This window comes from Synchiropus splendidus, chromosome 19 (assembly GCF_027744825.2).
Source record: "Synchiropus splendidus isolate RoL2022-P1 chromosome 19, RoL_Sspl_1.0, whole genome shotgun sequence".
Classification (NCBI taxonomy): Eukaryota; Metazoa; Chordata; class Actinopteri; order Syngnathiformes; family Callionymidae; genus Synchiropus; species Synchiropus splendidus.
In genome coordinates this window covers 11,100,960-11,163,568 of record NC_071352.1, presented here as the reverse complement: position 1 = coordinate 11,163,568, position 62,609 = coordinate 11,100,960, and the positions used below count along the sequence as shown (strand labels likewise).

The 62,609-nt window shown below is 42.6% G+C and overlaps 6 protein-coding genes across 15 annotated transcripts; 2 read left to right on the top strand and 4 right to left on the bottom strand.

The window, feature by feature from the left end:
- The first annotated feature begins 2,403 nt into the window (after positions 1–2,403).
- Positions 2,404–32,190, top strand: rhbdf1a (rhomboid 5 homolog 1a (Drosophila)). Of its 2 annotated transcripts, XM_053851218.1 has the most exons (19): positions 2,404–2,783; positions 22,093–22,237; positions 22,313–22,452; positions 23,339–23,446; positions 24,155–24,368; positions 25,039–25,245; positions 25,311–25,433; positions 25,505–25,668; positions 26,144–26,395; positions 26,458–26,569; positions 26,649–26,723; positions 27,086–27,247; positions 27,315–27,415; positions 27,489–27,552; positions 27,646–27,740; positions 27,809–27,884; positions 28,996–29,096; positions 29,920–30,073; positions 31,050–32,190. In XM_053851218.1, the coding sequence occupies exons 2-19, from the start codon at positions 22,121–22,123 to the stop codon at positions 31,467–31,469; spliced, it is 2,685 nt and encodes an 894-aa protein (XP_053707193.1). In that variant the 5' UTR covers positions 2,404–2,783; positions 22,093–22,120; the 3' UTR covers positions 31,470–32,190. The 2 variants fall into 2 exon arrangements, with proteins under 2 accessions (XP_053707193.1, XP_053707194.1); XM_053851219.1 differs by lacking the exon at positions 23,339–23,446.
- On the bottom strand, positions 32,091–33,809 carry aanat2 (arylalkylamine N-acetyltransferase 2). The gene is made up of 3 exons (XM_053851220.1): positions 33,623–33,809; positions 32,730–32,884; positions 32,091–32,660 (listed from the first exon to the last, which is right to left on the bottom strand). Exons 1-3 carry the CDS (start codon positions 33,786–33,788, stop codon positions 32,355–32,357), a joined length of 627 nt encoding a protein of 208 aa, XP_053707195.1. The 5' UTR covers positions 33,789–33,809; the 3' UTR covers positions 32,091–32,354.
- A 2,073-nt stretch (positions 33,810–35,882) lies between these two features.
- On the bottom strand, positions 35,883–42,345 carry mgrn1b (mahogunin, ring finger 1b). 5 transcript variants are annotated; one of them, XM_053851492.1, is made up of 17 exons: positions 42,049–42,345; positions 41,486–41,604; positions 41,330–41,418; positions 41,123–41,269; positions 40,481–40,598; positions 40,327–40,393; positions 40,205–40,248; positions 40,076–40,123; positions 39,389–39,457; positions 39,156–39,315; positions 38,980–39,089; positions 38,699–38,913; positions 37,665–37,776; positions 37,554–37,599; positions 37,374–37,478; positions 37,147–37,195; positions 35,883–37,076 (listed from the first exon to the last, which is right to left on the bottom strand). In XM_053851492.1, the coding sequence occupies exons 1-16, from the start codon at positions 42,134–42,136 to the stop codon at positions 37,155–37,157; spliced, it is 1,578 nt and encodes a 525-aa protein (XP_053707467.1). In that variant the 5' UTR covers positions 42,137–42,345; the 3' UTR covers positions 35,883–37,076; positions 37,147–37,154. The 5 variants fall into 5 exon arrangements, with proteins under 5 accessions (XP_053707467.1, XP_053707466.1, XP_053707463.1 ...); XM_053851491.1 differs by having other exon boundaries at positions 38,699–39,089; XM_053851488.1 differs by lacking the exon at positions 37,147–37,195 and having other exon boundaries at positions 38,699–38,916.
- Positions 42,346–42,816: 471 nt separating this feature from the next.
- Positions 42,817–44,648, bottom strand: polr3k (polymerase (RNA) III (DNA directed) polypeptide K). Its single transcript, XM_053852157.1, has 3 exons — positions 44,448–44,648; positions 44,293–44,380; positions 42,817–43,724 (listed from the first exon to the last, which is right to left on the bottom strand). The coding sequence occupies exons 1-3, from the start codon at positions 44,556–44,558 to the stop codon at positions 43,597–43,599; spliced, it is 327 nt and encodes a 108-aa protein (XP_053708132.1). The 5' UTR covers positions 44,559–44,648; the 3' UTR covers positions 42,817–43,596.
- A 203-nt stretch (positions 44,649–44,851) lies between these two features.
- snrnp25 (small nuclear ribonucleoprotein 25) lies at positions 44,852–46,520 on the top strand. Its single transcript, XM_053852043.1, has 5 exons — positions 44,852–45,171; positions 45,484–45,574; positions 45,643–45,748; positions 45,809–45,883; positions 45,941–46,520. Exons 1-5 carry the CDS (start codon positions 44,986–44,988, stop codon positions 45,996–45,998), a joined length of 516 nt encoding a protein of 171 aa, XP_053708018.1. The 5' UTR covers positions 44,852–44,985; the 3' UTR covers positions 45,999–46,520.
- mrtfbb (myocardin related transcription factor Bb) lies at positions 46,210–60,798 on the bottom strand. 5 transcript variants are annotated; one of them, XM_053852038.1, is made up of 14 exons: positions 60,615–60,798; positions 57,685–57,750; positions 55,508–55,563; positions 55,360–55,435; positions 55,002–55,163; positions 54,448–54,593; positions 54,244–54,375; positions 51,878–52,116; positions 51,590–51,725; positions 50,907–51,527; positions 48,023–48,103; positions 47,814–47,939; positions 47,677–47,737; positions 46,210–47,571 (listed from the first exon to the last, which is right to left on the bottom strand). In XM_053852038.1, the coding sequence occupies exons 1-14, from the start codon at positions 60,712–60,714 to the stop codon at positions 47,180–47,182; spliced, it is 2,394 nt and encodes a 797-aa protein (XP_053708013.1). In that variant the 5' UTR covers positions 60,715–60,798; the 3' UTR covers positions 46,210–47,179. The 5 variants fall into 5 exon arrangements, with proteins under 5 accessions (XP_053708013.1, XP_053708014.1, XP_053708015.1 ...); XM_053852039.1 differs by having other exon boundaries at positions 48,023–48,100; XM_053852040.1 differs by having other exon boundaries at positions 60,630–60,798.
- Between the last annotated feature and the right edge of the window lie 1,811 nt (positions 60,799–62,609).

Sequence of the window (62,609 nt, the reverse complement as noted above, 5' to 3'; positions counted from 1 at the left end):
AAATAGGTTATATATACAGTTATATACGAGCTATCGCTGGAATATTGATGCTAATGTGCCAAAAGTTAACTCTCTTCTTGACAGCTTCATAGAAGCTCTCTCCCAAGATGCAATCTCATTTGAGTTTATTATCCAAGCTCTACGGCTCAAGAGTTTATTGGACCTTCCTGTTGCAGATGTGGCAGTGCATTAATGTGAGTGTGGCGAAAACATTATGGGAAAAAAAAATGACCCCTGCCATCCATTGTACTGACTGAGCCTGCTCTATAAATATCCACCCACGACCTTCTTCTGATAACAGTTTTCCTGTCCCATCTCACACCTGTGGCTCTCACAGAAACCACCCTTCAACCAGAGGGGTGAGTCAGCCAGTGATGCTTGCTCCTTTTGGGATTCCAGCTCATCCTATTTGTGCTTTGATGTGCACTTTTGCAGTCCGTGGCCGCAGAATACAGATTTGGCTAGTGAAATTTGAAGCATGCATGTTGATGCCGAGAGCCTTGAAACGTGCCTCTCTCCCACATCACGGCTTCTGTGTTGTTAACCAAGACTTGAAGTGTTCTGCTTCTGGGAAGAGGAAGCGGTTTATTGAGCGTGTGACAACGTCCTTTTGGTGAAACATTGCCTTTGCACTCACCCCTTTCATCTGGACCTGATTGATGGTTCTCCAGGGAGGCTTAAGAGCTCCTGAAGGTCCATGTCGCTGCGTAATTGCGGCTTCTGCGTCCACTGTCTTTAGGGAAATGTCACCGTTAATTAGAGGAGCATCACAGAGGATCAGCCAGGGTCAGAACTCTGGACATAGCTGAGAAACAGGGCAGCTAACCTGGGGAAAATAGCCTGGAATATTCTATAAAACGGTTTTTCGAGTGTCTAGTTATTCACGATTTCAAATATGAGTTCACCTTAATATCCTCATACGTACGCACTGGTCATTTATATGGAGCCATGTTCCTAAGGTTTTTATTTTTCTAACGTTTTTGTTTTGGTTTGAGAGGTGTTTGTGATGCAGGTCGGAAATTTACCTTTGACAGACTCATGGCTACATTAAAAAATGTATAGTTCGCAACTCACTTTGTTTGGACTCAAAAACATCTTCGATAATTTTCTACTGAAATAAGGGGAAAGTTCATGGAATGGCTAGTGAATATTAACAATAAAAGATAGTTTATTCTACAACTGGTCATTTTCTCTGTGAGAAAGTTCAGGCCAGTGGTGAATATTTCCAAAGAAATCTATTCAAAGAGTCCTTGAAGGGGATCTTTCCGAGAATCTGATTCCCACGTGTCCTTAAACCTCATCTATAAGTCTATTTGCACTAGTTCTCACAAACCTTTTGACTCCTGGAGAATATCTCAGAGCGGTAATTTTTCCAAAAGTTGTTCTCACACAAGATGTGCCGACATGTTACACTTTTTTTTTTTTACATAAAGGAGATTGTTGTTTCGTAAAACCTTGTGGCGTTGAAGATGGTTTTGTAATGGTGTTTTAGTCATTCCATATGTTTGTCATTTGTTGGTTCATTTCCGTTGGTGTTCCAGCGTGATGAAATCAAAACATCATTCCGCAGGATTCATGTCCCGCCATTTAAATATTGACAAGGTAGATTGTTATTCACAACACAGTGTCAGGTGGATCTTCATTCTACTGTAGAGCTTTTGTGTGTTTTCCATAACAATACATTCCAATAGTTAAGACGGAATTTAAAGTTCAGTCACTGTGAATATACCAGGAGTCTTGTAAGCCATGGCTCTTTTAAATACAGATTTAAAAGAGCAAAATTTCTATTTTACATATATATATATATATATATATATGTATGTATATGTATGTATATGTATATATATATATGTATGTATGTATATGTATGTATATGTATATATATATGTATATATATATATATATATATATATATATATATGTATGTATGTATGTATATATATGTACGTATATATATGTATGTATATATATATATATATATATATATATATATATATACATATATATATGTATATATATACATATATATAATTTAGAAGAGGAGGGAAATGCCACTTAAAAGAGTTAAAAACGAGATATTATTTATTAGATGTTCATTTACATATTTAAAATACTTCAACAGGAACATGCATATTTTACCCCAAAACAAACAAGAAAACTTCAACAAGTGACTTATCTTAGGGAACCATAAATATTATATGCCAAAACTATGATAGACTTGCAGTAATAACAATTAATAACACATTAATAACCCATTTTTTTACTGTAACAATAGTTATAATATTGGTTTTGTCATCACTACTATTAACGTAATTGAGGGAACACGCAGAGCTCCGGATATCGCTTAGTCACTACTGGCGTTCCAGAGCAGCAGCGTCCCCCAGCGTCTACACACCGATCGGCGGTTGATCTTGACGGACTCCTCCACGGACCGTCTCTCCAGGGCGGGGCTCACTCTCCAGCGCCACTGAATTGGGCTACAACCGGCCGCGGAGGGGAACTTACGCCGGGTCGATCCATGGAGGAGAGTGGGAATGTCCTGGCCGTAGGTGGGGAGCTAAGAACCGGACCTTTCGGAGCCGTCGTCAACAGCGACCGGCGTGACTGAGAGTAAGCCGAGTTTGACACCACAGCGCCGGGCTCGTGCCTTCACAACATCGGCGGAGAGACGCGCGTATATCCCTGCGCCGCCGGACTGAATTATGTGACAAGTCTGAGGAGGACTGGGCTGTTTGAATTCTATCGTCGCTGCTGGGGGACCATCGGAGCTGGTTGGTTTAAGGGTAAGTTGTGACGCTCATTCACCGCTCCTTCGGCGTGTTGTGGAACTGCTGAGGAGTCGTGATCGTGCGTGAGAGCCTTGGATTGAATGGTTGAAAGATGGTCCGCATGGGGCTGTTAAGACGAGCCCTGGACATAGTAAACACGGGGATAGTAGGACTCTACTTTAGTTTTTTGAATCCCAATTACTTTTTCTATTCATAAAACCCTTTTGAGTGACCTAAATAAATCATCTGATGATGTTTGTAAGACTCACAGTTGAGCAGTTGTGCAATAAAAATGACCTCATGTCATGCAGTGACTTCACCGTTCCTCCTCATCCTACCGCTCTCAACGCCAGCATCTTCACAAGCTGGGAGAGTATTTTAATTCAGTAGAAAAGAGTCTGTGGCTGTGAATGGCTTTCCATAGGTAAGCCGTTTAATGTATGAGGAAAACTGGAGGTGAGGAGAACATCATGTTCTTCTCATCGCTTCACAGAACCCGTCCCTGGATGAGTGCTAAACTAACATCTAACATCCACACGAGCCCATAAATTACAATACCCCCCTTTAGATGTCTAACATTTGAGCCTCAGAGAGCTGCGGAACACAATATTCCGAGCTTGTTGACACATGAAAAGGTCTGGTGCTGCAGTGTCTTGCAACACCTGGACGGAGTGAAGTGAGGCTCCAGACAAACTGCGCTAGAAACTGCTGAGTTATTTTGGCAGACAGGACATAAGAGCACATGGCCCAGATTGTGTGCCCGGTATTCCTGAAACCTAATCACATGGCATGAAGTTGAAGGGGGGGGGGTGGTCGCTCATCATAACCGGGGGTGATGTAATCGCACCAATGTGTGAGAGTCGCATCTGCTCCAATTATAACTCACATAGAGTATTCTCAATGTGCATGTTTGGATGTTTATGTGAGTCCATGTGATACTTGGACGGAGCTGTGGTGGGCTCTGCTGAGGCAGGTGGACCATTCAAGGCGAGCCAGTGTTGACTGGCTGGTATGCGAGTGTTTCGGGGGTCTGCTCAAGGGGCTACACTGTAGTCATGCCTGCATGACTCATGGCCTGCTGTCTGCCCGTCTGTCTGTCAGAGCCAACTTTGACTGCTTCAGGCATCGTGCAGCGCTGCAGTTCTATAGTGGTGAATCTTGAATGCCTTTATTGTCACTATTATATCTGCACAATGTGCTTGCGAATAACAACGTGTTCGGAAGTGCTCTACAATAGAGGCCAAGCCAATTGCTTTGCACGACGTGTTTCCCAGTCTGTCACTGTTCATGATAAGTTGCCTGCCGCCTCATGTGGTCAGTGCACACAAATGCTTTCCATATGTAGAATAACCACTTCACTGTGACGTCTCCACCAGCTGGTCACTCGTGTTTAAGCCTGTCAGTCGCTTCACCCTTCGGCAAAGCAGAGTCGCAAGTACGACTCATAAGTTCATAATTGTACACATAAAGTAATAGTGTCCCGCTGAAGATCGATCTTTCAGCATGTGTATCGTGTAAAAATGGACGTATGACTAAGTCATTCACACATGAAGCAGGGTGCGAGCGCAGGCTGTAGACTTGAGCAATTACATCGTCGCTATGTATTTCTGGCGTCGTATCATTTATCCGTTTATATTTATATCCGTGAAAGTGACTTCACATTTGTTTATCTTCTCCGCCTCAGTTACACCATTAAGACTGCAACCTTCCTCACATCCTTGTTATGTTATGTCAAGAATAGATGATAAATCTTGAAAGTAATTTAATGTCAAGTCAGCGATTGTTGCCTTTTGGTGATAATATGCCTGTTATTATCTAGTATTGACATGTTCAATATTAATTTTCACTGCGTATTAGCCAGGACTGTTGCTTCCAATTCTTCCATTCTTGACTGTCAGGTTGAGCGCAATTCAAGTGTAATTCATGTTCATGCCACGTCACCTCTTTGTGTACATCCTTCCTGTGGATGTGTGAACGTGGGGCAGGGCGTCAGTTCCTTATGAGGTCAAGCATGTCACCCGACTTGTTCTGCCGCTTCAGAGGCAACAGGCTAGTAATGAATATATTGGTCACAAACGGTTCTCACGGCCCAACACAGACACAGGAAGTATGTCAGGTATGGTTTTACAAGGGATCGACGGTGAGAAAGCCCCCAGGCCTTGTTTGATCTCCTCAGCTTTCAAGCGGCCGACTTGGTGAATAAGTCATCCAAACAGGAACTAGGATTTCTTGCACTCCTCCCTGTCAAATATTGCGGTCCGCTGTGTGGGGGCAGAAGAGTCTGCACTGCACGTGTCATGAGGAATGTGTTGCTGTTCCTTGCCTCTCGTGTTGTGGTGTTTTGATTTTAATTATACAGGATGTGGTTTCTCCTGCCGGTACTGTAGTGCCGGGGAACAGACAATATTCCCACCTTCATGGGTCTGCGGTCATGTGATGCTGATCGTGTCACGATGCGGCAGCGGCCATGACAGTTGCTGTGATGTAATGCTGACTAGTAAGTGGACTATTCACAGACAGTAAGTCACAGATTCTGTGGAATTATTCAGACCCTTTAATGGACTGGCTACGCCACTGCAGGGCATGACTAAATTCAATTCCCACCCAAATCCTGCGATTGTGTGGGTGACAGCATCTAATAGAACAACAGCAGGTCAATATTTCGGGTGGCTCTGACTTGGTGTCGGGGGCTGGTTAACCTCAGGGCAAAGCTCATTCCCAGGGCTGTGGGAATGTTGTGAGATTCTTCCCGGAAGGCCGCTGCTAATAGAGAGGCACCAACTGCTAGTTGAACTTTGATCGTTGTCTTTGAATGTGAGAAGCTCTTGGAGGGCGTGTGCTGAGTAAATATATTATTTCAGGGGCCACCTTGAGACAGAAATGCCAGAGACATATTTTTTTTAGAATGAAGGAAAGTCCCCTTGAAGTATTTTTTGGAGACACTTTAATAGCAAGACTTTTCTTGCCAGTATTGTAGCGTATACCTGCTACTCTTTCATTGGTTGTTAAAAGTCCAACTTTTCTTCAGACCTGCACACAAAGCCATTGCTCCAGAGCTGCATCGATTTGTGGGCTTTTTCCTTATTTCATTGAGAATCGAGAAAAGTAGGGACAGGCAAAAATAAGTCCAGTTTGATGGACGTACATAAATGGGTCATATGGGTCAGGCAAAATGATTTGACGGTATTTGCACAGTGTGCTCCATAGGTGACTATGTTAAAGCACGTAATTGAGTATGAAGGAGATATTTTTTTGTAGGAGTGAATGTAGAGTGTCTGCTGCAGGTGCGCTGTTCCTCTATGTGTGTGGCCGCTGCATGTGGGAGGGGTTGCCGAGTGAGTGAGGTCTCTCCAGAAGGGAAGAGGTGCCCGGTGCGTGTCCAGCTCTGAATGTGCGCTTCTGTGCAGTTTGGCTGTGACAAAGTCATAAACCAAGTCACGCTCTGTCCCAGACTCGCCTCATCCCTGTCCCAGCTCCAGCCCACAACAGGACATCAAACCCTGGAGTGAGCGCTCCAGCACCTCCCCTGTGACACTCTACCACGGTCCAGTGCGGAGACAGGAAAGGTTTTACACCTCAATATGAAGAAAAAACAGTCAGTAAATGTAGCTAACGGGACACGTCTGCATACAGAGGCTGCGTTATACACAATAACAAAGCGCGTCGTGGGTCAGCTGATCGGTCCGCACACGTTATGTTTTTCCGGCTTTTTTCGAGGGTAGTTCAAGTTCTGGATTTTCGTTCGAAATCCAATGCAAAAAAATCTTGAAATTTTTGTTCGAACTCCGATTTGTTCGAATTCCGGGACGTTTGAAAACCGAGGTACCAGCAGAGAAGTATTACCTTGTTTTTTGGCTCTTCATTTACCAGCTTCTCCTGAAGCCAAGTTCATGACATAATGTTCATGACTTTGGTCCTGGCACCACTTGGGACTTCGGCACTTTCATCACTGCTCGACACCAACCTGCGTATGTAAAGCCCATTCAGTCACTGTGTCATGTCTTTATAATGCATGGCATCCACAAAGAAAACAAAAAAACAAACCACTGTTGGGCCTGTTAACCTTATTACATTTGCTTGAAATGGAAACTACCCCCATAATTAAACTGTAACCCATCAACTTGAAGTAACAAAACACACACACTGTTCTCTCTGGATAGTTTCGGTTGTCCCACCATCATTACATACCATCGGACAAACGTACTCGAGCAGCTTTCCCAGAAACAAGGGTGTGTTTCAAACCCCAGTGACTTATTTAACTGGATGTTTTTAAACTGGAAGAAGCCGAGCGAGATGGACTTTTCCGTGGCGTCTTTGAATTGGCTGAAGGGTTTTTGGAGGGTTGATATACATATATATATATATATATATATATATGTGTGTGTGTACATAAATCCTTTAGCTAATTCAAAGAAGAATATATATATATATATATATATATATATATATATATATATATATATATATATATATATATATATATATATATATATATATATATATATATATATATATATATCTTGCCGATTTGGGGGGGCGTCAGCAAAATAATTTTCTGTGTATGCGCACGAAATCCCCACTCTTTTCACTGTAGTCAGTTAGTCAGTGAAGTTTAGCTAACAACACGTCATGCAACTAAAACCACATTTCCCTTTTTCTGTTTCACTTCCCATGGTCATGAGCTGGCTTTGACGTTGCAAGAGCATGAGACATTTACATCTATCAATGGTGAGTTCTAGCTTGTCACATTTAAAAACTGTACGCTTTTTTCTTTCCCCCAAAAGCTGCCCTTTTAACTTGTGACATCAATTTCGTGGGGCTTGGATTCTCTTCACGCTCACCCAGCTTTCCGCTGGGTTTGCCAGCTGACAGACCTTTGAATGCAGCCAAAAGTTGAAAAAAAAGCCTTTCATTTATGTCGCTTAAATGCTCCGTTTTTTTTTTTTTTTTGTGCGTAAGTTGCTGTCCAACTTAATGTGCGGTGAAGTGTGAGGCAAGACGGTCATTTTTTCACGCAGCGCGGTTAAAAGGTTTCTCTCAAGTTTCACTTCTCTCAACTGAAATAGACGTCCAGTCTCATTCCTGACTATTTTGTCTCGTCATGATGTCATGCTCAGTCGCCGTCTCTATTTTCTTCATCTGAGGAAAAACTGACTCTGATTGACTTCAGATAAATATGTTGAGAGACCCCCCCCCCCAGCCGCCTTTATGGGATGTGGGTGTCCCCAGAGGACCAGCCCTGAGTTTCCTGTGCCTTTGTCAAAAGCTCTTCTCAGATCTTTTGACCCAGCTGCGTCACGTCTTTCTTCCTGCTTCCTCCTCCTCATTCTGCCTTTTTACTCCCCACTAAATACAGAGACCTTCACCTCTAGGTGCTCCCCAGCTTCCGGAAGGTCTAGTTGAGATTCAACTCACATACGGGTCAGTGGAACCAAGTCGGTTGCTAAGCATGCATTTGATTTTATCATGGGACAAACAATGTTCTGACAACATGCTGAGATATGTTGGTGCTTCGTGTCTTCCCTTTGGCTAAATACCATGGCAGTATAGTTGTTGTAACATCAGTGCTGGAATGAGGACATGAGGCTGGAATCCTTCATCAACATCAAGTACAGTATTACTAGGGGAAATATATAGCATTTATGTATCATATTTATATTTGTGTTTATCACTAATAACCACATACAGGAGTAATGTACAGTAAAATACATGGTTTAGTCTGGTTCGTGCATATTATCTTGCTAAGAAATGATTCATGTGCTTGCCAAAAAAAAAAGAAAAGATTGTGTTTTCACCTGGAAATACCACCATATCCCTCAAGGGTCCACGAATTTGATTCATTCTTTTCCCGTGTGCAACACAATTGAGTGAGCATCCAGTTGATGCATGTGGGATTGATTTGTGTGCGCCGTGAATAGCCGTGAATACACACACTTTTTTTGTTGCTTTATATTTCTCTACCTTTCTCAGAGGCTGGTTCTCATACTCATGCATTTTCTAAATGGAGCGTTACCCTCCCGCTGACCCTGAGGTAATAAGAAGACTAAATGAGGGACTGTTGCCCGCAAAACAAAATAAAAACTCCTGATCCTCACGGGGTCACATTTCTTTCCTTGCGACAGAGAATGCTACTCTTTGTTTGTTTTGGTGCGCATGGACGCTGCCGACGCACAACTGACTTCCTGCCTTTATTATTATTATTCTTTCAAGCGGTGCACACCTTTGCGTACCGCAGACTTTCATCCCACGCGTGTGTACGCCAAGACAGTAGCACATTGACCCCCAGCAGTGGCGAAGATCAATGTGGCACATCAATATTTTATACCTCTGATGTTCTTAACTTGCCTTTAAGGCTTAAAGGGAGGCATTTTCTGAGATCATCTGAGGCTCATTTATGCAACTAAGTAACAGGCGAGGTGACCTTGTTATGCTAGAGTATACAAAATCAAATATATTTTTGGAATTTAATCACAATTTTTCATAACAAAAATATGTCTTTTAAACTTGTAATGATGTTAAAATATTTGAAATCTATTATAAAAATCATACTTATTTTTGTGTGCATTTTTATAGCACTGACCCTAACATGTAAATAAGTTTAATAATTCTAAGTTGATTCAAATGACACACATCAATATGAGGGTTCAGAGGACATAACTATGTGTATATGTCTGTGTACAAAAACAATGTAATACCATGAAGGTGGCATATGCAACTATACATTTCATCCTGATGCAGACGGGTGCGATGCTCGGAGGTCGTGACCGGGTCAAATGCCGGTGCTGTCTCATGACATAATCAGAGGAACCAACTCTATCAGCAAGCAAGGCTGAGTGCGCTGAAGCCATATCAGGTTCATGCTAACAAAGTACCAAGACGGCGCTGGTTGCAGATCTACTTTTGGGAAGAAGAACTGTCTTACATTTTAACTAACGCTTTTAGATCACCCAGCCGCCACTGAACATTTCAGCGTTTGTTTGAGATGCTGGTTTACATGACACCACATGGATCGGGGTATTCCTCTTGTGACATCATCAAGGCGCGACACAGGAACTCGCTTTTACCACCAAAGCACTGAATTCACTTAAGAATTTAGTCTTGTCATTGCCTAATCTGGTCCGCTTGCCGCCTGTGGTCCGGAAGTTTCCGGCACTTGCATGAGTTCTACCATCTGACGTTTACTGGTTTACATGCGCTGCCCAACTTGGAACTTGTGGACCCGAAGATAACTACACTGTGATGATCCAACACAAATAAAAAATAATAAATATTTCCATAATCAAAACTATAACAACTAGCAACAACCAAAACAGAAAAAAATAAAGAAAAAATAATAATAATACCAAAAAAAAACCAACCTACCTCAACCTACGATAATATCCCATTCAATCCTCTAGGGACTAGAAACTTGAATTCAATAATCTCTGGGGTTACAAAATTAATCCATTTAAAATTGGTAGTCGATTTAAGACAATGTCATGTTATCAAGGACTAAATGGTCACTACTGTCTATTCAGAGGTTTTCACGAGCCCATCGGTCTGACAAAGAAAACAAAGAGCAAGAAGTAAGCAGAGTCGTAGCCAGCCAGAGCAATATGTAAATAGAGGAAAGGTCCATGAAGATTCTGTTGGCTGGCTGGTTCAGGCGTCCGACTTCACCCATGTTCCAAACTCTGAGTGGTGACAAAAATACTAAGTTCTCCGGTAAAAGTTTTCTCTGTGCGGTGCTGGACTCTCACAGAGAGAGTTGCTCAGCTCGAAAAGCGCCCAGGGAGAAACAGTGTTCTGCGCTTGGTGAAGCCAATTGAAAAGGTGTTCGCTGAGATTGTGTCTGTTGACCCCAGAAGAGCGGAGAGTTTCTGAGAGATCTGAGCCTCTTTAATCCCACCTGACCTTGAGAAGGTGGAGGAAAATGGATGGCGGGAAATCAAGAAAGCTTTTTTTTAATTGAATTTAAAATCGGTATACAAGTGACATCCGACTTATGACTGGGATCAGTCGTAAGTCAGATTGTGCGTAAGGATGGAATGGAACTTTTTCTGTTGAATACTATTATATACCAAGCTGTTTACAGCCGTAACTGTCGTACACGATCCAGCATCTGCTGGTTGTGGTCGTGGTGGATGTAAGTCGAGCAGGTTGTAAGTCGGATGTTACTTGTGTACTACATGAGTGTTTTTAATCTGCAATGAACCACCAAATCCTGCGATTGTCAGTCAACCTTCTTTGGAGCCGTCTATGTTTCTGCTAGATGCGTCAGCTTTGATATCACACCGCAGGGACAACTCGCGCTCTCCAGTACGTGTCAGCAGCAGGCCCGGGATAAACAACTATTATTGTCTGTCTGTGGCGTGTCCAACACGAGGGTCTGGGACTCGGAGATGTGATGTTTATTCCTGTGCACGTGAGCCTGTGCATGTCGTTTCCGTGGTCAAGCGGGCCGAACTTTGTTTCCTGCCGTTGTTTGTCTCCCCTCCTCCTCCTTTTTGGCCAGCACTTCCTTCCCTCCAGAAATCTGACCCCTCCATGCTGGTGGTCTTGTCAGAGAGGATGTGAGTTGACAGAGTCGATGTCTTGCCGCGGTGAAGTATTTATAACCTGAAGATTGATTCGGTCGCTAGACACTTTTGCATAGCAGCGTGATGTAACCAGTCACATTACGTTTCTTTGTCTGAGCGGTTGCCAGTTCACCTTCTCACCGAGTATTTTCCTGAAGTAGGAATCCGCTTACTCTGCTGTTCCCATTGATGACCGAATGAATGTATAAGTGTTCTGCTCTTTTTTACTACGATTACACTGCACAATGACAACTCTTCAGCCACATTAGGCTTCACAATGTCCTCTGTTGTAGGCTTGATTTAGTCTGATATCACGGTGGAAACTATTTAGATGGCTGTCACATGTTGGGGAACTCTGTCTCTCAGAGTCCTTCTCATTTCAGGGAGAGAATGTCAAACCTCACTCAGACAATGAGGTGCTTGTATGCAGTCTTGGGACATATTTGGAGAGTCTAGTGCTGCAAGGATAGTGGACCTTCTATTGCTATTGTTCACAACTTCTTCTCTCAGCACACATTGCATTAAGACAGGACATTATTACTCAAATCAATGTTTATGGAACGTTCACCACTTCAGCCACAACATCACTATCGAAGCGATGAACCGTGCCCTTTTATCCCCCCCTGTCTTTTGTTAACATGTCCAAGGATTGTAATGCAACATTCTTGTCCTTGTGTTCGCCACCGTTATTGCACACCCTACGACCTCAAGAGGGTTCGTTCTGGATTGAATTTTATGAAATGTTTTTAACAGGCAGCTCCCTCTCACTCCCTTCGTAGTCAGCCACCAACACTGTGGAGGTGTGTATGAGATTACTGGAGCCTGTGGGTTTTTCCCACCGTGTGTTTGGCCAGGGGTTTCTTTCAGTGAACAGAAGATAGGCCTGTATGGCAAACAGGAGACATTTGAGGTCTTGCAGCTGCAGTCGCTGTGTAAAATTAACCCCTTATCTGCTGCTTTTTCCTCAACCGATGAATGATAGCTCATTGTGTGTTGACTTAACAGGGTGTGACCGCGTGAGACTGTCGTGGTCACGGGCTTCTTTGTCACCTGCTTCCTCAAGATTACAAGTGCTCTGCCGGCTTGAGACGAGACACTGGTTAACTCAGTCATTTTTAATGCGAGGGTTCTGTTGAGAACCCGACAGTGGCCTTTACCAAGAACAGGTAGAGGAGACCTCTGTGTTCGCGTGTTTGCTCCTCAACTGCCTTGTAAATAATTCACCCGCGCAGACGGGTTCAATTATTTAGACGTTAAATTTGCATGGTATATAGAGGCTCTGCCTCTTATGGGAAAAAACTCGATCTCAGGCTCATGTTTTTTTTTTTCTTTTTAAGAGATAAGAGTGCATGAACTTTGGTTAAGATTACCGGGGGGAGGTCAACAAGTTTGAGTTCATGTTTGGCATAGTTGCAATGCCTTCTGATTTCATACTGAAAAAAGAATCCAGATTAATTTCATGAGATTCTAAGGCGACTTTTCACATGCTTCTCAAAATCCAACACAACACATTGGTGCAATATGTGGCAGCGAGTCTGCCAGAAACTAAATATCTCTGGACTGGTGGATAATAAAAGAGTTTTGGAGTCACTATTTTTGGAATTATCTGAAGCATATTTTATAAAATACACATCTACAGCCCCTGGATTCAAACAAACAGAACCTTCAAGATCAAAGTACTATTAACCCAGCAGTTTTAATGTTATATCCTATATCTTCTCTATTTCTCGGTTCTTTTTGCAGCTGATTCGCAGACTAGCTTTTTCCATTCATAGCACAGCTCGCACATATACTCACCACTACATTTGTCCAGGTCAAAGATAACATTTATACCCCTAACAGACATTTTTACCCCTCACCCGTCATGTATTTTTAGGCGATACTTTGGATATAGTCACCTCACATCCTGACCCCGGGGGAACACCCTGGTGCTCTCTAAATTGTATCCCACCAAATAAAAGATGGATGAGTTTTGAGTTAAATATTGTGCCGCTGCATCTGAACTCCTAAGACAAAGCTCAAACGCTCGACTTGGTAAACAGATACTGCAGTTGTTTGCATTCTTACGATAAGGTCAAGGTAATTATTCTTGTCTTCAGTAGTGTTGTGTTGAGCATCACCTTCAATACTTTCATTTATGAGCCACATTTCATGAGACATTTCTCTGTATATGCTCATATATTGGTTCATTAATCTTTGTATGAGATCAACTCATTTCCATGTCTTTATTTCCTGAGGGCGATATTGCATTGATAAATGAGGCAGTCTGACACATCCAGGTTGTGAATAGGTTTGTTGTGCTGGCAGGATATTGGCAAAATCAAATATTGATCCTGGCACATTTCATGTTACACATGCGTATTTTTCAAAACAAGTTTGACAGGCTCGGCTTTCAGAGCTTCCCTGTGTCTCCTATTGTCTGCAAACTGAAGGCAATTTTTTTTTTATTATTCTTAGTTCACCGTTTCATCCAACAGCAGACTTGAAAATGAGTTCTATTAATACACTACACATTGCAGTGCAGGCCATTTATACTTTCGCGATCTATTCATGTCTCTGGCACTCTGTCCTGTCGCTTCGTAAACACTGTTGTGACAGTGGAGCGAGCACCGCTTTCAAGACATGATTCAAAACCGTCCCTGTGTTCTGAAGGTCTCAGCAGTGTGTTGTAAAACAGCCTGAGGTCGCTCCACCCTTCAGAGCCTGGACTCACATTTGTGGCCACCCTCAAAAACCCACTTTGCAGGTCAAGGCCCGTGCTAGCAGTGACACTTGATCTCAGGGTCAGCTGCGGCAGATATTTCTGCTGTCTGTGCTTGTCTGTGTTTTTAATGTCATCCGGCCTGGTTTGGTGCGACAGACTGTCACATGTCGTGAGGGTCAAATCCGATCTCTGCATCCTCACTAGTGCTCACTTGAGTGCTCGCCCTGGGCCCGTGGCTGTTTTCTCTCAGTGTGATGGGCAGAGGAAGAACACGCTGCTTTATTTGTTGGAAGAAACAGCAGTTATGGCAGCCATGTGTGTAGGAGGGCTACAACACCGCTGGAAAATATGAAACGTGAAAACGTTTCACAATCTATTAACACGTTCACGTTGAGTGGGTGAGTCTCACATTTCAAAGAGGAAAGGAATTGTGAAGATCACAACCTCCACCAACAAGATGAAGTGATAGTTGGCATTAACCTGTCAGCAAACCAACTGAAAAACATTGAGCAAATTACATTGAAAATGACAGGAACAGATCTTAACGTTTTCATGACTCGCTGTGGTGCGGGGCCACAGTGTGAGTCTTCTTCATGTGTGTGTTGTCCGAGCAAGCTCTGTTCTAATGCTGCCACCTACAGAGCAATGCGACCAATAATATTTCACATGATAAAAAGTCAAGTTGAAATTACTTTATTATTACTTATATTATTACTGGAAAGTACTTCAGCTGCTTTTCCCACCAAAACAGATGTTGGGTAAAAAAAAAAAAAAAATTTAAGCATGGATTTGTGCAGAATGAAAAACATTTCTCTTTGTCACTGTATGCAGTTCTGCATAATAATTAGAATTAAAATTTGCCTTTTGTGTAGCAACTTCAATTTATTACTCTTCCATGTTTTAAATTAAAAATGATAGAAAATGTATTTTTAATATGTGTCATACCATAAAAGCTATTAAGAATTTAGAATGGTTAATATTCAACTGATCATTACTTGGTGTCCTACTGACATCATCATTTTTGTCCGTTACATATGTCTGATATGCATAAGAGTAAATGTCCCACACTTTAGTAAAAATAGAAATAGAAATAGAAAATTAAAAAATAGAAAATACCCTTCCTGTGGCTTTTATTATCAAGCAGTCAGAATGAAAGTGCAAATACACAAAAAAAAAGCCTGGGGTCGAAAAGAAAGTCTGTAAGTGTGTAATACTACGTGCATGCTGATGCTCATTGTGTATGTATGTTGAGTTTGACAGATGTAAATGACAATAGATGGAAATGAAATTGAAAAAAATGAATGAAATGAAAAAAAGTTCTATTTAAAGATCAAATGTAGCGCTGACTTAAATTTGCAACTGGGCCATGTGTGCTACTGCTGTCCAACAAAAGACAGATTCATTGTATTTTGTATTCATCCCGAAGTTTTTAAAACTTCCCTTAAAACCCTTCAAGACACTGGAGTGGAAAAAGCTCACAGGCTGCATGTTTGTGGTATAGTTTCCCTCCATTGTTTGCGCTGTCCAAGTTGGCCTCCAGCAGGCGGTGAGACACAAAAAACAATGGATAGTGGGAGAATGCAGAGCGAGTGACTAACCTTTCGAGAATGGGGAAACCAAAACAAGGTTTTTTATTGGTCCTGACTCTGCAGCAACACGCACAGCCAAAAGTGAAGTAGTGAATTGTTAATGATTATTTAAAGTTAGCTGCACATGTTGGCTACAACTGCCACGCAGTAAACAGGAAAAGATGAAACAGGAAGACTTGGAAGTGCTGCAGGTCTCCAAAAAGAGGTTTCCTGACTGCTTGCAGAAGAATCTAATGAGGCCATACATCATAGTCTGTGGATCTATGAGACTCATCCTCCCTACGGTTCACATCTATTGAGCCCCCTATAGCCAGCAGGGGGCTTGTTGACCAGCCACCCACGGCTCTGTCAGCCACCCTCAGTGTGGCTGCGGCCGCCTGCCTCCTCCACTGCTGAGAGAACACTCAGTACCCGGAAACCAGCCAGCTCCTGTCCGTAATGGTTACTCTTCATGTGGTTTCCTGCTCTGCCTTTTCAGATCGCAGCGCAGTTTCTGCCAGGGATCTTTCGGAATGTGTGCGTGGCATGCTGTGGGATTAGACCCAGCCCAGAAGAGTAGATATGAAACGGAAATCTCTCAACCTGTCGCTCTGCTCCTTGAAAAGCTACTGTGGATATAAAGTTAATACAGTGAAGCAAAGTTTTCAGTGTAGTTTCCAGAGGTAGCCAGTAATGACTGTGAAGTCTGACCTTTTTTTTTTATTTTCAACTGCCTTTGTGAGTTATTTGTACATGATGTTGTGTTGTTTTTTTGTTGGTTTTTGCTGGACCACAACTTCCCGCTGTCAGACCAGGTTTGCATCAGAGTCTAACACTGAGGAAAGCATCATAATAAACGTGTGTTGATCACAAATCTAAGCCCATGGTAAGTTGACAGTAATCTATGTGTCCTCAAGAAGGTGCTCTTTTGGTTTTACCACAGCCAAGCCAACAACAACAACAGCCTGTGTCTGGCTCAATTTCTGAGGAACACCATGTAATTCTGTAGCCGGCTAGAGTTTTTCATGAGTCCTGACAAGAAAGGCATGATCGGACCATTATGTCTGACAAATATCATACTCTGACTTCATGCATTTGAGTCTAATCTCTCGAGTCAGATGCCGTTGTTGGCCACACTTTGCTATCAAGTGAGATTATTGTTTATTTATCCTTACAGAGTGAAGAAAAATGGAAGGTTTCACCGTGAATAAAATAAAGATCTAGGGGTTATGGTTAGCGCTCCACGCTGGACACCTTAAAGGAATGAGAATTAGTAATATTTGCTTAAAAATACTACCTGAAAAAGCTTAATATTTATTTTCAAATGTGTGTCTTCTGAAGTTGAGCAGTTGTGTGGTGGAAACTGAAGATTTTATCAACAGATCGAGTCATCCTACATGACTGATGTTTCACGGACGGTTAAAAAAACTGAAAGACAATTGTGTCACTTCAAACCGGACCCTAAAAGACCAGGGTTTTGATCCAACCATGCTGCTTGTTATAGATGACACCTGAAGGGTAAAACTATATGTGCTTGACAGGTTGGATCAAAAGAAGACCCCCTGTTGTAAGTGTATGACACACACCATCTTAGCGTCTAGAAAGCTTGACAGAAAAATATAGTGACTAATAATAGATCCGAAGACAAAGCCACTGCTTGAGAAACTAATCTCATATACCTCATCATAAATATGAGGAATTATTTTCTTTGTCTATAGCGACAGTAAAGGGAAGCCTGAGCTTATAAAGACATCGCTGCGGTGCCTATAAACTTTTACACTTATTTGTAATTCATCCTGTAATGTGATTCAGAACTGAAAGTGCTTTTCTGATCCAAACCTAGTGACAGCTTCACTGGCTTGTTGCTGACAGCCAAGTCTTAAACGTCTTTGGCTGCTGCTGCATTTATTGTTATAGCTTCCTCATAAGCCCTGGCTGCGACCATGGTGGAGAACATGTGTTGGTCATCCACTCCAGCCTCGCCTCACCTGGGACCTCTGTTATCACAAGCCTTCTCTGCATGACTGGAGACCATTTACCAAATAATTATATTCAATTACGCTGTGGAAAACTTCAGTGGGCTCCAGTTTGTATAGAGAACACAATAGGGGGGAAAAAAGAGGAAAAAGATCCCCAGACGGAGGGGGTTAGTTCTGCCTGTCAGGCCCAGTCATTATGGCCGACTGGACCCCTTTGCACCTGGAGAGACGTCTGGGTTTCATCCGCCTGTCTTTCTTCTCCTGACTAATGGAGTGGAGAAGTGGTCCACCGTTGATATTGTGTCTAAGAGGGAAGTTTGGTCTTCTCACGAAATGACAACAGGAAGCAGATCACATTAGGATAGGTGGTGGCCTTTCTGCTCCCCAGATGACAATCTTGAAGTCAAAACAAATCTCTTTTTTTTCTCGCCAGATAACATCGCAGGAGTCTCAAATCACTGGGAATGTAAATAATGTGGGAAATGATAGCGTGCGTGAAATTGCCGGCGTACGAGATACAGAAACCCCTCGGGACGATGATAAGGCCTCAGCGAAGTCAGCATTGCTGAAGTGGTTTCGGCTCCATGAGACATTTTCTTTGAGCATTCAACTTGACCATGAAAAGAAATGGAGGAGCTAATCAACTTGTCTGGAAACCCGCCAACATTCACTCAGTCTGCTCTGCTTCTCTCAAGGATATTCTCCCTGCTGAAGGTCTCTTTGTCGACGAAGAGCCAGCTGTCCTTGATGGGAACTCGCCTTGAACCTCCCCTGAACTGCGAATGACTGTGCTGCCTCTTTCTAATGTTATAGTAGTCTATGAAGATGAGCCAGCGATCTGCTTAGACACGGGACGCAAGCTCATACCAGAGTAGAAAGAAAAGCTTATTTCATAAACAGTCATTTTTTATTTACAACAAAAACGTGTGAAGTAGTATCAGCTTGAAATTTATAGGCGGTTGGGTTTGTAAGAATGGCTTCCCTGCCACCATTGAGTGTATAAGGTCACAGTCAACACAAGTATTATAACACTTAGGTCCGCCTACTTGTTCATCCAAAAAGACAGAAGGTACACCCTCTGAACAACCCTGTTAAAGGGCTTCTATCTATCTCTTCTTTAGTCATAATATTTTATAATTTGTTACCCGTGACCACAGTTTTCCATGTCATCAGGTCAGGAGTTCTAAAGTCACAGTCCTACCAAACACAATCTATACTGTAAATCTAGAGGCGAGATTTCGTAAGACCAGGTGTTGAGGTGGGAGCAGTAGATACCAAACATTTAAAGTGACAACGTCGCAGTTACACTGATCTGATGGACCCAGTTTTTTTTTGCTTTCAATATACAGTGGTACCTCGGTTCTCGACCACAATCCGTTCCAGACGGCCGTTCGAGAAGCGATTTGTTCAAAATCTGAATGGATTTTTCCCATTACAATGAATGGAAAAAGAAAGAATGCGTTCCAAGCCTTAAACTAGAACTAGCCTTAAACTTTTGTAGGAGTGAATGTAGAGTGTCTGCTGCAGGTGCGCTGTTCCTCTATGTGTGTGGCCGCTGCATGTGGGAGGGGTTGCCGAGTGAGTGACGTCTCTCCAGAAGTGAAGAGGTGCCCGGTGCGTGTCCAGCTCTGAATGTGCGCTTCTGTGCAGTTTGGCTGTGACAAAGTCATAAACCAAGTCACGCTCTGTCCCAGACTCGCCTCATCCCTGTCCCAGCTCCAGCCCACAACAGGACATCAAACCCTGGAGTGAGCGCTCCAGCACCTCCCCTGTGACACTCTACCACGGTCCAGTGTGGAGACAGGAAAGGTTTTACACCTCAATATGAAGAAAAAACAGTCAGTAAATGTAGCTAACGGGACACGTCTGCATACAGAGGCTGCGTTATACACAATAACAAAGCGTGTCGTGGGTCAGCGGATCGGTCCGCACACGTTATGTTTTTTCGGTGGCGTTCAAGTTCTGGATTATCGTTCGAAAACCAAGGTACCACTGTACTTCCACTGGAGATAAAGGGGTATAGTTATAAAATGTGATTTTCAGATTTGTGAAACAGTGTCCTCATTTTCAGGTGGCGCCCTCGGTTTAAAAATGGTTTCTCTGAAATGGATGTTCAAACCCAAAATTTTCGAGTGCCATCTAGTGGGCTCTGAAAATGAGGACACTGTTTCATGAAGCCTCACCAGCCCATCACTAGTAACAAAGCATATGAGATGACATCTCAACATCTCCGGCGACCTCTGGAGCAGCATTTTTCTCACATGTGGAAGACCTGGTTAAACACACAGGAAGCGATCATATATCTTCCCTTATCTTTCATGAATGTTTCACTCATAGAGATTGCCCACCTTATCTCATTCACTTTCCATTGATAATGTGTGTGATGAATGAGAACATACTGCCTTGTTTCTTTTGAATTAGAGTACCTGACACATTCTAACTAGCAAGTATTTTTCCGCATGAAAAACATGCTGGTGTTGTGTGTGTCCTGTCATGGTGTGGTGTTGTTGAGGAGCTGCTTTAGCTTTGATGTCTGGACAACGGAGCAGATGGCAGGAACAACAGCCTGAAGCAGCTGCTTCTCTGCAGGTTCGATAACAGTCTATTACTAATACTGGGCTGAAACTCCACCAGCAGCGCACAGCCATGTTTGAAGGGTGATCCCAATCCTGCGAGTTTGTAAATTACCACCTTTAAATCTAATGAGCTGCAGGCGCACTGCTGTTGGAAAATCATTAAATGTGTTCAGCCCGAGGGCCACAGAGGTAACAGGGTGTGTGCCAGCTGAGATCTTGCTGAAGCAAATGCTATGATAATAGCACGTGTCGATCTAGACCACTTGTGAAATACAATTACACTGCCTCAGATTATGGTCCTGTTCTCGTTCGGTTTTCTGTTTTTCTTTCCACTTGACAAGTTAACTGATATACAGTTCAATATAGAGCTCATATGAGTACACTTTATTAATTTATTCTGTTTATTGTTTAATAATTAATGGCTAAAAGCTTCATTTCTAAATAATTTTGAGAGGAAAAGCTCTCAAGTCCATGGAAAGAACTTCTAAAGCAAGGTCTGTCCACCTCAAATTCCAACTTTCAGAATGGCAGAAAAGAAATACTTCTCCTATTTTTATTTTTACTTATTTTCAACAGTATGAGACAATTTTTCCCCATTTCTCCACCAAAATACAAAGAACAATTTTCCCTTTTTTCCTGTATGAAACAGAACAACACTGTAAAAGACACTTCAAATTGCAAAAAAAAAAAAAAAAAAATGCAAGTAAATAACAGCAATACAAAATAATAGATATTAAATGGAATTTGTCACTTGAATATAAAACAGGCAAATAAGTAAAAGGTCAATCATCAAAAGAATAATAATGTTTTTATTTCAGTGTCATTTGTTGAACACTGACATTTACAAATTGAAACATATTTGTTTTGCCATTTGACAGGACCTTTTCTTATTCCGTCCCCAGGCTAAGCTAAAACAAAGGCTCACTAGTTTCACAAGCTTTAGCCTGGATAGTCTCCTGACCACAACACATCATGGGTGCTGAAACTGGCGCCTTACTTACTGTTTTTTTTGTTTTTTTTTCAGACTATTTGTGCAGTGTTTTCATCACAACATCTCAGACACTCCTTTAATGTCACCGTTTGATTCTAAAGCATTCAAATTAAAAGCACTGTTTATGGTCGGCTGTGTGTTTATTGGTAAATCCCCGCTGGACTACCAAGTCAGCAGCGTTGACCTTTGCTGCCCCCTGAGGTTTTTCCTTCCGTCGTCACTGACAGCGCTTCCCATCATCGCTTGTGCTAAAACAGAAGCCTGCGGTGCATGAAATACATGAATAACATGTGGTTGCAATTGACTCCGGAGCCACAAAGAGAATGGGGCGTGACCTGTTTGCGTCTACTCTAAGCTCAGCGTACCACAGTTGATGATACCTTCAAGGTAATGAGGCCTGAAAATCGAAATAAACGCAGGATTTTTCAAAGAGATGCGGTTTGGTAGCATCCTCCTAATGACGCTCCGCGGGTCAGAAGGTTTAAGGAAAGTGTGCAGAGTTGTCTTGGTAGCGATAACAGAGGTTTTTGCAGCAACAGAGCACAGGAAATGACTGGCCAGATTTAGAGCTGTGAGGTGACAGTTAAGTGAAGGGGCTGCAGCAGAGGCTTGTACATCACCTGTGGTCCTCTGGTTCCCTTCAGGAAACGTGATGGATGTCTGCTGGGCAGCTTCTAACCATTGACATTTAAGGATTACATTCAAAACCGCATACTTCCAGCACAAATAGGCATTGTATTTTCTTTAAATTGCTCTGTGGAGGGTTTTGTGGATGGGTTAAACAGCTGGAGACAGTTTTCCTCCTTGAGTCAAGGATGTGGAAGCCCAAGTAGAAATGAAACAAGGCACCTCAGCTCCCTCTTGTGTTTCAATGCTTAAGTGCAACTCATCAAATGAAGTGACAGAGAAGTATTTTTCTAAAATACTCTGTGTGTTCTCTCCATGTAGCTGGCAGGCCTGGGGTGGGACAGAGAACATGGCTGAACTGAGGCGGGAGAGCACCAGCAGCCTGCAGAGGAAAAAGCCTCCATGGCTGCGACTGGACATTCCCACGGCTCAGATGTCCCTCGATGAGCCTCCCACTTTCGTTCAGGTACTTGCAAAGACCTGCTGGTGGTAGTTGCTATCTCTCTACTGCCACGTCATGGCTGCCCTATATCTGCTGCAGCCGGTGAAGAGGCAGGGCTTCCTCCGCAGCATCAGCATGCCTGTGGAGACCACTCATCTCCAGTCCCCGCCCCGAGACTTCTTCGACACCCGGCGGCCTGTCTTACAACGCCAGTCGTCCATCACTCAGACCATAAAGAGGTAAAGTCAGATTCCTCACTTCTGGACGGGGCGTGTCAGCGTCGGATAGCGATGGGTGGATGAGGCTTCATGAAACAGTGCCTTCATTTTCAGAGCTCAGCAGGTGGCTTATTGGAAATAGATGTTCAAAGTCAAGGACACTGTTTCATGAAACCTCTTCAGCTCCATCACTAGACATATCAAGTATTCAAGTGTGGAGTCATCCCTGATAAAACTGTATTCTTCTTTTCAAAACAATAGCATCTCTAGCTCATTTATACGAATACAGATTTTAAAGAGAGAAACCATTTTCACTCTTCACTGCAGCTCTGCTCATTTTTTCAATCTCAGTCTTTCTGTCTGTGCTCTATTCACTTGGACGTTGACTCAGAATTTGTCAATCTTTCTTTGATACAAGGAATGTAACTGGATACCTCAGTTATTTTCTTCACCAGAGGCATCTGAGACTGTGCATCAATTCATTACTGCACTGACTGGGAACAAAAGCTTTAGCAGCGCTTCACAAAACTGGCGCAACATAAATGCAAATTATGTAAAATAAGAGGCGGCTTTTATATTCAAGTTCATGTATTATTTTGTATTCACGCTGTAAGACTTTACTAGATGTGGACTGATGTTTGTGAGTCACAGAACGTACAATTATGAGGGTAGAGTTCGTCTTTAAATAAAAAATACTGGGTAAGAAACAGTGAAAATAGCCACGACTTCCTGCTAACTACTGCTCAGTTACTTTCCTTCCCTTGTGTTTCCAAACTGCTGCCTCTAGTTAACATCACCTGCCTGATGACACCTTTGCTTCTTCCTCTCCAGTTTCCTTTTCACTGCCTCTTTTTTTCCCCCCTTCTCTTTCCTGACACCTTCTGGTGCCGCCCTGCCTTGGCCTCAGCAGCAGGAGGGTTCACTTTGAGCGGATTAACACGGTGCCCATTAAGGGCCAGCGCGCTGCCCGCCGCGGCACCAGGAAGCACCACTCCCTCTCCAGAACCCTGCTCAGGTAGGACAGGAAAGCACGAGAGCGCCAAATGTTCATGACAGGACAAAACTCCTGAGAAGCGTAATGGCAAGTGGCTTGGACTTTTACGCATTAAATCCTATACACAAATGCTCTGTTTTAGCTTTTAAAATATGGCTATTATTTCCTTATACAATTCAAAACATCTGCATTCTTTAAACATTAAATCTATGAATGAAATGACACGCATGTCTCTGTCAGTGCTTTGACTAGATGTGTGTGTGTCACGCGTGAGGTAAATGCTCCACATTTCAACTGTAACCAGTCGTGTGTGTGAAGAGCGACGCGTCAGGAAAGGTTGTGGAGTGCTGCTTCTAATAAGCTCCGGCTGTGTCTCCACTTTGCTTTCAAGAATGTTTCCACTTCCTGTCCTCAGGCTGTTTGCTCTGGTACATATTAGGCTCCCATTTCAACAATGTGATGGCATGTGCAAATAATCTTCCCAACGTTGGAGGGATTGTTTAGTGGAATGCCTGAGCATGATAAAGAAGGAGACGGCGGTGTCTTATTGCTCCGTCCGCCGGGTGTGTGTGTGTGTGTGAAAGTGTCCACCTGTTTGCCCCAGTGAATCTGGTCTGAAACATGCCCGAGCCTGTTCCTTTTTCTTTCAGAACCGGAACACTGTTTCACATAAGGGGCAGTTATTTCTGTGGTGAGTCGACATTTAAGGTCTTTTTTTTTTTCGACCAGGGGAACTGCGGATTGGTTTGGCGTCAGTAAGGACAGTGATGCGACGCAGAAATGGCAGAGGAAGAGCCTTCGCCACTGCAGCCTGCGCTACGGGAAGCTGAAGCCTCAGGTGATCCGAGAGATGGACCTGCCCAGCCAGGACAACATCTCCTTGACCAGCACAGAGACGCCGCCTCCTCTCTACGTGCCGTCATCTCAGCATGGCATGCAGAAGGTAAAGTGTGTCCCTTTAAAATGGAAACCGAACAGCATGTCTCATGTTCATGTTTCAACTCAAAAAAATGTATTTTATATGACTGATATCAACAATTTAAAAGGACATAAACTAGCTACATACATGAACATTTATTGTAAAAAGCATGTTAAGTGTACAACTCAACATTGCCTTCACACTTTGTTTTTGTCTCATTCAGTTTTCAGAAAACATTTCTACTAAAATCCTCAAAATATTTCCAAACAAAAATGTTTCTTCATATTCATTTTATAATATGAAGAAACATTAAATCTTCTATTTTTTTCAGGATTTGGTTTTAAATACATTATTGATTTATTGTGTATTTTTGTGCGATCTTTAAGTGATTTTCTAAAAATTAAAAATAAATAAATATGTTATGTCTCTAGCTAATTTATTGAGCTACATTAATTAATAATTCTTAAAATAATTCTTATTTTACTGTTTGTCCCGTCATAATTTTAGTTTAACTTATTGGCTTCAGATAATTCTAACTATTTAGAATTAAATGATTCAGAGTTCCAGTGAAGGGTTACGTTAGCCTACAACTGTTGAGCGACACCTAACATTTTTTGCTCAGATATAACTGCTTAAATATATGATTTTTAAAAATCTGATCATTGGATCATGAGTGATATTTTTTTATCCTCAGATTGTGGATCCACTAGCACGAGGACGAGCTTTTCGTATGGTGGAGGAAGTGGATGGTTACAGTGTACCTCAGACCCCTATCACCCCTGGTGCCGCCTCGCTTTGCTCCTTCACCAGCTCTCGCTCAGGCCTTAACCGACTGCCTCGCCGGCGAAAGAGAGAATCTGTGGCTAAGATGAGCTTCCGGGCAGCCGCCGCTCTGGTCAAAGTGAGTGATCTGGATCAGTGTTTGAAACCGTTTGCAGAATCTAACCTCACTATCACCTCCGCCAGGGTCGCTCTATACGGGACAGCACCTTAAGACGCACTCATCGCCGCAGTTTTACCCCCGCCAGCTTCATGGAGGAGGATGTGGTGGACTTCCCAGATGAATTGGACACGTCTTTCTTCGCCAGGGTGAGGAGCTTCACTGAACTGCCGTCCACAGCAGTGCAACACTCTGACTGTAGCGTCTTTATTCACGCAAGGATATCATGATGCACGAGGAGTTGTCCACGTATGCCGACGAGGTCTTCGAGTCACCCTCGGAGGCCGCCATGAAAGAGGCCGACCCCGCGGCCGGGAAGGATGAGATGGAGCTGACCGGCAGCGCTCTGGATAAAACAGTGCTGGAGAGAAGTCACCTCATGCTGTGAGTTCAAAATAGCGAGTTTTGACTAAAATGCCAGGAAACATAACACAATATCTTTGACTTTTCTTAACCTTTTAGCAAGATTTTCATTGCTCACAGTACACGCCAAAACAATGAAAATATTCTTGGGTCATCACCTCTGAAATTCTTCAAAAACATGAACCTTCTGCCTCCAAAAGAAACATGTGTCTAGTGATATGAACACAATTGGAATGTAAACGGTGTGAAAATTTCATGTAGCTGTGACCGGAGTGATCACTTTGTTGAATCACTATCAGCAACCTTTGCTTGACAAATAAGTTAACTTACCTTACACCCGCTGTCAAGTTGTGCACGGAGGTTACGGAGATTACTCACTAGACCTGACGTGTTTTCTCTCTTTGTGGAGATGCAGTAGAAGTACAATTGCAGTAATATGAATGCTGACTTTTACTGGCATTTTCCAACAAATAAACATACTTCTGTGTACTGCCAGACCTCTTGAGAGAGGCTGGAGGAAAGCCAAAGAAGGAACTCCAGGGCCACCAAAGGTTCCCCTGCGTCAGGAAGTTGTGAGTGTGAACGGACAGCGACGTGGCCAGAGGATCGTGGTACCAGTCAAGAAGCTATTTGCCCGAGAGAAGAGGCCGTACGGGCTGGGGATGGTTGGCAAACTCACAAACCGCACCTACCGCAAGAGAATCGACAGCTACGTGAAGCGTCAGATAGAAGACATGGACGACCACAGGTCAAGCTCCTTATCATTGGTTCCACCATCATCTCACTAACAAGCTCCGTCGTCTTCTCCAGGCCTTTTTTCACGTACTGGATCACCTTCGTCCACCTGCTCATCACCATCTTGGCGGTGTGCATCTACGGGATCGCTCCAGTGGGTTTCTCCCAGCACGAGACGGTTGATTCTGTAAGTCGCCTCCTCCTTTTTCACTCCGCGTTTTGAGTCACAACAGTCATTGCTTGTTATTTTCTCGCTCATCTCCCAGGTTTTAAGAAACAAAGGAGTATATGAAAATGTCAAGTTTGTACAGCAAGAGAACTTCTGGATTGGGCCAAGCTCAGTAAGAAATGTCCTTTAATATGCATCATAATCGGGTGTAAGTTCAGTAACTTGAATAGCTCTGATGTAGAGCGATATTTATTTTTGCATTGATGCACACCATAATCTATGTTTTTTTATATTTTACGTTTTATGTTTTATAGCAATTTCTTGATGTATTTTTCTTCATTTAAGACTTCCAGCTAGGATTCTTTTTTTGAGAAGACAATAATTGTAACATTTTATTTTTAAAAATGTTGATCCCCTAATATTGTTATTGTGTTTCATTATTATTCATTAATAACTACATTATTATTTTTTTGTATAATAGGTATAAAAGTATACAGTATACATATACCAGCCGGTTATTTTCCTGATCTACAGGAATCTCTGATCCACTTGGGGGCCAAATTCTCGCCATGCATGCGTCAAGACAAACAAGTGCATGAGTTCATCATGAAAAAAAGAGCCATTGAACGCAACTCAGCCTGCTGCGTGCGCAACGATCGCTCCGGCTGCGTCCAGACCTCAGAGGAGGAATGCTCGGTTCGTACAAATCATCTTCAGTTTTATACTCCAGCTCCACTTGACACGTCGTGTGTCTGCTTTCCAGAGCACTCTGGCCGTGTGGGTGAAGTGGCCCAAGCATTCCAGCACTCCACTGCTGAACGGGAAACCCAGGCAGTACGGGTCGGTGTGTCGCCAAGACCCGAGGTGCTTCGGATGAAGATCCGCTACCAGAAAAAAATGGAAGTTTTTTTTTGCTCACTGAATGATTCATTTGTAGGATTTGTCTGGAGCCCGCCTCGGTACCACCTCATGAATGGCCTGATGACATCACCAAGTGGCCCGTGAGTGCACTTCAAATTCTCCACAGACTGAAGAGGCTCAGAAGTCGAGTGTTCAGCTGCTGCAAATGCATTCCCCCTCCTCCTGTCTCCTAGGTTTGCACCAGGTACACCACAGGAAACCACACCAACCTGCCTCACATCGACTGCGCCATCACAGGACGACCCTGCTGCATCGGCACCAAAGGGAGGTATGTAAACACTACCCTTCACTCGCCACGCTGTGCCGGAGACTGACTCTCGCCCCTTGTCGTGACAGGTGTGAAATCACTTCCCGGGAGTATTGTGATTTCATGAAGGGCTACTTTCACGGCGAAGCAACTCTCTGCTCCCAGGTAATTGGTGTCAAACAACCTGCCACATCAGGATAGAAAAAATAAAGACTAAAATAAGCACTCACCATAGCAGTCAGTGCTAAAACAGTACTATTGGATTGGATTTTTATCCGTCACAGCTTCCCACAGACCATGCACTGTGTCTTGCTTTATTAAAAGGAGCCTTGTGTTGCAGCGATGAGCGAACATAAAACTGATAACAGCCAGGGTAAAACTTTCACGTCTTGAGTCTGGAAATATATAACTTAAAATCTTGTTTTTCCAAATCAGACCTTCATGTGTTCCTTGTGTTAGAACGTCCTAAAGCTGTTGTAAATATTAGTTGTAAAGTTTTGTCGACACAACACCCGATGACTGTTCATTTGTGGCGAGTAACGTGTAAAAATAGTTGTTGTGGTTTAGCAGTATGGTAGTTTGAGCGTATGGGTGGCTTCAGGACCATGGTCAGTTCACACAGCAAGTGAAGTCAGGAGTGAATAAATAATCTGTGAACAAATATAAAACTACAAAGTGATTTACGTTTTGACAGGATACGTTTTTGGCTTTAGAAATGCCATGTGACATTGAACACCAGGTGGCAGTAGCATTCTAGATTGTGTGACACTATAAACAAGAAAGCAAGGCCTATGTAAATACCACATATTAGTTGTAACAAAGTTTCTTTTGTCATTTTGTCTCGGCACCAATTCCAGATGCACGACTGTACGCTATACAATGTGTTGCTGTAACCAAAACATCCATGATAAAGGAGACCTATTGAAGATAGTGGATGGAAAATTTATGGTTCAAAAATTTTAGTACGGAAGCTCAAAAATAGAGTTTCAGTCGTCTGTGTACTGGTTCAAGTTATTTGATAAATTTGGTACCAAATGTTAAAATGTGATTCATCAGGATTCAATATTTTTTGGAATATTGTAATACATTTTAATAGTTTTTTTAAATGAAGTCCCTCCTGTGATCATCACATTGGAAGGAGGCAGATCAACACAAGGGCAGCGCAGCACAACACGAAGAGTCAAAGATATATTTTCCCCTTCATTCTGACTGAGCTACATTTAACAACAATGTGAAAACACATAAAATCTAATAAACTTTATGCCACGTCCCGCAGGTACACTGCATGGATGATGTGTGCGGACTGCTGCCTTTTCTCAACCCTGAGATCCCAGATCAGTTTTATCGACTCTGGCTGTCACTGTTCCTCCATGCTGGGTGAGTCTGCGAGTCATTTCCAGAGGATTTCTGTATTGTGTCATTTGGGCCCTACATATCAAAGACTTTTCCATAAACAAGTGTTTGTTTCAGTGGCCTCACTTTTTAATCGACAGTAAAAGCATTGGTGAAAATCCTCATGGCACCTCACGGCTTCTTTTGCTTCTGTTTAGCAACTTTTATGACATTTAATCCCCATTTAGTTCATAATCCTGTCTAGTGAGACCCTCTGTAACCGTCTCAAAATGAAGTAGTGACCGTCCTGCTCCTATAGAGATTTAAATGCATCAACAAAAAAATCATAAATGTGTTTGTGGAAAAGTGGATTTGGATAAACCTCCTCGGAGCACTCTGTGTATCATCAGTGGATCATATTGTAGCAGTATTTCCTGATCCCAATAGCTACTTCAATGTGGTGAATAGTATATTTACACCGTCTAGACTTCTAAATCTGGATAGCACTGAAATATTCATTGTTTATTTCTTTAAATTTCTGCCTACTCTGGCTTTTCCAACAATATTTTGCCTGGGTAAGTGTCTGAATTTTTACGTACGGACCAAAATATAACGCTATTCTGGAGTATGTGAGGCTGCCAGTGAGTGACAGAGCTGAGCTCACAGTTAAGAGGCGCAGTGCTTCATCTTCATGCAGCCTCTTATCGGCCATAAGGGTAATTAAACAGAGTGCACGCCACTTCACCCACTCATTGACGTCCAGACCAATTTTGTTGATCGGTAAAGTCATCTCAGTCAGCTGCGGAGAGCAGACGGATAATCTCCCTGGGCACGTGAGGCTTGCTCAACTGTCCTTTTGTCCTTCCAGAATCCTCCACTGCCTGGTCTCGGTGGCTTTCCAGATGACCATCCTGAGAGACCTGGAGAAGCTGGCGGGGTGGCTACGCATCTCCATCATTTACATCCTCAGTGGCATCACTGGCAACTTAGCGTCTGCCATCTTCCTGCCCTACAGAGCTGAGGTGAAGGTTGCACTTCGTGGCAGGTTGTGTCGTGTTAAACAGCTTGACATAAACACACCTACTGTCACTCTGAGGTCAACTTGGTTTTAAACAGAACTGACACATAAAAATGTGGAAGTCAATGTCAAGTTCCCTCTTATTTTGAGAGTATCTACTGAGACTAACTGAAGTCCACTCAATAACCAAACAACTGCAGAAAAACGTTTAAATTTGATAAAATACAAAATGTACAAATGATGAATATTGTCCTCCAATTTACTGCAAAGCGGAGTGAAATGATACAAACTAAAGAGCTTTTATAGTTGGAATACATGTACAACGTATGCAATATCTATCACAACATTAGAAAAAAAACGCATTCATATTTAATTCTGTATTTTTTTCACTTATGTTTAGTTAGTTTTGCGTCCCTATCTAGTGACGTCACCGGGAAATCGATAGCCCGTTCCTACTTCCGAATAACGCTATTTCATATAATAACGCAACCAGACTGCTAAGACCCCGAGAAAGAAGAGTCAACAACACAACAGAAAAAAAATTCAAATTTTTTGTTTGCCTGCTTCAATTCTTCATGTGACCGAAACCGAATAAAAAAAAAAAACAAAAACATGTTGAACACACAGTCAGTCAATGAGCAACACACAACTCAATAAAATACTGCGGCCCTACCAGGTCTGTGTGTCCTTCTCTGTTCTTCGGCTGGTGTTGGTACATGTGTTGTTGACTCTCAGCTGTTCTTAGCGGGTCTTAGCAGTTCGGTTGCGATTTGAAATAGCGTTATTCGGAAGTAGGAACGGGCTATCGATTTCCCAGTGACGTCACTAGATAGGGACGCAAAACTAACTAAACATAACTCCCGTTTTCCATATATATATATATATATATATATATGGAAGGTGAACTGTGTGATAAATAATATTGATGGTACTAATAAAAAAAAAAAAAATGTTTTTTTTTTAATCTTTTTTTTTTGCAGGTGGGTCCAGCTGGCTCTCAATTCGGGATCCTGGCCTGTTTGTTCGTGGAGTTGTTCCAGAGCTGGCAGATCCTGGCGCAGCCATGGCGAGCCTTCACCAAGCTGCTGTGCGTGGTGCTATTCCTCTTTGCCTTCGGGCTCCTGCCTTGGATCGACAACTTCGCTCACATCTGTGGCTTCATTTCCGGCTTTTTCCTGTCCTTCGCCTTCCTACCGTACATCAGCTTCGGCCGGATGGACATGTACCGCAAGCGCTGTCAGATCATCATCTTCCTGCTGGTGTTTCTTGGGTTATTCTCGGGCTTAGTGGTGCTCTTCTATGTTTACCCCATCAAGTGCGACTGGTGCGAGTTGCTCACCTGCATCCCGTTCACGGACAAATTCTGTGAAAAGTATGACCTCAACGCTCACCTCCACTGAGGGGTGAGGTACGGAGGTGTGGACTGAGATGTCAGCCATGTTGTGTGTCCATTCTTCCCTGTGTGCGTCTCCATCTCTGTGAAAAATGAATGTTTTTCTTTTCTTTTTTTTTCTACTTTGTATGTGCAAGTCATCCCTCGATCGCTGTTCTGTTCATTGTGCCTGTTCAGAGCGCTGACATACATTCTGCGCTGTCAGTTATGAGATGATATTTTGGAGTGTCTTTGCTTTAACATTTGTCATTGAGCACTTCAACTGTTTTATCCGTAGAAATATGGCTCAGGCTGTTTGTCTGCGCTCTGCACAGACTCGCTGTCAGTCGTCCAGTGAACCAAAGGTATGGCACTTGTCAAAGCTCCCCGCTGCTCCTCACTCTCCCACACAGTCAGCCAGCGATGGTACACAGGAAAGAATTTCTTTTTTCTTTTTTTTTTTTTTTTTTTTACAATCGTGCATCAAAGACAGATTTTATTAATATTCAGGCAACCTCACAGAAGCAGGGACTTTAAAAGAAAATCAGATATTAATACCTTTGGTGCCTTGTTTGTAAATGTAACAACTACTGCCATATTTTTGTTACATTATGCTGAGCACTCCGATGTTATCTTTTATTTTGTTAATGGCTTCTCAAGAAGTGAAGATTGTTTTTGAACCTGGTAGTGTTTTAACTACCTGTCTATTCACATGTAACTGAGAACAACAGTAAAAAATGTAGACAAAATGCTGTCGACTTTTCATCTCGCCAATGGGCTTTTAATTCTGCATTCCACTGACGTTATTTATGAAAAGAGTCTCATGTTGGTAACAAAAAGAATCAGTATTTACATCAGAAAAAGACCTTTTTGAGTAGGATTGAGTGTGGTGTTCTCAGTCCAGACTGTGAGACTAGCAGCCGCTGTTTCTTCGCGTGTACGCCTGTCCACGGAGAAGGTACTCCATCTCTTGGAAGTGCATGTTGGAGACAGTGATGGCTGATGGGCCTCTCTCCTTGAAACCGGCCTTGCGGTAGAAAGGTACCAAAAAGTCCTCACAGATCAAGACGGCTCTTCGGAGGCCCGGCATGCAGCGCAGATACTGCAGGTAGCGCCACAACAGGATGGAGCCTTTGCCCTGCTGGCGACAGTGGCGGTGCACGGACAGCACGTGGATGTGTACGGTGGAGCTGCCTGGGATGTGTTGAGTCATGGCCTCCTGAGAAGTGGTCGAAATAGACGTGTCAAATCAAGCTTTTTTTTTTTTTTAAAACAAAGGTGCCCAGACCTGTGAAAGACGCTCTTTGTCCCAGCCAGAGCCGATGATGAACGCGACAAGCTGGCCCTCCTCAAACCAGCCCAGGGACAGCTCAGGACACTGGCCCAGGAAGGTCAGGACCTCGTCCAGGGTGAGGGGACACTCTCCTGACACAGAGACGAACGCTGGGGGTGAAGACGGACAACACATTAGAATGGAGGACGGGATGCACGCACTTGCTGCACAGCAACTTATGAGCTTCACCCTGCCAATATTCTTTCATTTTCTACTGCATTGTGAAAGCAAAGTGGGCTTTAGTGAACATCAAATAAAACACAAAGAAATAAAAAATTGAAACTGTAATGTCCACAAAGTTGCAAAGAAAAATATTTTAATTTTTTTTTGCTTTGACCCGATACTTCTTTTTGTCTTGCGGCAGTTGCTCTAAAATACATATTATTTAAACATTAAAAATATATGCATTTTTTTAAAACTGTAAAATAAATAACTTAATTTAAATAAAGTTTAACCTTTATTAGCATGATACAAAATTGACCAAAAAACAAGGATAATATTAATTGTAACTTAATAATAATAATAATATATTAACTACGACTGAACTAAGTGGTGCTTAAATGATGATGTATGTATGTATGTATCAATTACTACTTGTTATTTTTTATCATAAAAAGCTGCTATATATATATGGTTTTAATATATATATATATATATATATATATATATATATATATATATATATATATATACACATCTTCTTTTTTTTTTTTTTTTTGACAAGAAACTTGCCAATGAACCAGTGGCTGCTACATTTTTCTAAACTTTGGGACAATAATAATGAATTCAATTCAACTACAAGAGGTGTATTAACCTACTATTTGCACTGTTTCCTAGCTCCATCTTACCTTCCCTCTCGATTTCGAACACGCTGATGGCGTCCTGTGGCGTGAGGTTCCGGAACTCGCTGGCCGGGAGTGTGTGTCGCCTCTGCCTCAGAGGACTGACCCCTCTGACCGGTGCCTTGAGAAAAAAGGGCCTGAGGAACGGAGAGCCGCTGAGCTGATGCGTCATGTTGCCTGAAGACTTCTTCCACTTGTGTCTCGCTGATGCTGCTGACTGAACCTCTTCTGCTCTCTGTCCTTGATGGGATGAAGCTGACTTTCTCTTGTCCCCTCCTCACTGATCTTGGCGTCTAAATCGCTCCCCCTCAAAGTCGGATAAATGTCTGCACGTGCCCTCAAAGTCCACAAATCCTGAGCCTTGCAAAAGTGTATCTTGTTAATTCCTGGAAACCCAGGTGAGATACTTATCGAAGCCCATTTCCGCCAGGTAAAAAAATAAAAACTTGGAGAAAACCAAACAACAAAAAAAAAAACACCAAGCAATTTTTTTTTTTTTACCTGGTGGAAATGGGCTTCCATACACATTCTTGCAATGTAGGAGAATAAAAAATCACCAACCAAAAAAAAAAAAAAAAAATCACCAAGCAAAAAAAAAAAGATTTTTTTTTTTTTGCTTGGTTTTCTCCGAGTTTTTTTTTTTTTTTACCTGGCGGAAATGGGCTTCCATACACATTCTTGCAATGTAGGAGAAAAAAAATCACCAACCAAAAAAAAAAAAAAAAAATCACCAAGCAAAAAAAAAATGGTGATTTTTCTCCGAGTTTTTTTTTTTTTTACCTGGCGGAAATGGGCTTCCATAGATACTTGTTGCCGGGAAAAAATAAAACTGTAAAAAAAACATTTACTTCTAAAAAAAAGTAAATAAGGATTTGTAAATTGTGATGAATTATTTTGCTCATTTACTCACAGTTTCAAGGTGACAGTTTAGGTTTTATTTAGGTGTTTACTGTCCCACCCTGCATCTTTCCAGCTCAGAGGTGATGCACATGTTTTCAGAGATGAAGGCCGTGCGTGCCAATTTGAACCCCACAGCTGAGTGGTGAGATTTGTGTGGATCGACGGCGGAGTGAATATGTGCCTCAGAGAGGTTTAGCTAATTGAATGAAGGAGCTTTCGTGGTAAACACAGTGTCACAAGCAACAGTGTTGGAAGCTTAAACCCACAACACCAGACCAGATGTCGCAGGTAAGGAATGGCTCATGGAGGTGTGTTTTACAGGGAGATGGCAACAGATCTGGAGTTTGGGAGTAAATAACTCAGTTTGCTGGAGAACACAATGGTCACAATAGTAACCACATGAACTGGGGCATTAAGAGTGTTTGAGTTTCCAAAAATCTGGTTGTCAAATTCAAAGGATTTGTGTTAAAAAATGCTATCATTTGGCCACAGTACTGTTTTAAATCTTTAAGATTAAAGTATTGGAACTTTTTCAGTGCCAAAGTTAATGTTTTCTTGTCATAGCAAACAGCTTTTTCCTCCCCGTCTGACCTGATTAAAATGAGTTTTTGGTCATTCATTTCATTTCCTGAGAGCTATTCAAAGAGCTATTCTTGTACTTAAAGCCTCAACATCTAAGCCTCATCGCTGTCTTCGGACCACAGGTTGTTGATGTGTGGGATAAGTTGAGAGTGGGGCCACATCACATACTGACCGTTGAAATAGTTCTAAAAATGCTGGTTAAGATTCATGTTCTGCAAAAAGGACCAAACAGGAAAACATGCACTTCACATGAAAAAAAAAAAAAACATTTGAAATATCGGTTAGGCTGCATCACAACAGACTGGATGGATTTACTTCACTGCTTTGCTTCTAACTGTCATGTTTCCACATCGAGCCAGAAAGTCCACTTGTCCATTGTTGAGGTGTTGTGTTTACAAACAGCCCAGCAAACAAACGTAGCCTGCTGAGGGAGGTAATAACCAAACAATAAATAAAACACTCATTATAAATTACAATATTTTATAAGCAAAAATGTAGGTTAGAAAACTCACGTTAATTAAATAAAATATATACTTAATACTATAAGACAAAAAAAAACAAACAAAATAAATAAATAAATAATTTACGATCAAAAACAAGAGGCTCAATGAAAATAAGGTCCAAATTTGGGTCCAAAAAAAGGTCATAATATATTCAGTATATATTTGCTTAAAAACAACTTGAAAGAAGTGAGAAATAAAGTGGATTCAACTTAAGACTAATCTATAGAATATAGATCCATGAAACCACAGGTCAGGAAAAAGCATCCGTATGAAGTACAGTATTCAATCTTTGTTCTTTATTGTTATACACATGCTGCTGTACACTGGAGGAGAGGCAGGAGGAGACTTTACAGAGAACCACACACTCCACCTACTGGGTGGGTCTAGTCCTGGATACCAGGTCCGAGTGGTCAGAACAGGGACAGGAAGGCACAGTGTCATGTAGAAATGGCACAGAGGAGAGAAATAATAATAATAAAAACAAGCAAAATCACATGCAAAATACTTGGACTTTTGCAATGCTGTTTGCCGCGTTGCTGTTTAACCTTCATGAATGAATGAACGGCCTTCATGTGCCAACGGATTTAACATTGACAATACGTTGCCGCAAGACAACAAAAATGGTGTCACAATGGCGTCCTGTTCTGCGCATTTGAAAGACTATTTGTGTCTGATGCAACAAGCAGCAGTTGTATATTTGCAAAGGCACGTACAGCTATATGGTTGGCGCTAACTGGTGGTGGACCGACGTCCAACTGCTGGCTGCGGCGACATCACGTAAGCGACACTAAACCACGGCGCAGATCGGACGTCAAGCTCGCTCACTGTGCCACTCGAAGCTTGCTTCAGCTCTTTATAAATGTTCCACGTTTTAACTGTAAGGGTCTGTATTTACACGGATGTTATATTCTGCTCTAGTCGACTTATCATACACTGAAATCATAAAATCTGGAATGAACATTTTGGTTGGAGTGGAAAAACATACACACAAAAGGACACGCGAGAATACGATTTTACATTTCGGCTTCAGTCAAATCTTTAGAAGTATTTCATCAGTAAGTACATACAGTTCCATTAAAAACTAGTCTTAGTGTAGCGTTGTGATAAAAAGAATCAATGTAAGTGTGCTTAAATATCTCTGCCATACACATGAGAGCGGAAATCTTCTCTTCAGAAACACTTAAAAATATCAGATGTTCACATGGACCATCCTTAAAATGCATCTCAAAACGGAGCTGATTTTAACTCTGACTCGTTTTTATATTATTTTTTTTTGTATAGCGGTGGTCCATGTAAAGACCACAGATGAAGTTCTTTGTTCTGCATGGTCGCATGAAGCCTGGAGAGGTGGGCGGGTCAGAGTCAGGGCCCCAGGTGCTCGTCCTCCATGTGAAGGCTGCTTGTTGGATACAGTAAAGGCTGGCTGGAGCAGTTGGTGCTCTGGCTCTTCAAGCTTTCGGTCGACTCGGACGAGCCTGGAGTGGAGAAGGAGGGAGTGAGCAGGGGGCAGCGGAGGGAGAGGGACGTGGGCGGAAGCCTACATACCCCCACAGTTACTCCTCCATACCAATAGAGCAGGAGTCAGGACCTAGAGCTGGTCAGAGCGAAGAAGAGCGAAGGGACAGGGCGGCAGAGAGGTTAAGAAACCAGAGCTGGAGCGACATGCAAAAGGAAGAGCAGTCTGAAGTGGTGAAAGTTTAAGAAGCTCAAGCAGACTTGAATCCTTCATGTTTTCAAGTCGCAAGGTCGGGGATGAAAGCCGTCCAACTCACCAGGCAGAGAAAGGTCACCGGGGTCGCCGCTCTCGGTTTTTGTTAAGCTGCTGCGCTCGCTGCTGCAGTCCTGTAAGATGTCGCCTCCTGCATGAAGCCTGTCTTCTGCATCACAGAAGGCAGCAGGTTGAAGCACAAGCTTCCACCGTGTTTCATGTTTAATAATGAGACAACACTTGCCATCATCTGGGGACAAAGACTCGGCCGCGTCCTCTGTCGCTGTCGCCTGGAGGAGAAGGCGCCGACGCGTCAGAACGCTGATGTGATGGCAGAGTGGGTGAGAAGACTTACGTCTGTGGGAGCCGGGCTGCTGGACAGAAGAGTGTGAGGCTGAGCGTCAGACATCTCCGACAGTTTCTCCTCGTCCTCCTCCTGGATCGGAGAAGACGGAGACCGAAGGGTGCTGGAAGAGTTCACAAAAAAATAAACAAGTTATTACGTAATATATCACTTTCTAAAGGTGACATGGAAAGAACTAACTCATGGGAAATGAGTGCATCTGTCTCCACCATTATTCAATTACTAAATTAGAATTGCAATAATCGAAAATGAGAGCCAAAACACTCGTGATGGGCTGGTGAGGCTTCATGAAACAGTGTCCTTGTTTTCAGAGTCCACTAGATGGCACTCTTCACTCTAAAATCAACAACCATTTCAGATAAACCTCACATCAGATGAAAAACAGCACTTCAAAATATACATTAAAGTACAAACAAAACATAAAACAATGCAATTTTAATACCTGGGACCTCTATAATCCTTTATTCATATACGTAAGTCATACAAAAATGTAGTAATATCAAAAACCAAAAAGGATTTTAAGGCCAAAGACAGTTCAAATTACAAATAAAAAGTAGTGGTGGGACTGATCACACTGATGCACATGAAATTCTTATACATTTTCAAAACATTAAAAGAGCTTTAGTTTAAATAAGACGATATAAAAACTTGTATATAGCCACCATTGTGATTTATTGTGCTATTGTCAAACTGATGCAAAATAAACAATATTTTGTTGTTTAAATGTATGTATGGCTCCATTATTTGATTCAGTCATATACCAAATTTAATAGAATCCCACCCCAAATAAAAATAAAAATAAATTAAAATCCATAAATTGCGCACATTTGTGAGGAAATTCCTGAATGAATGAAAGAAAAAATACATTTTTAAATGTAATAAATGACCATGTTTCAGAAAACATTAACAGCTGAACTGTTGTATCATCACATCAGCAACTTCAAACGGCGTATGAACAAACACATCTATTGTGTATGAACAATATCAGAGTCAAACAGAGTCTCTCATCTTGAGACAATATCTACCTGTCAGGCGACTTGCTGACTTTGCCCTTCTGCAGGCTGCTGTCGCTCAAGTGCTCCGGGGAGCTGAGCTGCCGACCGTCGCCGCCGAGACCACCCGAGAAGTTGATGTCCTCGTAGAGAGGAGCAGAGGGGATGGGTGGGGACACGGAGCGGAGGCCGTTCAGGGCCTCCAACAGGGAGATGGGCTCGAAGCCCGGGGGCACCGAGTCTGTGCTCTGCTGGAACACAAACAGGAAAGTAAGTGCAAAAGCAAACGGAGCTGAATAAAGCGTTGCACTAACAGAGTGCTCGTCATGGTCCATCGTCTGAGCCAGAACCGGACTGAAGGAGACCGGCGAGAGCGCTCCGGGCTTTTTCCTCACAGCTCTGATCTGCAGTAAAGCTCTGAAGGCTGGTGGAGAACACAACACGTTAGACCCGACTTATCCGGGAACATTTCCTCGACAGGAATACTGACGCAGCCTGCAGATGGGGCAGTTGTTGGCCTGGTAGCGCAGCGTGTCAGCGCAGGAGTTGCAGAGACACAAGTGTCTGCAGGGCAGGATAAGTGTGTCGCGCAGATCGGACAAGCAGACCACACATTCATTACTGTTATCGCTGTTCTCGTCGTCGGAGGGCTGAGGACCAGAGAGCAGAGTCACCAGTGGCCTTCGATCGGGACACGTTTTGAGGAGAGAACTCTCTTCAAACCTTGGTCTCCTGGTTGTTTTTGTTTTCGATCCCATAGATCTCCTGTAAGAGGTAGCTGACACGATCCACCTGCACGAAAGAAAACAAAAGCTTCTCTTGTTACTCATTGTAAACCGTTTCAGTTACAAGTACGCACACAACTTCAACACAACTTAGACATCATGAACATGTTCAGGTGCAGAAGCGACTTCTATTAGTTACTTCCATCATCACTGACTGTTTTGGGAGACGCAATGTTAATTTAAAGGACAAAAATTGTCATTAAAAATAAAAAACAACTGAAGTAAAGCGGTGGACCAGAATCTAGTGAGGTATAATTGTGAAAAACTATGGGTAATATAATGATTAAAAATGACTGAGAAATAACACTAAAACCTAAACTAATAAAATATAGAATTATCTCGTGCAACAATGTTTAATAAGATAAAAAGAAGTAAAAATCTGGGCCTAGAGGAGATACATATTCTATTTATAAAAACATTGTTAATATAAATCATATTGGTGAAATACACTGTTGAATAAAATGAAAAAATGTGTGAAAGGTAAACCATGAGATGGCGTGGGGCAGCTGTGTAAATATTTACATACATGGTCTTACTTTTCAAATCATCAATACTTTTCAAAACTGGGGGTTAAAGGAAGATGTCTTAAATATTTTGGTTTTGTAGATGAAGGATTAGAACTTACGATTTGCTTTTGTTTCAGGGGCTTGACCGAAAAACTGCCATCCACGTGCTGCCGAGGGAAAACAGCTTTTAGACTTCACGTTGCGACTTTTTCATTCAGACACAATGACGTTGTCGAAATGTTACATACTCTTTCAAACGCGGCCAGAAGTACATGAGCATGACCCAGACAATCTGCCAAAGGATCAAAGTTCACTTTTATTGTACTGCGATTGCACGTAGAAATGTTATCCAAGTGTCTTATAAACGTACCATCGCCTTCATCCACCACCGCTTGGATGACCATCGGAAACATGCCTCGGTCAAGGTCAAAGTTCAGCTTTTAAATAAATAAAAAATTCAACATTTTAACTGGCATCACAGATCAGGATTACTTTTGTCGTTTTACAAAGCTTTGGACACTCACGTCTTCCTCCTTCCACTCGCTGAAGTCGATCTTGAACGACGGCATGGAGAACTGCTGGTTCACTCCTCTCTTGTAGTGAACAGTCTCCGACGCCAGAGAAGCCTCTTTGGGGCTGTAGCTGCACCAGGTAGAGAGATGAGATCAATATGTGCACGTTTGAATCACAGACAACAGACAAAAAAGATCCCTTCAGGAGGCATTCCCAATCGCAGTTAAAGTTTGAGGAAAGAAGTGGGATCATGACAAACAGTAGCCACATTAACCGACGCACCGCGTGAATCAATCACCAATGCACAAGAAAAACAAGAAAATCAGCTTGACGTCTTGACAAAAACTTCACTGTGAACTCACTTTCATCTCCTCCAATGTCTTATCTGCCGTATCCATGGCAACGGCTGGTTGCTAAGGAACCTCACAGTCTATTCTCGTCTTTGTGCTCTGAGGCTTAACTCTCACTCGTAATAAAAGTGAGATTAAGAAATGGGCCGAATGATGAATCACTCAGTGGATCGACGGTTAGAAGAATTAAGAAATGACAATTACGTGGGATTAGTGAAGACCAATTAACTCTCTAAAAGACTGATGTCAGAGTGGAGAGCTCTTGAGAAAGTTTTCCTATATGTTTTCACAATGAATCCTTACATTGCCATCCCGTTGGAAAACTCCTCGAACGCTTGACAATAGAGAGTGATGGCCACACGAGCGTCAGCATCGAACGTGAACTCCACTCCGTACTGGACCTTCGGTTTCGCTCCCTCTTCTCCAGAACCATCCAAATCGTCCTTGTACCTAAATCAGATATTTATTATAAACTTGAAAATTACATTCCCGCGACCTTGTTCGACTTACCTGACCAAGCGCAGCGAGTCCTTCCTGATGTTTACCAGGCTCCTCAGAGTTTTCACCGGCTCATGCGGCGCAGGCGTCACATAGGGAAACTAATGATCACAAAGCAGCATGAGGTTTAGATTAGAAATACAGTTGTGTGCGTTCAGTTGCGTTTACCTGAACTGGCCGATTTCCAAGAAAATTCAAGTCCATGTTCTCCCCAAACAGATAACCCTCGGGATGAGGGGTGTCGAACTTCTCCCCTCCCATGAAAAAGTGACTTGCAAAGTAATTTCCTGAGAGACAGAGGAGATAACAGACAGCCCGTGTCACTATCTTCACTTGTAATGCATTCTGAAAAACATTGCAGAGGCAAACTATAAGTCACTGTACTAACACGTACATTATGAATTATTTATACACACGACATTTGAGTCAATATATTTGGAACATTATCTGAGTTTCTCAAGAGGAGGACAGGATGATGGGCTGCTTTAATACAGATTCTCAAGCAGGGCGATTGTATACAGATCATACTCAACAAAACATTTTTATCAGAAGTCATATGCAATAAACACGACTGTCAATAAGCTACACGAAAAGAGGTGCAATAACGAATAACGTAAACTGTAACTGCGGTGTTAACACTGCGGGTACATTTACACAACCACCGTGATATTAAATGTAAAACAAATAACGCATTAAATCAGCATTTTAACATGTTAGCTGAAGGTGAAGACCTGATTTAGGAGGAAACCTATAGGCCGAGTTCGCCTGGATGTCGATGTCCTCTACACCAGCGATACGGCGACTCAGGATGGACCCCATTTTTCCAGCTAACGGTGCGTCTGACTCTCCAACTAGTGCTCCTTTCTGGTGGATAAGTTCACCAAACGACTGACGGAGTCAACCGGAGCAGCGACGTTTCGGCTAATTCCACATTTTCTCGGTTGTTGGTCGTCGGTAGCTAAGCTGGAGAAGCTAACAGGAAGCAAGGCGAGCGGAGCTGTTGTTTTTGCCAGGGCTCCGTGCGAACGTCCAACCGACGCTTGTGATTGGCTGTCACCAAGAGAGACATGAAACTGGGTAGCGTTTGTTTTGTAACTACGCACCGGCCGCTGGAAGGGCGGCCTCAAAATCGAGTGCAGGGGAAAGCGGGTGAAAAAGCAGCGTTGCTGACTTCAGCGAATCAAACTAACAAATCAAAACTACCTGGTAAAGTGGAGAGTTCGACTTAAAATGATTTAATAATGAAATATATAACACATATAATAATGATTTAAGAGTGTATGTTGCAGTACGCATGTGTCAAAATGACGCAGATTCACTTTCACTTCTCAATTGAGAATTTAAATCGAAAATTACTGGTATGATAGTGTGACAAAAGTATTTTAATTGAACAAACAAACATACAACTATTTAAACACACGCGAATTTAAGCTGGATCGATTAGAAACGTTGCGAGATCAACCACCAACAGGCTTGGAATTGAATTGAGAAATATGGTTCTCGTCTGCTATCTAGTGGACAAAGAGGAACAATTCAAGTTATGAAGCGCATCAGGAATAAACCATTTAAAAACACAGATTTTTAAGTAGCGAATTGAATTTGGTACGTTTGAACAACAAAACATTGTTTATTTTGCATCACTTTGACAATAGCAGGTTAAATCACAATGGTGGGTATATTCAAGTTTTTCATATCACCTTATTTAAATAAAAGCTCTTTTAATGTCTTGAAAATATTTGTATCAGCATTTCAAGTACATTCAGGGTAGTGGAAACCCTGGTGATTGTGTAGCGAAAAACATCCCCAAACCAAAGCAAACAGATGCTTTTGTTTGCTTTTGTTCAGGGATTCCTCCATGTTTGTTGTTGTTGTTCTCATCCTAGCTGCAACGTGTCTTGTGCATCAGTGTGATCAGTGGAGCAGGAACTCCTGCACTTACAAAGGTTCTGTGTTGTCTGGAGAGCAAACTGTTCAATTAAATTAAAACAATTAAATGTGATTAAAATATTTAACGGGTTGATTATGATTAATTAACTAATCCCGATTAACCCGTTTCAAGTGTAATATTCTATTACTTTTATGGACAAATAAATGAACAGATGAACATCGCATTGAACTGACCACAGATTAAATGAATTTATTTTCACCTTCTTTCAGTAAGCACTTGCCTCCTCAATAAAGAACTGTACAATACAAGAATATATGGGTCTTTTGGTTCACAAAAACGCTCTAAAGATCAAACAGCACACATAAATATTATTTACAGGAGGGCACACGTGTCAATCTCTCCATCGGTGTCCACACTGAGCGTTGCAGCATTTGTAGAAAGTGGTCATGGGTTCATCAGCAGAGCGAGTCTGGATCTGCATGAAGTAGGCTCGAGGGTGCTCACATTTGGGGCATGTTTCTGGAAGCAAACAGGTTGGATAAACGCACAAACCTAAGTGAAAATAATACCGACTTCAACATGATCTTCACCACCAAACTTTTTCTCCCAGGTTTGTCAGTCTTCAAAACATACCATACTGGCTGCCCCACCACTGCATGATCATTTCTATCAGACAGTTTTTAACAACAGTTGAACTCTGACTTAATGTTCATGTATGAGATCTGGAGGAACTAAACTAAATGAATCAATCAAAATCTGGACTCAAATGTGCATATGCAAGCAACTGTTGCCATAAAACTAGTAAATCACACTGCTGGTAGATGTTATTATTATTGACACTACACAACATCCGTCAAAACCATGTGTGCATCACTCTTTTACTCCCAAAACAGGGGTGTTGTCAAAACACTGCCCATGCTTTCAAACAGAATCCAGTTATTCCATGAAGGCACAACTCGTACATGACAATAACAATATTTTGCCCCATTGAGTTTCATGTGGAGATGTGTACATTAATATACAACTCACCATTGGGTTATTGTAAGTAATATATGGTTATGTTTTCGTATTTTCATGCGTCACTCACCCGCGGTAGAGTCCACATTCTCCCAAGCTGCCGCTCCTCCAAGAACATCGTCCACCTCCTTTAGTTTCGGGTATTTCCTATTATTTACCTGAAAAAGACGGGCACACATGTCGTTTTTAAAACCACAGTGGAGTTAGACTCGAAGACTTTGTTACCTTTCTGGTGATGTTGTGGACGTAGGGACAAGTGTTGCAGGCGAACCTCAAACACTTGTGTCCCTCCTCGACTATTAGCACGTTCCCACACGTTGGACAAAACATAAGCATGACGGCCGATGATTTTTAAACAGAAAACGGCGACTTAAACCAGAACTTCGTGTGACTCATGTGGCGAGCTACGCAGTCAGCTGATGCAAACTGGTGTTACATTTTTTACTGCTCGGTTAGAAACACTAGGACGCAACAAGCGCTCTGCATCGTCATTAAATACTGTAGACATTATATTGTCAATGCGGTGTGTATCACTCTCAGAAATGCATTAATGGTTTGTACATTTAATGTTTAAGTCAATCTCATTGTGACTAGTTAAACGTGATCATCTGAAACGTCGCACCTCCGTTTCTTCCGGAACGTAATCGTCGCCGGACACACATTTTGTTTACATCCTTGTTTCCGGTGTGACCGACGTACAGTCATGTCGTTTATGCTTTTCGCGACTAACTTTGTGTTTGCGTGGACGAGCTTTTATTAAATTATGGCGGACACGGTGGCTGAAGCGCCACCGAAGGATGAAGAAGAGGGAGATCTCAAAAGCATGGTCGCTTATGAAGATGCGGAGGAAGATGTGGAGAGTCTCCCTCACTCAGAAATTCTGGATATATTTGAAGAAGGACTCGCCCGACTTGTCCAGAATCCTCTACTGTGTGACCTACCCATTCAGGTTGTTCTTTGTTACATTTCGAGTTCAATTATTCAAACATTTGTGCCTTGGATTCGTTGTTTGGACCAGGGATGCTCAACTAAACCATAGAAGCTCACAAAATGCGGTAAAAAACACACACATAATACACAAATAAACATACACCAGAAAATAAATACAGGAATTGACATGCACTAACACTATTTGCTTCAATTTATTAAAAAAGAAACATGACAAGATGAGCAGTAGATTGATGTGAGGATAAAAGATGAAGTTCTTTCGTAAGGCAGAGAGTGCTTTAGTAGTATTGTCATGGCTGCTGTGTTCCTTTAGGTGACTCTGGAGGAGGTGAACTCTCAGATTGCTCTGGAGTACGGTCAGGCCATGACAGTCAGAGTGTTGAGGGCCGATGGCGACGTCATGCGTAAGTCTTCAGTTTGCCACAGTGAATGTTCCAAGTAAATCAAAGTGTTTATTTTGGTAACCTTCCAGCCATCGTCGTGGTCCAGAACGCTTCACTGCTGGATCTGAAAAAGGCCATTCGCAGGTTCATGGAGCTGAAACAGCAGCGGGAGGGTGGAGTCAAGCACATCAGCTGGTACAAAAACACAAAAATCTTGAAGCGTATGGCGCGCTCTTAATATCATTTTGTTCCCAGGAGATACATTTGGAGAACTTATAGTTTGGTGTTCCAAGGGGAGAAGCTGGACGATGACAAGATGAAGCTGAAAGAGTGAGTTGTTGGTCTGGAATTCCAATGCAAAGTTTGACACTTGCTTTTCATCTCCAGCTATGGGATCAGGAACAGGGATGAAGTGACGTTTGTGAAGAAGCTGAGGAGGAAGTGAGAGAGTAGTGGATGAGCGCCACCTACTGGACACAAAGTGAGAGTGAAGAAAAACTGACATGTACATACTAAAAACTTGAAATCAATCCTTTCTTTTCTGGTGTATGTTTGATATTTTTGACAATATTTTGTGATTTTTAAAACCATTAGTTGTTCAAAGCTTGACAATAAAAATCTGTTTCCAACCACTGTAGGTTGAAGTGTGCGTGTGTTCGCGTCCGTTTGTTTCATGTCACGTGAAATGCTGATGTTACTAGTTTCGGATGTTTTGTGATGCCACAACGCATCTCAATTTTAACATTTTCATGACCTATCAGTCCTCATTTCGGAATGTAGGTCGTTTCTTAGATGTAGTTGACGTGTCATTGTCGTTCCTACAGTATTTCTCGAGTGTCACACAATGGTCAGGACTGTGATGATTCTTGGAAAACATAGGCTTAAGATAAACACAATTTGCAGTGTGCATTTATTAAAGAACCTAAATGATACAGTTCATGTTACAAAATTGGTGCAGTAAAAAAAAAAAAAAAAAAAAAAAAAAAAAGAGTGTTGTATTTAATATGTCTCAAAAATAAGGCGTGTAAACAATAAACTTTGCAATGCAAGAAAAGGTCGCTGGTCCAAATACCTTATCTATATAGTGTCTGCCACCAAATGTATGAAGCGTTTAAATAACAAAATAAGAAGACGACAGATGTGAACTATTTACACATGAAGGCAGTCTAATCCAATCGCATACACCAATTCCAGGCATGCCCAGCAGGCGGCGCCACAGGGCAGAGAACGTGTGAGGGAATGTAAAAACTATCATAGTGGGCTTCAATATAAAACATTGTCTCATTTGGGATCTTCATGTTCTACGACAGGTACAGTCCAATTTTGAACTTGCTCCATTTCTCTAGTGAAATAGAACTGTTTACACTAGAAAATGGTTTAAAATGAAGTCATTCTGATGTGTTTAGTTTGGCTTTATCCACACACTGGTTTTAGAAAAACAAATATAAATAATGACCAAACTTTGGAGTCGGCTGTGGTAGGAATGTTCCTCAGCTCAGTCTGACAACTCTTGGTTTTGCTGAGCCGGTCTGGTCCTAAGGCAAGAGGAAAAAGACAGTGCAGGAAACAGCTGTCAGCCTCCCTTGTGATGAACGTTCAGGTGCGAGAGCCACCCACACGGCGAGCTCAGTGCAGTTCATAAGCGTCCAGGAAGCTGGAGAAGACGCCCAGCCCAGGGTCCAGGGCGCTGATGCTGTCTCCGCCCGGCGCTGACAAGCTCAGATCCATCCAGTCCATGTGATCCACGTTTGTGCTGTGAAGATTCAAGTCCAGAGTCAAGTCCACCTCCATGGTGGACATGGGCAGGTCCTCCAGCAGCTTCAGAGCGTGCGGTTCTGGGTTCGGACTCAGAACTGCCAAGGTGGAAGGGTCAAATCCTGCTGCAGGCTGCTGGCCCACCTGCACCAGAGCTGGAGGCCGGGATAGGACCGTGTTGATGGGAAGGGTGGTGACATTGGCGGTCACCGGTTGAGGCTTGTCCGGACTGGAATGGTTCTGTTTGACTAAAGGAGACATTTCTGCACAAAAGAAAATAGAGATTTCAAATGTTGACATAAATCTTCATCAAATTCAGTTATGAAACAAGTACGACGGGTTGACCGCCCTCGGTTGTCTAACCGTACCTCCGCTCTCTATCAGAACATCAAACAGGTCGTCCATCTGCTGGCTGGCCACAGTCTCACCCTGCGGAGAAACGCGGTCCTGCTTTGATTGAAGATAACAGCTGGGATAAATCACAAACTGTGCTGGGATTCTTCACCTGCGCTGCTGTCAACAAGCGCGTCAGTTTGACGGCGTCTTCGTAGCGTGGTGGGTCTCCACACTTGAGAGGGCTTGGGAACTTCACTTGCTGCAACATTAGAGGAGATGGGAGGGAACAAGGAGACTGTAGGAGGAGAGAAGAGGTTCAAGATCTTATCAACATGAACGTAAAGCATAGTGGACTTGGAGTGGGATGAGGTGCCGTACTTTATTGACTGGTGTATCCGGGACGGGTGGGTCACTCTGTGAGAGGATGAGATGGCCAGTCCTGTCTGTGCTCCACCTCTGCTGAGTGGTTGGAATAAATGACATTAATGTGGATCCAGTGACAGTGACAGAACATGTGAGAGAGAAGGACATGTTGAGAGGTTTTCACACGACAGGTTTTTTTACCTGTTTGATGAAGAGGTTTTCACACATGAAACAGGTTCTTATTTGTGTTTTTGTTTGGTGATGAAAACGTTTCCGTAAGGGTGTTCAAGAGGTTTTCACATGTCGGTTTTTACATGTTTGGTGAAGAGGTTTTCGCTTGTTTCACTTGTGTGTGTGTGCGAGGTTTTAACATGTGTGAGACAGGTTTTTACAGGTTTGGTGAAGAGGTTTTCACTTGTTTCACTTGTGTGTGTGTGCGAGGTTTTAACATGTGTGAGACAGGTTTTTACATGTTTGGTGAAGAGATTTTCACTTGTTTCACTTGTGTGTGTGTGCGAGGTTTTAACATGTGTGAGACAGGTTTTTACATGTTTGGTGAAGAGGTTTTCACTTGTGTGTGTGTGCGAGGTTTTAACATGTGTGAGACAGGTTTTTACAGGTTTGATGAAGAGATTTTCACTTGTTTCACTTGTGTGTGTGTGCGAGGTTTTAACATGTGTGAGACAGGTTTTTACAGGTTTGGTGAAGAGGTTTTCACTTGTGTGTGCGTGCGAGGTTTTAACATGTGTGAGACAGGTTTTTACAGGTTTGATGAAGAGATTTTCACTTGTTTCACTTGTGTGTGTGTGCGAGGTTTTAACATGTGTGAGACAGGTTTTTACATGTTTGGTGAAGAGGTTTTCACTTGTTTCACTTGTGTGTGTGTGCGGGGTTTTAACATGTGTGAGACAGGTTTTTACAGGTTTGATGAAGAGATTTTCGCTTGTGTGTGCCCGAGAGGTTTTTCATGTGTGAGGGAGAGGTTTTGCAATGTGTGAGTGTAAGGTTTTCCCATGTGAAACAGGTTCTTATACATGTTTAAAAGGTTTTGCACAAGGGTGTTTGAGAAGTTTTCAAATGTGTGTGTGAGACACCAATGTGTGAGTGAGAGGTTTTCACTTCTGTGAGACAGGTTTTTACATGTTCAATGAAGAGGTTTTTGCTTGTGCGTGTGCAAGGTTTTTCATGTGTGAGGGAGAGGTTTTGCAAGTGTGTTAGGCTGAAACAATTACCAATCTGTGAGTGAGAGGTTTCCACTCATGTGAGACAGGTTTTTACATTTGATGAAGAAGCTTTTACATGTATGTTCGGAAGGTTCTTCCATGTTTGATAAAATGGTTGTGTGTTCAAGAGGTTTTCACCAGTGAAAAAGAGACTTTCCAACGTTTGAGTGAGAAATGTTCAATGTGTATACAGCACGTGTCTTATAAGTGCTTGATGAAGAGGTTTTCATATATGTGTATACTGTATGAGAGGTTTTCACAGGTTTATGAGATACTTTTCAATGTGTGGATAATAGATATACACACGTGACGTGTGAATGAGAGGCGTGTGCTGTACATGTGTGAGACAGGTTCTCACTCATGAAGAGGTTTTCACCAATGTTTGAGAGGTTATCACGTTGGATTGAGACACGAGAGGTGTTCTAACCTGTCATGAAGAGGTGACTATGATTATAGAAGAGGATTAGTGTTGAGAGTCACTCGGGTTTTCTACAATATATACAACACGTTTGCTCTTACATTCATGGCGATCATGTGACTGGTGCTCATAACTTTGTTTGTTAAACTCTTGTCACAAGCTTTCACTAATATTTGACTTCTTTCATCACCTGCAGCATTTGGAGCCGCACTGTGCTACTGGTAATAAAGTTAGTCAGCTCACATTTTCTCTTGAACTAGACTCGCTCCTCATTCTGTGAGCGTGAGAACAGAAGAAGGGTGAGGTTGACGTAACTATGAGCACATGGAACGATCGTGAGTGCAATTTCGACTTATGTGAAAGAGCTGAGATTCACAGGGCTGCTCTTTGGTAGGTCCGACAGAAGGAAGAGGATGGGCAGGAAACAAGAGACCGCAGTCATTTCAATTAGTTCTATAAAGCGCTGGCAAACACGCAACTTGTGGGACACTTGTTGTCATGGTGGGAAAACATGCCACAGGGCTGCGGCCCATGCTTAACCCAGCAGGGTTCTCGAAGTAAAAACCAAAACAGTATTAAAACATTAAAATATTATGACAAAACACACAGCAAAGTACAGCCACCATGAGGTTCCTTTGGATTTGGAGCCTGAGGACGTCGGAGACCACAACTGTCTGCACCGAACTAGAGACGGATCCAAGTTTCTACACAGCTTCATTTCATGTGGACGAGGATATTTATCCTCCAACGGAAGCCTGTAATTATCCGGGTTTTACATGGAAGTACGTCAACAACCCCAGATAGAGTGAGCGATGCGCTGTTTTGTCGAGTCAGCATAAACACAAATCCTTCAGAACGATATATTTAAAATTAATTTGAAATAAAAAATATTAGTCCTTAGTTTACTCGAAATGTTCTGAAAAGCTGATTCAAAAAACATCTATATATGCCCACATGAAATGTGTCCAAGCATAATAAATTGGAATTTTCTATAATATTCCGTATTTCACCTCAAATAATCCCTGTAATATTTAATTTTATTTAGTCTTTAAACAGTCACACATTTAAAATAATTCCTTATATCTACCCACCCATCCATCCATCCTGAGGAACATGTGCGTGTGTGTGTGTGTGAGCCTCCACATCTGTGAATATGATCAGTGTGTTCCCAACGTTGAGCAGACCAGCACTTATGCAACCTACCCTAACTTCATGACCTCAGCTTCCTGTTGGTGGAGATGCCAGATGGATGACTTACATTTGTGTTCTCCGGCTGCTGAGCCGTTTCTGTGGACTTCTGTTCAGAAAAAGAAGCCACATTGCAAGCGGCCATCTCCTGCTGGACCAAAGCTGGAGACGCTGCGGGCTGGTGACCGCCGATGATCTGGTCAGGTGGTTCTTGTTTCACCATCACTGGAAGAGTTGGGGAGTAATGAGCAACAGCGCAGTTTGGCTGGATCTGCTGTTCATCCTTGACACTTCTGGGAGGTGGCTCCCCCTGCTGGTTCTTCTTCTCCTTCTCCAGTTGCATCCTCAGCTCCTCCACTAGCTTCTGCTCTCGCTCCAGCTTCCTCTTCAGCTCCTCTATCTGCTGCTCCTTCTCATGAAGGCGCCTGTCCTTCACCCAGGATTCTGTTGGGCACTCGTCGTGTGGCGGGGTCTTTGAAGGACTATCTGTTGTGCTACTGTCCTCTATGGCCATGGTGGACACTTTGGAGGCCACAGGGGACACGGGTGGAGTAAACTTCTCGGACTGCGACACCGCCGCGATCTGGATTCCGGTGTTTTCCTGATACTGCTTCAGCCTCTCGATCAACTCTGTCTTCGTCCCAGAAACTGGCAGAGATCTCAATTTCAGCTCCATTTTCAGCTCAGCAACCTGCCAGGCAGACGGGATGTCAACAAACTTCCCTATGGCTACAGTATAAACGGCAACATCACCTTCATCTCATCGATATTTGGGGGTAGATGATCTGGTTTGCTGGTCTGCTGCTGGAGGCGGGGCGACACGGGGGCAGGCGCCGGGGTTCCTGTCAGAGTGTTGCTGGAGCAGCTGGACTGTAACTCACTTGTTGGTCTGTTGGAGTCAGACAGGAAGAAGAAAGGGAGGAAAGATGAGAGAGGGCGAGGGTTCGCGTGAATCACATCAGCTTTATCGCTCATGATAAACAGGAAACGCTGAGTATTCAAGATAAACAGCAACTGGAGCTCTTAAGACCGGAGGTGTACCTCTGCGGAGGCAGCACTGTCTGGTAGCTGTACTGCTGCTGGTTGATGATCTGGAGCTGCAGGAACTGCTGCTGCTGCTGCAGGAGGCGAGCGTACGCCGAGTCCATCTGCACCGTGCTCAGCTCTTGCTTCTGATCGGGCGGAATGTACTGGTGGTACTTCAGCTTCTTGATCCGAGGCTTCGCATCTTTGCTCTTCTTACTGCGGGTTTTATCGCTGGGGGACTTTGGTAACGTTTGCTGTGGAGAACAATGGTTTGTAGTGAAGGCATGTCATCACTATGGTTTGACTGGTAAGACCTCATCACCAGGTGGAGATGTGACAGAAGATGGAGTGAAAGAGAAGCTGTCATGATGCTCAGATGCAAACACACAGAGCACAATTAGAAACGGCAGAGTTGAGGATCATCCATTTCTCATTGGGATATCAGAGGGACAGCTCATACAGAGAAGCCTGACGACAAAGTTTGGCAGGCTAGAAGTTATGTGGAGAGACAGTGGACATGTTGGAGGGAGAATGTTTGACATAGAGGCAGTGAAAACAATTGGAGGAAGGTAACAATGAGGTTCATTGGTGCAGTAAATAAGGACATGAGGAGGGTAGGTGTGACTATGGAGGATCATCAAGGTAGCAAGGTCACCAAGAGGAGGCTGACTTGCTGGAGTAACCCCTGATGGGAAGACAGAACTAGAAGAAAAAGAAGTTTGGGGCAAAAAAAGCAGAAAACAAAGGCATGATGAAGAACAGGGAGAACAAACGTAAGAAGGACGACAAGATGAAGATGATCAAGAGCAAGGCGGAGGGGACAACAGCAGGAAGGAGGAGAAGAAGAGGAAGAAAAAGAAGGGCATCAACTACAAAAAGAAATAGATCAAAGGCATAAAAATGAACAACAGCACTTTGGAGAAGAACAAGGGCAAGAAGAAGGGGAAATGACAGCCAGTGAAGAAGAAAGAGTAGGAAAAGTGCAAAGGAAAAGGGACATTTACGGACAAGAATAGAATGGGGCAGGAAGATGGAGAAGAACAGGGTCCTGAAGAAGAAGGGGAAGCTGAAATGCAAAAAGAAAGAGAAGAATAAAATAGCAAGATGAAGATGATCAACAGCAAGAAGGAGAAGAACAGGAAGAAGAAAGGACAACATCAGATGCAAGAAAGACAAAGACTAGGAAAGGTGCAAGGAGAAGGACATGAAAATGGACAACAAGGAGAAGGACAAAGGCAAGAAGGATAATGAGAAGAACAAGGACAAGAAGGAGAAAATGTGGGGCAGAAACTGACAAGAAGGTGAAGAACAAGGAACAATGGCAAGAAGAAGGAGGGAATCAAGAAGAATTTGAAGGGACACAGAAAGAATTTGTCAGTGACCTGTGCTGCAGCCTCACAGCAGTAGAGGTTTGAACACATTTTGAGGACTGGCTTGATCCGCTAATACCAAGATCAGAAGAAAGAGTTCCAAAAGTAGAAAATTAAACTCTGCTTCACAGAACAGTGTCATGTATTTTTTAGAAAAAACAATCATGTCCTCATTAGAAGTGTCAGCTTCTCAACCACTAGGAAGAAATACTCAACAGCATCCTCCTTGTTGTAAAACGCCAGCGTGCTGCAGGGTCACGGAGATGCACCTCCTCACACTTACACATCTCACTCTCACTCTCAGGTCATTGACCTTACACTGACTTAATAATGATGAATGCAAATATCATTGCTTCAATCTGTCAACATGCAAAACAACAAGAAAGGGCAACGTTCAATTGGAGACAGCTGCAAACTTCCACATGCAGTGTCAACACTGACATCAAAGGAACAAAGGAAGAAGACCTTCAGAGTTGGCAACACGTATCTCCGGGGTGAGTTTTGGTAGAAACCATGTCTGTTTTAAAAGCCACATGTCGTGCCTGAAGCAACCAGATGATCATCTTGCTGGATTTGGTAACTTTAGTCCAGTTGGTGAACGAGTCAGCCAGAGAGGAAACTTGGAAGAGCTTCTCCTCTAAATGACTCGAGAAATCTGACCATGATTTTTGCGGGGGGAGAGTCCAAGTATTCACTTAATTCAAAAGATATTGTATTAAGTTTGATCAGGTAGTGAGCGTGCTTCGGTCGTGAGATTATTTTGGGAAACTGGAGACATATCTTGGCATCTTCATTCACCATGGCAATGATTCAGGGTTTTGTATAAAGGGCAGTGCTGCTGCTAAAAATATGAAAAGTTTCTGTTTTCTCCAAAACACACAACCCTATCCGCACACACTGAGTCCTGGATCAGAGGTCAACGTTAAGTCTGGTGGCAAAAATAAACTGTGGATTTCATTCTGATCTTATGAAAACACACATTATCAGTTTTGTCTGACATCAAAGTCTGACCTTAATAAGAACCGGTCCTGCGACCACGGTGCTGGCAGCCGCCGCGACTGGAGGAGGCGCGTTTGTTTGCGGGTTGCTCTGCTCTTCACTGCTGGAAACCAGATTACTGGAATCTGATGTGACCTTTGAACTCTGGGCAAAAGAGATTTGAGCTTCGGGTGACACAGGAATGGGCATCGATCAATTTCCTCGAAAAAGTCCCACCTTTGTGGAGGCATCTTCAGCTATATCACGTATTGCCGAGTCAGCACTCGGCGACCCTTGGTTCGCTGTGGGCTCTGGAGACGATCCATCGCTGCTTCCATCATTAAAGCTGTACACATCCAAGTCAGCCTTCTTCCCATTGCCGCCTTATGAATGAAAATATGTGGTGAGATCTGGCATTCACAAACAGATACTGTCTATTTCCCGGCCACGGAATCATTGCCTTTATTATTAATATCCTGAGAATATTGCTCATACATCAAGTCCCACAATGTACTGCAACAGCAAACAACGTGAAGGTTGGGGTTTCAATTCAATTCATCCTGGTTAAAGCTCCAGTGTGGCTCAGCTTATATTTTTAGGGCTCAATAACAGGTCTGTTATTGAGCCCACAGTGAATCCAGGGTAACAGCACATGTGATGTAATGCTGCGGAGATTAAAAGTCAACATTCATGAAGCAGTTTCCTAATTTAAAACGGAGACTGAACGGATATAAGAACCACATCAGAAACAAGTCATAACATAGACGTGTCTGATGTCCATGAATATCTACCGTCACTTTTCTTCTTGACAGCCGGGTCCACCGCCAGGATGTTCTTCTCCACCAGCTCCATGGGACCGGGCCGCTGCGCGATCTTCTCGTTGAGATCATCGGCCAGTCTGGCTCTCTTCAGTTTCAACTGTGTGGCCTGCAGGGACGCCTCAGCCTGAGTCTCTGAAGAAACACATGTTGGGTCTTTAGATGTCATCATCAGTCAAAGTGGCGGTCTGGATGACTCACAGCAAGCTCAGCTGCGCGTCTCAGATCTCCTCCAGAAGACATTCATCTAACTTTTCTAACAACAAAAGGCGAGCAGGCGGCTGAATCCGCGGCTTTATAGTCAACACTGTAACCGCGGGAGAAGCGATACCTTGTAGGATGTGCATGCGCACCAGTTCGGCTCGCTCAGGTCTGCTGCAGAGTTTGTGCTTCAAGAAGTTTCCAGTCTGCGGAAGTACGGCAGGGGATTATCGATGAGTAATGGCCAGTAGCGGCGTTGATGAAATTACATCTCATACTCTCGATCGTTCCAGGCTGCGAATCTGCTTGTGGAAGGCGACAGGCGTTTTCAGAGCTATGGAAAGTTAAAACACATAATGCTGTTTATTGTTTCACATTCAGGGGTTAAACTCCACATCACATTTTGAGAAACACCTGGGTTATTTTTCTCAACTTCCATGTGTCTCAGTTGGGTTTCATGTGATCCTCTGACCCCGTTCAGAGCTAAAGTCAGCACTTTTGGCAGACACAGACTAGTGCCATTGTTGAGTTGATGTACATCACAGACAGAAAAATAGATTTATTTCAGTGATTCAATTGTATGTTGACTTCATGTATGTTATAAAGTCACATTTTCTGGCTTGTTCTTGGGTATTAGCCGCAGCCAGTCACATGGCCAGAAGCAATAACGGTAAATGAATAGCAAAGTTAATAGCAAAAGTGTAAATCCAAATGAACCGATACAACAACAATATCAAAGATAAGAATAATAACAAAAATGATCATAATAAAAAATACTCCATCAGCACTGACTCCAGCTCTTAACATAACAAACACTCTGTTTTTTCTCTATTAAACTCAAAGCTTTCTTTTATATAGTTCCTTTAATGCTCCCTCAGGCCGCATAAAATGACTCGGGTGGCCATATTTGGCTCCCGGGCCTTGAGTTTGACACAAGCACCTTGATGAATACATCCATTGGCTTGGTCACTTTAACTCCTTTAATACGTTCAGGTCGCTTGCATTTATTCAACACATGTTCATGTTGACTTAATAAATTGTCCTGCAGAGTTGTCAGTGGAGGAGCACATGAAGGGGGGTTTGTGTTGGCCAAGACAGGGATGGTGACTGACCTTGTCCGGTGAAATGGTTGCTGACTCATTCAATCAGTCAGTGTGTTCTTAACATTCAAAACTTGACTGCACACTGAATCACGGCGGTCAATGACTCGTTCTAAAAATACAGTCAGGAAGTAATACTGAACATGTGGCCTATTCTCTAAAAAATACATGCACAGAACGCTTATCTGAAACCCTTTGATGTTCACTCTTGACCGCTTATTTTCATGAAAACCAATAAAGTTAATCTACAGCATAAGAAGGAGCCAGAAAATCCAAGTGCTGTTTTGAAAAGGAAAATCCATCACATCTGCATTTTATGACTTGAAAATGCAGATTATAACATGAGTTTAAAAATGATATTTGTGGTTGAGAACAGCTCTATAATTTTTAATTTTAGGTCCTGTGTTTGATCTTGTGTTGCAATGAAGTTCTTAAAGACTTTACAAAAAAATAAATAAATAAAATGAAATCAGTTTAAAACTAACTTGGTGCTCCTCATGGAGTCATCCTTATTTTTATTTTTATTTTTATTTTTATTTTTATTTTTATTTTTATTTTTATTTTTATTTTTATTGCAATGGGGATTGTTTTTCCCAGCTTTGATTTTAAATACATTTTTTTCCACAGGTTGCCAATAAATATAGAACATAAAAAAAGAGAAATTTGAAATAAAAGTGGGAGTAGATTAAATATGAAATATTTAGTTTTTGTTTAGAGGTTTCTAATTTATGAATCACATTAGTGAGGAAGTGCTCCAGGAAAACCTTGTTGCTGCACTAAGTGCACAGAACATCATCTTTTGTGTGCTTATCATGATCTTTTTTTTTTTTTTTTTACTTAAATCTCATTTAACTCCTTTAAGCTCCAGCCTTGATCGATATGTTTAACCGTGACAAATGATGTAGCCCTGGGAAAAAGTAATCCTACAGCAGCCGCACAAGACCACGAGACAACAGATGCATGTTATTCGGGTAAAATAGTAAACACGTTTACATGCAAAGTATTTAATAATGCGCAGCAACACTAAAGAAACATCCTTCTGAAGATGTTTCAGGTAATATGTGAGCAGATCAAGCCCCCAAAAACGCAATAGTTTACGTCCTCAACTATGCAACTACGTCATTTACACAATTATTTGAAATGTCATTTCCTCTTGTTAGACGAATGCCAAGCATTAGCTCACACAAGCTGAACATTACTGCTCTCAAGAAAAGGTTCTCTCCGCCGAGATTCTCGATGAAGCCGCCCTGCGGGTCAACCGGGGTGCTGAATTCAATTCCTAAACGTGTAAATGAGGAGCAGGCCTGCGCTGTGAGTTGAGGAAAAGCTCTTGTTTTCATGAATGAAATACTCACGTGGCATGATGCCCTGCTCGGCGAGCTGCTCCCGACTGCGTCTCTGTTGCAAACAAAGCTGCAGGACTGTGAGAGCAGAGACGCTGAGGTCAGAGTTAAACATTTAACATCCCAAAACAGCTCCAGTGGGACACACAACAAACATTTCACAACATCCAGGGTCGGAATAAAGCAAAACAAGGACAAAAAGCATTCTTGGGCTGATCTGAAACTTCCAGTCAGAGTGAGTCAAACGCCGCACGCTGCCGAGCCGCGAACACAGGGATTAATGTTGGATTATGGTTGGAGCCACGCTTACGATAATGAGCAAAGCTGGAGGTCGTGATAGCATCACCAGGGGGATCAGTGACTCAGTGTCGATCTCATAAATTGTTTTTAGAAAGTCCTCATGTACCAATAGATACCGATCAGTTAAACATTAAACACATGGCCGCTCCAGCAAGGGTTGTTGAGTCTCGTGTGCAGCCCTCCGAGGAACTTTTGTGCTAATTTCCCATCAATATAAACTGCAGTAATACCCCCAGTTTAAATATTTACAAACCGAGGAGCGTGGACATGTTATTTCAGGCGAGCGGCGGAGTTGGAGCCGACAGAAGAGACAACAGGTGAGGATGAAGTGATGGCGAATTTGGGCCGCAGCTGGTTTCAACGCGTAGATAGCAACAACAATTCACACACAAACACACAAGTCAGACCTGCGGGACTCTCCGGGGACCGGGCCCTGCATCTGAGCAGGCCTCTCTGACTCACCCGAGCAAAAATAAACTGGGCAGCTGTGAGAACAAGGCCTGGGAACCATGGAATCAAGAGGTAGTTAAGGGGGTGGGAGCCCCCGTCGTATGTACGGCTGAGGGAACGATGGAGGGAATGTCGAGTGACAGGACGGAGGGGTGGGATTCCACCCTCTTCCAGTCTTGCTGCAGAGAACACAGCGTGCCTGCTGCACCTTCTGTGTTTCCTATAACAAACCAGGAGGTTGCGTTTGCAGCTTATGACTTTATATAACGGCATATCAATAACACTCAATTGGATTTCCAACGGTTACACCGTCAATGCCAGGGTACGACTCGTGCCTGAGGGTCCGTCTGGCAGTTTGACAACCTCAATCCTGGATAACTTTCTCCGGGTGGCTTCGCTCTCCTGCACACCACCACTGAAATCCCTGTCTGCTGATGTAATCTCTAGTCTTCCACCCATGTCGCTTTCAGAAGAGCTTCCCAGCTACAGTCTCATGTTATTGACTCGGTCAAATAAAAACGCTGTGGATTTGTCTTACCCAGACAAATTTAAATTCAGATCAGAGGCACCGGGTCGCACCGGGTCACGCTGACTTTTCAAATAAAGACATTTAGAGGGAGCTGTTAATAGTCATGTGTGCGAGCGAGCATGAGGAGAAACCAGCTGATGTGTGCGAGTCCAGAGTCTATATTGACTGTATTAACTACTGAGAATGAAAGCAAACTTTTTTGGGGGAAAAAAGTGCATGTTTCCAACTCGAGGCTCAGGGGCCAAATCCAGCCCTCTAAGCAATTTCATGGGGCCACCAAGAATGCTAACTACGCACAGTGGCACTAACGGTTTTCAAGACACAAGCTTGGAGCTGAGAGGTTCAGGTTCACCCCACTGACCGCCTGAGTGAAACGCTTGAAAGACACGTGGTAAAAAAGGCTCCCATATCGTAGTGCCATACTGGTATGCCTCACTCTTTGCGTTATTATTTGCGATCATACTGAAGAAGGCGGAAAAACCCCGATTTACATTCACGTAAATATTAACAAACAGAAAAAACACACTGCGAAGGGGCTTCTGGGTCATTACATCACCACTGTTGACAAGACTTTGTCGGTGGCGACGCCCCCCGTGTTTCTCACCAAGCTCAACAGCACGAGCAACGACAGAGCTGTAGTTGCAGTGCACCCAGATGTTTAGTATGAAAGATGTGACGCAGAGGTTGGGAGCAGTGTATCAAAAGTATATTTAGGGTTCTGCAACAGATTACAGGCTCAGACAGGTAAGTTGTTCGCGGCCTGTTCACTTCAGTACTTCAAACACGATCACAGTAATAGTTGATATCATGTCCTTCGAAGAGTGGAGTGTTCCTGCCTTAACCTTCAGCAGTCAGTTTGGGAGCAAGCGTGGGTTGAAAATGTCAACAACTGATCAGGAAACTTCCAAAAACTGACTCAGAACGAAAGGACATGTTGAAAGATTGAGCATATGTTTGGGCCGCGGGGTGACAGACTCTTCAGTGAGGATCAGTTTTGTTGAGTTCGTTCACCTGGATGTATCTATATCTGTATCTGTATCTGTATATAGTCATGACAGAACATTAAGAAAGTTAGAATGTGACAGATCAGAGGTTTACAATGAAGTATTGTGAAATTGAAGCATAAAAATTCATGAATAAAAAAATAAATAAAAGAAACAGTAACAGTAAATGTATATGGACCAAAACGTATCAAAGAGAATCGACCTCAACATCACAAATGTCGGACTTCATTTTTTGAAATAAGCCAGACTGAGACAAGTTCCTCTCTGTGGTCTATGGAAAATCCAATTCGACGGATTACTATGCAGCACGTTTTAGAAGTATGGAAAGAACAGAATGGTCCCAGTTGGGATTTGAACATGACACCTTTCTGTTGTGAAATACAAATCGCAACTCTAGCTTTCATTAAATTAAAAAGTTGTTTTGCTTTAAAGTACAGTAAGCTGTCTAAAGAACCAATGCAAGTGACCACAATGACGTACGAGCTATGCATCAGAAAGCAGTAATGTGCTGAGCCAATGATGCTTGGAATGAGTCAGGAGTGATGCTGCTCAGTCATTTCCTGTTGGTTCTGACTACGTCACGAGAAGTGCCCCCCTGCAGATGCCGCCAGTCGCGGTTAACATCATGAGCCAAAGTTCAAAACAACAGGAAAGAGCACCTGATTTGAATTTACCCCTGCAGATGGAAGGGGTCTCCACATCAAGACAGGCCATGGAGGGCAGCGCTGGTTTACTTGGGGGCCAGGTCTGGAGTCCCATGGAGTGGTGATGCCAGTAGGAGAGGTGAAGCCAGAGAAGATCCAGCTCTCAGCGCAGGACAGCTGGCTGGATCCTCCTCTCTGGTGCCGGCCTCAGCTGAGAGAGGAAAAAAAAGTGTCTGAGTTTCTGTGTATGTGTGTTTGACGGCGAGTGCTCGGCCGACGTCAGGAGGAGGGAACACAAAGCTGAGCATGTTAACCCCCGCTGGACCAAACTCAAAAACTCAAAAGGGAATTGTTTTCCTGCAAATAATATTTATAAAGTCAGCTACAACAAAACGATGGGAACATTGGGAGAAGCGCAATATGTGACCAGGTCTATTTGTTTTCTATAGAAAACACGTTTACAGCGAATAAAAACAACAGAGTCCTCAGAGACAGGAAACATGTCCAATTCTGAGTGATTTAATATGTTTTCTTGACACGCAGATATGTTGTTTCATTCATTCATTTTCAACAAACCACAATGTTATTTAACATGGGAGGAACAGGACGAACTTCTGAATTCAAGTGTCTTAAACTAACATCCCCACAGTGCTACAGAATATCATATGGAAATCTGCAATGGTTTGTAAATGATTTGAACAGACACACTTGGTTTGGGAGCCGACTCAAGGGCCAGGATGAGCGCAACATCTGTAGCAGAAACACATTGAGGTTGTCATGAAAATATGTATTACAATAACCGCTCTGCTTTTATCGGTGACATCGTGTGATCTACGCCTCTCCACAGACGCATTGCAGTCACACTGCCTCCAGCACTGCGACCCTGCAGAACTGGTAATGAGCAGAATACATTTTTCTGCGAGTATTATTTATGCAAAATAACTCCGAAAATACTGTCAGTAGAGAGCACTGTAATGGCTGTAGAAGTCACAGCAACTTTTAGAAGTGAAAACAAAATCCGTCAGGCATGAACATATCAACATAAAAAGCATACATTTAAGTTTTAAAATAAAAAAAATGACTTACTGAATCTTATTGCTCAAGTTAAATACTCAATCCCCAAAAGGTTTATTGTAGTTTGGGGGAGCAATTCAAGCATTCATACAGTGTAAATACCAAACCAAATTGTTTTCTTCACAAAGCGACTATTATTGTTTCACTCTTATTGCAGAACAAAAAACTGAATCTATGGTGATAGTTTTCCACTCCAAACACCTCACACAACGGACTTGTTTATCTTCAGACTGAGGTCCAGAAGCAGACCGATGGCACGTGTGCAGCCAAAGTCAGTTGATATCAGTGAAGTGTGTAGAGAGGAAAGTACATTTGTCTGTGTAGTACATGGATGTAGGAGGACCTACAGTATTTGAAATGTGCAAATGAAGCCACCCTTTTTGAGCTACTGCTGGATGAGGCGCAATCATTCGCATATACTGTATATTTCAAATACATAACCTTGTCATGGAATATCTGATGATAATGCTTTATACATATTTTTTGTCATTACTGTATTATTACTACATTTCCCACATGCAGTAAGTTGAAATGTCACGTAAAATTTGAGGAAAAAACTATGTCACTTACGCTCAATGTTGCAGTTTTGCACATATCATGTTAGAAAAAAAAATGGGTGAAAACTTATTAACTATAAGCAAACTACTATTTGTTTATTTGCTACTTGGTAATTCAGGTGTTGTTTAGAGTGAATGTTCTGTGCATATTCCATTTCTAAAATCTAGCCAATCTTAACAAGACACTAATAAATACCTTATAATGTTGAATTACTGGCGAATATGCTGCCAATACACATGTGAGTAACTATTTTATTTAGGTCATAAATGTTCCCTAGTCTAAAGTGTGACGGAAAAACTCACTAGAAAGAGAGAGTCAATGCCCTTTACATATCATTCACATCTACTTTCCAGTGAACACCATGTAAATACAATAAAG

Excerpts from the sequence above, each read along its gene's own strand:
- mgrn1b (XM_053851487.1), bottom strand. The coding sequence starts at position 42,136 with ATGGGGTCCATCCTGAGTCGCCGTATCGCTGGTGTAGAGGACATCGAC. Across the intron at positions 40,394-40,480 it reads GCGAGTGGAAGGAGGAAGAC|CTGAACTTTGACCTTGACCG; the intron begins GTGAGTGTCCAA and ends TTTATTTAAAAG. Across the intron at positions 40,124-40,204 it reads TTCTGGCCGCGTTTGAAAGA|CACGTGGATGGCAGTTTTTC; the intron begins GTATGTAACATT and ends TTCCCTCGGCAG.
- aanat2 (XM_053851220.1), bottom strand. The coding sequence starts at position 33,788 with ATGACGCATCAGCTCAGCGGCTCTCCGTTCCTCAGGCCCTTTTTTCTC. Across the intron at positions 32,885-33,622 it reads GTTCGAAATCGAGAGGGAAG|CGTTCGTCTCTGTGTCAGGA; the intron begins GTAAGATGGAGC and ends CTTCACCCCCAG. Across the intron at positions 32,661-32,729 it reads ACAAAGAGCGTCTTTCACAG|GAGGCCATGACTCAACACAT; the intron begins GTCTGGGCACCT and ends ACCACTTCTCAG.
- rhbdf1a (XM_053851218.1), top strand. The coding sequence starts at position 22,121 with ATGGCTGAACTGAGGCGGGAGAGCACCAGCAGCCTGCAGAGGAAAAAG. Across the intron at positions 24,369-25,038 it reads CTCAGCATGGCATGCAGAAG|ATTGTGGATCCACTAGCACG; the intron begins GTAAAGTGTGTC and ends TTTTATCCTCAG. Across the intron at positions 27,741-27,808 it reads TGCATCGGCACCAAAGGGAG|GTGTGAAATCACTTCCCGGG; the intron begins GTATGTAAACAC and ends TTGTCGTGACAG.
- mrtfbb (XM_053852038.1), bottom strand. The coding sequence starts at position 60,714 with ATGGGACTCCAGACCTGGCCCCCAAGTAAACCAGCGCTGCCCTCCATG. Across the intron at positions 55,436-55,507 it reads GCAGCCTGGAACGATCGAGA|ACTGGAAACTTCTTGAAGCA; the intron begins GTATGAGATGTA and ends GTACTTCCGCAG. Across the intron at positions 54,594-55,001 it reads TGTCAAGAAGAAAAGTGACG|GCGGCAATGGGAAGAAGGCT; the intron begins GTAGATATTCAT and ends TTCATTCATAAG.
- polr3k (XM_053852157.1), bottom strand. The coding sequence starts at position 44,558 with ATGCTTATGTTTTGTCCAACGTGTGGGAACGTGCTAATAGTCGAGGAG. Across the intron at positions 44,381-44,447 it reads TCCACAACATCACCAGAAAG|GTAAATAATAGGAAATACCC; the intron begins GTAACAAAGTCT and ends CGTCTTTTTCAG. Across the intron at positions 43,725-44,292 it reads GAATGTGGACTCTACCGCGG|AAACATGCCCCAAATGTGAG; the intron begins GTGAGTGACGCA and ends GTTTGCTTCCAG.
- snrnp25 (XM_053852043.1), top strand. The coding sequence starts at position 44,986 with ATGGCGGACACGGTGGCTGAAGCGCCACCGAAGGATGAAGAAGAGGGA. Across the intron at positions 45,575-45,642 it reads GGCCGATGGCGACGTCATGC|CCATCGTCGTGGTCCAGAAC; the intron begins GTAAGTCTTCAG and ends GTAACCTTCCAG. Across the intron at positions 45,884-45,940 it reads GACAAGATGAAGCTGAAAGA|CTATGGGATCAGGAACAGGG; the intron begins GTGAGTTGTTGG and ends TTTCATCTCCAG.